Here is a 72,089-nt window from a genome sequence, read left to right as displayed (position 1 = left end):
GGCGATTACTGGGTATGTAACGAATTATGCAGAGGGATGTGAGTGATGTAGATGGGATCGATCCCTTCAATATGACGGGAGCGACATCGATATTCTTGATTGAGTGAGACCACGAAGTGCATGTCCATGCCCAAATGAGTCAATATAGGATATTGAGCTCATTTGATTGAGTGAGTCTACTTGGAGTTCAAGATTTAGATTGATTAGAGGATGACACGGTCTATGCCTCACATTGATCAATCTAGATGTCTAGGATAGAAGGACACTTGTCATATATTGTGAGGAGTCATAATTAGTAGTCACAAGGTGATGTTGGATCTCAACCTTCTTGTAACTTGGGTAGTAATGATGTGTTGCTAGATACCGCTCATTACTTATGCTCCTAAATGGGTTTAGGGGCATTGCCAACGTTACAAGAACCTATAGGGTCACACACTAAGGGCAATTAGATGGAGATTAGGTTCATTAGATGAACCTAAATGATTACGTTCATATGATGAACCAAATTGGATTAAGAGTAATCCAAAGTAGGCTAATTGAGTTGGACTCAATTTGGTTCATGTGTTAAGTGAGTCTAATTTGGACTTAGACTCATTTAATTAATTTAATTCAATGAATAGAGATTTATTAAATTAAAATTGACTTGAACCAATGATTAGATTAGATCAACCAAGGGAGAGAAGTGGTCAAGTTTGACTTGACTAAAGTAGGAAGATGAAGAGTCAAGTTTTGACTTGACTTTGACTTGACCAATGCCACATCATCAAGGCTTCTTCATTTGGTCAAGTTTGACTTGACCAAATGCCTCCTCATGGAGGAGATCAAGAGACTTGACTCTTGATATTCCATGGGGGTTACATGCCTTGAAGTGGCCGGCCACTTTTAGGTGGAATGAAAATTGATTTTTTCATTCAAGTGGTTGTAACTCCATCTTCTTCTTCCTCTTGAGTTTTCTTCTTGCTCTCCCTCTCCTCCCTACTGATTTCTAAGGTTGCTAGCACATCCTTAGAGATTTTTCTCCATCTCTTGCTCGTGTGGATACACATAGAGAAGTGTCTACTTTGACACTTTCGAGATCCGACGAACCGAGGACAAGCGGGATTGCGAAGGGCTTCGCATCGAAGGTATAAATCTTTCTTCATGTAGGTCTAGGAGTAGATCTAAGTTGTAAACTCGTACTGGTAAATTTTTCGTTCTATACTCTTCGCGCGGATTCGTTGGCTAGGGTGATACGGGGTTTCCGCGACGCGAAAAAGTGGTTTTCGCGGCCCGAAAAACCCAACAGAGAAAGTATCATGGATCGTTATATGAGTGTCATATACTTTCTCATGTGGCTATTAGTATGACTACTAGTCCCTAGACCTGAAGTCACCATGGATCCCTACATAAGGAGTTATGTACTTTGGTTTCGTCAAACATCACCCGTAACTGGGTGGACTATAAAGGCGATTACTGGTATGTAACAAATTATGCAGAGGGATGTGAGTGATGTAGATGGGATCTATCTCTCCTATATGACTGAAGCGACATCGATATTCTTGATAGAGTGAGATCACGAAGTGCATGGCCATGTCCAAATGAGTCAATATGAGATATTGAGATTATTTGATTTAGTGAGTCTACTTGGAGTTTAAGATTTAGATTGGTCAGAGGATGATACGGTCTATGCCTCACATTGATCAATCTAGATGTCTAGGATAGAAGGACACTTGTCATATATTGTGAGGAGTCACAATTAGTAGTCACAAGGTGATGTTGGATCTCAACATTCTTGTAACTTGGGTAGTAATGATGTGTTGCTAGATACCACTCATTACTTATGCTCCTAAATGGGTTTAGGGGCATTGCCAACGTTACAAGAAGCTATAGGGTCACACACTAAGGACAATTAGATGGAGATTAGGTTCATATGATGAACCAAGAGGATTAGATTCTTATGATGAATCAAATTGGATTAAGAGTAATCCTAATTGGGCTAATTGAGTTGGACTCAAGTTGATTCATGTGTTCAATGAGTCTAATTTAGATTATGACTCATTGAATCAATTTAATTAAATGAATTAGATTCATTATATTAAATTAGCTTGAATTAAATTGTTGGATTAGATCAAACATGAGAGAGATTTAGTCAAGTTTGACTTGACTTGAGAGGAAGAGGAAGAGTCAAGTTTGACTTGACTTTATGCCACATCATTTGTGACATGGCATTAAGTGGCTAATGATGATGTGCCACATCATCATGTTTAGCACATGTGTGTGCCACCTCATGGAGGTTACAAATCTCTTTAATGGTCACATTAAATGAGAATGGGGGTTACACTTCCCATTGTGGCCGGCCACTTTTCATAGTGAATGGATTTCATTTTTCATTCAAGTGAATTAAACTCATCTTCTTCCTCCTAGAGCTCTCTCTTCTTGCTCTCCTTCTTCTCCTTGGCCGAACCACCTAGGTACTAGCACACCTATTGTTTGGTCTTCTCCACCTAATTTTTTCGTGTGGATACGCATAGAGAGTTGTCTACTTTGACAACTTGAGATCCGACATCTCCTTGGACAAGCGGGACTAGCGAAGGGCATGCATCAAGGGTAAAAGGTTTTCTCCTTGTAAATCTAGTTTAGAACTAAGTCTAAGAAACTTGTACTCATAGTTTTTCGAAAGTTTTATTCTTCGCACGGATCCGGTGGCGGGGTTTCGGGGTTTCCGCGACGCAAAAAAGTGGTTTTCGCGGCCCGAAAAACCCAATAGTGGTATCAGAGCCACGTGCGAAGACTTGTACGAGTTTAGTTTGTAATTTTATGAAAAATATAGATTCTGTAATATTCTGTAATTTTAAGTATTTTATGATTTTTATGGGTAATTTTCTCGTAGAAGGGAAGCACAAGTGTTTCGACACTTGTAGGCTTCGACTACCGAGAAGATTTTTCTGAAACGGCAAGGTTTTGCCCCAAAACTTTTTGGGAAAGTGGGCTAAGGCGCTGTAGGATCGCTAAGGAACCCTCGCGATGGTTAGATCGCGGGTAGGGGCGCTGTCCTTGGCCCCGCAAGGGGATTGGTTCCGCAATTGCGCCCGAAAATCACTAAACGGGACCACCAGGAAATTTTACTCGTAAAAATTATAAAAATTAGTATTAAAATTACAGAAAATTATGGAAATTACATAATTTAGAATTATTTATAATTTGTGATAGTCATGGACCAAAAAGACCCAATCTGATTGAATTTGTGTTGTAATTCATATTACGGCCTGCGCGCCGTCATTTGTGTTGTGTGTGCTGTATATTTGATACGCGACCTGCGCGTCGTGCCTTTCTCCATTTATTCTTATTGTAAATTAGTTTAGACTCGAATGTAACTCGAGTTTCAAAATTGTTATGTACAAAATTGGAGCCGTGGAAGGTCCACTTGAGACGGAGTTACGAGGAGGGCGCGAGCAACACAAGGTGGTCAAAGGGAGGAGCTTGAGAAGCTGTTGACCCTAGGTTGACCATCCGATCTTCTCATTGGCTTGAGAAGATCATAGTAGGGCCAAGACTAATCACAAATTAATTTAATTAATTGTTTGTGTGTATGTGATGCATGATTAGTAATTAATTAGTGCCTAACGATTAGATTAGATCTAAATCGTGTACAAGATGCACCCTCTCGATTAGATTAGATCTCAATCACATCAACTCTAATGCCTACCGTGCCATGATACCTATCACTAACTCGATCACATGTGTTATTGGAGTTCTGCATGGCAAACCGAAGGAGTACCTTGTCAATATATGTACTCTGACTTAGGCCAAGCAACCTCTTAGATCTATCTCTATAGATCTGAATGCCAAGAATGCGAGATGCTTCACCTAAGTCCTTCTTTGATAAACAACACCCTAGCCAGGTCTTGACAGACTGAAGCAAAGGGATGTCTTTCCCAATGAATAGTATGTCATCCACAAACAATATGAGGAAGACAACTACATCCCCTACAACCTTCTTGTAGACACAAGGTTCATCTTCATTCTTGATGAAACCAAACTATTTGATTGCATCATTGAATCAAAGATTCCAGCTTCGAGAAGGTTGCTTTAGTTCATAAATGGACCTATGCAGCTTGCATACTCTGCTAGTATACTGTGGATCTACAAAACCCTCAGGTTGTGTCATGTACACATCCTCGAGCAAGTTTCCATTTAGAAACGCAGTTTTGACATCCATTTTCCAGATCTCATAATCGTGGTATGCTGCAATAGCAAGCATGATTCGAATAGACTTAAACATCGCTACTAGAGAAAAGGTTTCATCATAGTCAATACCATGAATTTGCTTGAATCCTTTAGCTACCAAGTGACCCTTATAGGTAATAAGTCCATCCATGTCAGTCTTTCTCTTAAAGACCCACTTACACCCAATGGGTTTGACGCCTTCAGGTGGATCAACTAAAGTCCATACTTGGTTGGTGTACATGGATTCCATCTCAGATCTCATGGCCTCTAGCTATGACTCAGAATTTGGTCTCATCACAGCTTCCTAATAGGAGATAGGCTCATTCTCAATGAGCATAACGACATCATGGCCAGATAAGAGAAATGAGTATTTCTTAGGCTGACGACGTATCCTATCAGATCTGTGAAGAGGTAGGTCTACTTGAACTGGTTGTTGTTCCTCAACTCCTTGTGGAACAATCTCATCATCCACAACATTTTGTGGTTCCAGTTCAACTTCCATCAAGGCTTCAGTGCTATGGTCCATATCTTGAACTTCTTCAAGATCGAACATACTCACACTAGTTTTTCTAGAAACAAAGTCCCTTTCTAGAAATACCCCAGTCTTAGCCATAAATACTTTGTGTTGACTGGGAATGTAGATGTAATATCCCTTCATTTCCTTGGGATATCCTATAAAATAGCACTTATCAGATTTGGGTCCCAATTTATCCGAGACTTGAAGTCGAACATAAGCCTCACAACCCCAAATCCTCATAAAAGACATCTAGGCATCTCTCCCATTCCATATCCTATATGGTGTCTTTATCACTGCCTTGGATGGAACATGGTTAAGTGTGAAGGTTGCTGTGTCTAGAGCATATCCCCAAAAGGATATAAGAAGATCTGTGTGACTCATCATAGATCGTACCATATCTAATAGGGTACGATTCCTCCTTTCGGATATACCATTTCACTGTGGTGTTCCAGGAGTAATGAGTTGGGATAGAATCCCACACTCAGCTAGATAGTCACGAAACTCATGGCTAAGGTATTCCCCACCTCGATCTGATCGAAGTATCTTAATACTCTTGCCTAGCTGGTTTTGTACTTCATTCTTGAATTCTTTGAACTTTTCAAAGGATTGTGACTTATGTGTCATCAGATACACATAACCATATCTACTGAAGTTATCAGTAAATGTAATGAAGTACCTATAACCACATCTGGCAGCGACATTGAAAGGGCCACATACATCACTATGTATAAGTCCTAACAAGTCAGTCGCTCTTTCGCTGTGTCCACTAAAGGGAGTCTTGGTCATCTTGCCTAGTAGGCATGACTCGCATGTCTCATATGATTTAAAATCAAATGTGTCCAGCAAACCATCTTTATGAAGTTGGGATAAGCGATTCTCATTTATATGACCTAAGCTACAATGTCAGAGATAGGTTTGGTTCATATCATTTGACTTGAACCTTTTGGTATTTATGTTATAGATGGGATTCTCTAAGTCTAAAATATAGAGTCCGTTCATTAGAGGTGCACTACAGTAGAACATATCTTTTAAATAAACGGAACAACATTTGCTCTTTATTATAAACGAAAAGCCTTTCTTGTCTAAACAAGATACTGAAATGATGTTCTTTGTGAGAATAGGCAAATAATAACATTCATCTAATTCTAGTACAAGCCCCGAGGCCAGAGATAGATAGTAAGTTCTTACAGCAACAGTAACAACCCGTGCTCCATTACCTTCTCGTAGGTCCACCTCGCCCTTCGTCAATGCCCTGCTGTTTCTCAGTGCCTGCACATTAGTACAAATGTGAGAAGCACATCCGGTATCTAATATCCACGATGTAGAAATAGATAGATTGACTTCTATAACATATATACCTGAAGTAGAAGTCTCACTTCTCTTCTTCTTAAGATCTTCCAGATATACTTTGCAGTTCCTCTTCCAGTGCCCGGTTTGACCGTAGTGGAAGCAGGTAGCATCCTTGGCAACCCCTCCTTTAGGTTTCATTATCTTTCCTTTGCCCTTAACTTGGGACTTTCCCTTACCTTTAGGCTTGCCCTTGCCTTTATGCTTTTGCACCATCAAAATGGAGTTGGGCTTTACCTTCTTAAGGTTGAGCTCAGCAGTTCTCAACATGCTTAGCAGCTCAGGCAGTGGCTTATCAATTTCATTTATGTTGTAATTCATGACAAATTGACTGTAGCTCTCTGGCAAGGATTGCAAGATCAAGTTTGTGGCCAGCTCTTGGCCAAGTGGGAACCCAACCTCTGTAGATTTTCTATATACCCAATCATCTTGAGCACATATGGACCTACAGGAGTTCCATCTTGCATCTTGCATCTTGCACTGAAACAGTGCCTTTGAGATCTTGAATCTCTCGTGCCTCGCTTTCCTTGATATAGTTGATGAAGATGTTCAACCATATCATAAGCAGACATCAACTCATGTTGCTTCTGAAGCTCAGAGTTCATGGTCGCGAGCATGAGGCATGACACATCTAATGCATCATCTTGATGCTTCTTATATGCATCTCGGTCAGCTCGCGTGGCAGTGGCAGGAGGTGCCTCGGGAATGGGCTGCTCCAGGATGTACAGTTTTCTTTCTTGTGTGAGAACAATTCTCAGATTCCTGTACCAGTCCAGGAAATTAGCTCCATTGAGCTTGTCCTTGTCAAGGACAGAACGCAGGGCGAAAGTGTTCATGTTTGTCGACATGACAATCTACAACAGAAATAATGCAGAAAGTAAATATCGTATTCTATTTATCATTTAATTAGGCCTTTAACTAAATGATGCTCCCACTGACTCGTGGGACAAGATCCACATCATACTATGACTTGAGTTAGCTTTGGCTAAAACGCCTTAGACTTAGTATGATCGGTAGATAACGAATTATCGATTACATCTCTATGCAACTCTTGTTTATTGGATAAAGATCCTCATTTATAAGAAAACTTGAGTTAGCTTTGGCTAAATCACCGAAGATTTAGTATAAATGTGATTTGTATCCTACCTTCCAACCATTGGAAAATGCTTATAGTTATACCCGATCAAATTGAGTTAACTAGTTATACTCAATCTAATTGAGTTTGTACTCACCTAAGCTTTGATAGGCGGGACCAAGATTGTCCCTCCGCACCCTACCAAGATAATATGCATTGCTCTGCTTTGGCAGATTCAATAACAACAAATGATCGAGGTAGTGATGGGTATCAAAACTTGGTAGGAATCTCGAGTTGACTTGATTAAGATCTAATATAATCGTTAATGTGTATCATATACGCATCAAGGCACTAATTACATTACACTAGCATGCATCACATACACACAAGCAAATATATCAAGATATATACATATATTGTGATGAGGTCATGGCCCTACTACGATCTTCTCAAGCCAATGAGAAGATCAGACGGTCAACCTAGGATCAACGACTTCTTCAAGTGCCTTCTTTCACCGCCATGTGTTGTCAGCACCCTCCTCGTAACTCCTTCTTGAGTTTACCTCCACCGCTTCATTTTGTACATTACAAATATGAAACTCGAGTTACATTCGAGTCTAAAATCTAATTACAACAGGAATATAAATAAAGGAGGCATGACGCGCAGGTCGTAAATCACATACAACACGCACAATATAAAAATGGCGTGCAGGCCATATTATGAATTACAACATAATTTTTGTCCAATCAAATTGGGGTTTTTGGGCCATGATCATCACAATATTATACATAATTCTAAATTGTGTATTTTACATAAATTTCTATAATTTTACTATTGTTTTTATGAATTTTATGAGTTACAACTTCCCGGCGGTCCCGATTAGCGATTTTCGGACACGATCGCGGGACAATGCTCCTTACAGGGTTAGGGGCAGCGCCCCTACTCACGAAATGAATATTGCGAGTGTCCCATTTGATCTAACAGTGCCTTAAGCCGCTGTCCCAAAACAATTTGGGCGAGACCTTGCCGTTTCGGAAGGTTTTTTCTCGGTAGTTGAAGCCTACAAGCGTCCAAACACTTGTTGCTTCGCCTCTACGAGAAAAATACTCACAAAATCCATAAAAATAGAAAATAATAGAAACTTACAGATCTGAAATCTTTTCATAAAAACAAAATACAAACAAGTACATGCTTCGTACGTGGCTCTGATACCACTGTTAGCATTTCGAGCTGCAAAAACCGCTTTTTGCGTTGCGGAAACCTCGAAGCTAGCCACGGATCCATGCAAAGATATATTTAAAATTAAATCATGTACATGTTTCTACCCTAGATCTACCTTAGATCTACATGAAAAGAGAGTTACCCTTGTAGCGAAGCCCTTCGCTTATTCCGCTCGTCCAAGAGTTACCGAATCTCATAGGGTGTCAAGTGTACACCCCTCTATATGTATCCACACGGACAAAAGGTGGAGAAAAACCACTTAGAGTGTTCTAGCACTCTTGGTGGTCACAGCAATGGAGGATGAGAGGGAGAGTAGAGAAGAGAGGAGGAAGAAGATGACCTCTTGAATGAGTAACAAAATGTAACTCACTTTACTTATTGTGGCCGGCCACATTTAGAGGCTCTTATACCTCCATGTAATACCAAGAGTCATGACTCTTGGTCTACCTCATGAGGTGATGCTCAATGATGTAGCCATGATGATGTGGAACATCATCATTGGTCGGCCCCCATGCCATGTCACAATGAAGTGGCATTTGGTCAAGTCAAACTTGACCCTTCATCTTCCCTCTCAAGTCAAGTCAAACTTGACTCATTTATCTCCCATGGTTGATCAAATCTAACTATTGATTCAAGTCAATTTGATTTAATGAATCTCTATTCATTGAATTAAATTGATTCAATGAGTCATAATCTAAATTAGACTCATTTAACACATGAATCAAATTGAGTCCAACTCAATTAGTCTAATTTGGTTCATCACATGAACCTAATCCTCTTAGTCCATCATATGAACCTATTCTCCATCTAATTACCCTTTGTGTGTGACCTTATAGGTTCTTGTAATGTTGGCAATGCTCCTAAACCCATTTAGAAGCATAAGTAATAAGCGGTATCTAGCAACACATCATTACTACCCGATTTACAAGAATGTTGAGATCCAACATCACCTTTGTGACAACTAATTGTGACTCTCACAATATGTGACAATGTCCTTCTATCCTTGACATCTAAATTGATCAAATGAGGCATAGACCGTGTCATCTTCTAATCAATTTATATCTTGAACTCCAAGTAGACTCACTCTAATCAAATAAGCTCAATATCTCATATTGACTCATTTGGGCATGACCATGCACTTAGTGGTCTCACTTTATCAAGAATCATGATGTCACTCCTGTCATATAGGAGGGATAGATCCCATCTATATCACTCACATCCCTCCGCATAATTTGTTACATACCCAGTAATCACCTTTATAGTCCACCCAGTTACGGGTGACGTTTGACGAAGCCAAAGTATGCAACTTCTTATGTAGGGAACCATGGTGACTTCAGGTCCAAGGACTGATAGTCATACTAATAGTTACATGAGAAAGTATATGACACTCATATAACGATCCATGATACTTTCTCATGGCGGGTCATTAAATATTCATTCTCCAATGCATACCCATGTGTCAACTTGATATCTCTATATCCATGACTTGTAAGATCAACTCATCGAGTTGAACTACATGCTAGTCTCATCGCATTAACATTGTCCCTGAATGTTAATACTTGACTAGGAATGATTAAGAGTAGTGTTCTCTATATCATTTCACTATCAGTTCAACCAATCGATTGATATAGATAAGAACCTTCTACTCAACGACGCTATTATACTTAATTATTTGGCACCAATACAAGTAAGTATAATAACCATAAAGAAATACCTTTATAAATATATATAGGAATATGATACATCGAGTCCATACAACAATCATCATATGATTGGCTCTAGGGCTCTAACTAACAATTTTCACTAGTTATGTAATATAAAGTTTTCAAAATTCGTTGTTTGTCTTAGTGGAAGCCTTCCTAATTTTGAGAACTTGAGTTATAAAGTGTAGCATTGATGAATTTTATAGTATGGCAAGACTTATGTTTCCATTACATGTTTACATTTCTAGCATGGTTTTAAGTTGATATTTTTCATGATAAACCTATTTAAAAATGCATCCCATGTACATATTTCTGAATTATACGTTTTAGTGTGAATTACTGTCAAGTGCAAGTTTTGTGTTTTCCCCAAGTAGTTTTGAAAAGCATGTTCCCTTTTTAATGCTTGTTTTATGAGTAAATGGTACTTACTAAGTATTCACTTATAGATTTGCATTTTCTTATTCTACAGATAAAGGTAAAAGAAAGCTCGAGTAAGAGGAGGCAGTAGGAGCGGTGGTTTGTGTGTGTGTGTGACGGAACAGTGGAAGAAGATCTTGGAACTTGCTAATGCATGGAATGTGTTAGATCTTGGTGCTGATGTATTTTCTTATCTCTGCTCTGCAAAAAAAATACTACCAAGAGTTGTTTTTGATGAATTTATCAATTTGGCAGTAATTAGAGTGGCAAAGAGGGAAGGTCTAGGGTCTCACCAAAGGGGAGGACCCCTCTTCAAGCAATGGAAGAGAATTCTAACCCAAGGATGAGTACAAAGGGGAGAACACCCCCTTTTGTAGAGCAAGGTGTGACCCCTACACGGCCCGTGACACGACCGCGTGGATTCACACGGCCTCAGACCCCCTCTTCTCGGCCAAGGTGACACGGCCATGTGACCTTCACATGGTCATGCCCTGCGATAGCAGGGAATGCCTTACACAGCTGTGTGGCACACATGACCATGCCAAAGTGTGGCCTTGGCAAGGCTACACGATCGGTCATCACCACACGGCCATGTCATGCTCCTTCTCGGGTAAGGCCACACGACCGGTCATCACCACACGACCATGTCATGTTCCTTCTCAGGTAAGGCTGCACGGCCGGTCATTACCACACGGCCTTTCCTTGCTCCTTCACGGGTAGGGCTACACGGTCAGTCAGGGCCACATGGCCCAGACTCTCTAGAAGCTCTGGACTCCCTTCCAACTCCGCTTTGCTCCAAATCACGTCCTATCAGTCGAAATAATTTCAAAGTAGATCTCTGAACTGAGCAGTAGATAATATAAAAAAAAATTTTGAATTGAAAGAGTAACGTCTGCCCTGTAAGGTAAGGATAGAAGGGCGGGTCTTATAGTATGGTATCAGAGTAAGTTCCACCCTTCCGACACACACACATCAAGCATTGATCCTGCAGCTTCCAAGTAAGAAAGTACCTTCTCATAACTTTTATGCATTTTATTTTTTTTATGATTAGTAAGAACTGTTTGTTATGATTTAGCATGCTTATACATGAAAGTATTAACGGCAGCAAGTAAGAATGATGATGGACTGATGTATGTCTCATTGGTTGGGTTATGAATATGTAGATGGCCAGAAGATGGCCGACTAGACAACCGAGAGTTAATGAGCCTCAACCAGAGACAAATGTGTCTGCACCACCGCCCAACCTTTTAGAAGTAGTAACTCAACTGCAGAGATAATTGGCAGAACATCAGGTTATAGCCACCCTGACTGCTAACCAGCAAGCTTCTCTTGTAGTCCCACTGAAAGCCAATGTGGTGGCACCAATTGCAGCTGAGGTTTCATCAGTTACACCTGCAACCCCTACAAGTGTAGTGAGGAAGGAAGCATACCTTATCCATTGGAAGAAAATGAAACCAGAAAACTTTTTTGGCACCAACGAACCATGGGATGCTCAGGCATGGTTCAATACTCTGGAGAGCATAATGGAGCTACTGGACTGGCAGGAGGTAGAAAAGATAAAGTACACTTCCTTCTACCTCACTGGTGATGCAAGAATGTGGTGGGAACGGGTCAAGGCAAAAAGAGTAGTGAATCAAATGACCTAGTCTGACTTCGAGACTGAGTTCTTCAAAGAGTTCTTTCATATGTGAGTCATGAACAAACATTACGATGAGTTCAGGGAATTCCGACAAGGAAGTTTATCAGTTGACGAAGCCGTGAAGAAATTCAACAGGCTGGCTCACCTATGCCCCGAGCTGGTCAACACAGAATGAGAAAGGGTAAGGCTAATGCTCAAGATGCTGAGGCCAGAGATATCTCTGAATGTAGCTGGCAGAATTAATAGACCGCAGACTACAGAAGAGCTGATTAGTAGTGCCCTGATCACGGAGCATTACCTGAATAGTATCAAGCAATAAAAGCCAGTACTGATTGAGAATAAAAGTCAATGGAGTTCTAGCACTCAGAAACCCTAGAGCCATGGTTCAACCTGGAAGGGGAGCTCTAAGAGAAAGTAGTGGAGTAATAAAAAGGGAGGATCTGTAAGCAAGTAGTCTAAGTATCCTATGTGTCCCACGTGTGGAAAGATGCATTCTAGAATCTGTCGCAAGGGCACTAGTGGTTGTTATACGTGTGGTCAAGAGGGGCATATGGCCAAGTATTGCCCGACCAAGATCAACCTACCTCCAGCACAATCTGTTCAGTATGGAGGCAAGCAGGCAGAGCTACACCAGATGCAAGCAGCGTTGGAGGATCCTCATATTAGCCAAGGTAGACTAGAGGCCCCACCATGTTCTACAAATGCTCGAGTTTCTCCCTTACTAGAGAGGAGGTAGCAAACGCCTCCACTGTTGTCACAGGTCAGATACGCATTTTTAGTCAATATGCAACTGTGCTATTTGATACTGGGGCAACCCATTCGTTTGTCTCCATAGCATTTGCCGAAAGAATAAGTATAGCCCCGGAGGTCCTACACGGACAATTCTTGACGACACTACCCTCGGGAGAGAAAATGACATCTACGCACTAGCTACGTGCTGTGCCAGTCAAAATTTCAGACAGAGAGTTTACTGTGATCTGTTAATGCTGAACATGTCTGATTATGATGTTATTTTTGGGATGGACTTTCTGAGCAAGTATAGTGCTTCCATCGAGTGTCGTAAGCGAAGAGTCCTATTCCAACCCGAGGTAGAATCTAAGTTTGAGTTCATCAGAGAATCAAAGAAAAGAACCTAGAAATTCTTATCGGCCATAAAAGCTCAGAAAATGTTAGCCGATGGATGTGCTGGGTTTCTAGCTCATGTGGTTAATACCCAGAAAGGAAGAGACCAAAAGCTAGAGGAAGTTAGAGTCATATGTGACTACCCAGAAGTGTTTCCGGATGAGTTGTCAGGCTTATCTCCGGATAGGGAAATTGAATTTTTAGATTGAATTCATCCTTGGTACCCATCCAATCTCAAAGGTACACACCGCATGGCTCCGGCAGAATTGAAAGAACTTCAGGGGCAACTACAGGAGCTACTTGATAAGGGTTTTATTCACCCTAGTCACTCACCATGGGGAGCTCCGGTGTTGTTCGTAAAGAAGAAGGATGGGTCCATGCGAATGTGTGTGGACTACCGAGCGTTGAATAAGTAATAATCAAGAATAGGTATCCCTTGCCGAGAATCGATGATCTGTTTGATCAGTTAAAGGGAGCCACAGTCTTTTCCAAGATAGACTTGCGGTCCGGATATCATCAAGTGAAAGTGATAGTGGATGATGTACCGAAGACGACATTCTGAACGAGGTATGGGCATTACAAGTTTGTAGTCATGCCTTTTGGAGTGACGAACGCTCCTGCTACGTTTATAGATTTGATGAACAGAGTATTCAAAGCATATTTGGACAATTTTGTAATTGTCTTCATAGACGATATCCTCATATACTCCAGAACTCAGGAAGAACATGCTGAACATCTGAGGATAGTATTACAGATTCTTCAGCAGAGCTAGTTTACGCAAAGTTCTCCAAGTGCGAGTTCTGGCTCGATCAAGTGTCCTTCCTAGGTCACATTATTTCCAAGGATGGGGTTATGGTGCACCCGACAAAATTAGAAGTTGTGAGTAACTGGAATAGACCCAAGAATGCAAGTGAAATCAGGAGTTTCCTTGGGTTAGCAGGCTACTACAGGAAATTTGTAGAGAACTTCTCAAGGATCGCCTCCCCATTGACAATACTTACCAGAAAGAACAGAAAAATTGATTGGATAGAGGATTGTGAGAAGAGTTTCGCTGAACTGAAAAGGAGACTAACCAGTGCTCCAATCCTGACTCTTCCAGAGAATAGCGAAAGCTTTGATATTTATAGTGATGCTTCTAAATTGGGGCTCGGGATTGTACTGATGCAGAATGACAAAGTCATTGCCTATGCCTCAAGACAACTCAAGGATTATGAGAAGAACTATCCTACTCATGACCTTAAGTTAGTAGCGCTAGTCTTCGCTCTAAAAATTTGGAGGCATTACTTATACGGAGCTCAACACAAGATTAACACAGATCACCAGAGTCTTAGGTATTTCTTCACTAAGAAAGACCTGAACATGAGACAGCGGAGATGGCTTGAACTGGTCAAAGACTATGACTGTGAAATTCTCTACCATCCAGGGAAGGAGAACAGAGTGACAGATGCACTAAGTAGGAAATCTTGTGCAGCTTTATTGTCCTTATCTGCTTTGTTTCATCCCTTGCAGAAAGAAATAGTAAATTTTGTGCTTGAAATTGTTACTGGGCAGCTCTCCACTTTGACATTAGTGTCAACCTTGTTAGTTAGAGCCCTAGAGCCAATCATTTGATGATTGTTGTATGGACTCGTTGTATCATATTCTTATATAAATAAAGGCATTTGTTTTGGTTATTATACTTACTTGTATTGGTGCCAAATAACTAAGTATAATAGCGTCCTTGAGTAGAAGGTTCTTACCTATATCAATCGATTCGTTGAATCGATAGTGAGATAATATAGGGAACACTACTCTTAATCATTCCTAGTCGAGTATTAACATTCAGGGACAATGTTAATGCGACGAGACTAGCATGTAGGACAACTCGATGACGTGATCTCACAATTCATGGATATGGAGATATCAAGTTGACACATGGGTATGCATTAGAGAATGTATACTGAATGACCCGCCATGAGAAAGTATCATGGATCGTTATATGAATGTCATATACTTTCTCATGTGGCTATTAGTATGACTACTAGTCCCTGCAATTGAAGTCACCATGGTTTCTTACATAAGGAGTTACGTACTTTGGCTTCGTCAAACGTCACCCGTAACTAGGTGGACTATAAAGGCGATTACTGGGTATGTAACAAATTATGCGGAGGGATGTGAGTGATGTAGATGGGATCTATCCCTCCTATATGACAGGAGTGACATCGATATTCTTGATAGAGTGAGACCACTAAATGCATGACCATGCCCAAATGAGTCAATATGAGATGTTGAGCTCATTTGATTGAGTGAGTCTACTTGGAGTTCAAGATTTAGATTGATTAGAGGATGACATGATCTATGCCTCACATTGATCAATCTAGATGTCAAGGATAGAAGGACACTTGTCATATTTTGTGAGGAGTCACAATTAGTAGTCACAAGGTGATGTTGGATCTCAACATTCTTGTAACTTGGGTAGTAATGATGTGTTGCTAGATACCGCTCATTACTTATGCTTCTAAATGGGTTTAGAAGCATTGCCAACGTTACAAGAACCTATAGGGTCAAACACAAAGGATAATTAGATGGAGATTAGGTTCATATGATGAACCAAGAGGATTAGATTCATGTGATGAATCAAATTGGATTAAGAGTAATCCTAATTGAACTAATTGAGTTGGACTCAATTTGATTCATGTGTTCAATGAGTCTAATTTAGATTATGACTCATTGAATCAATTTAATTAAATGAATTAGATCCATTATATTAAATTGCTTGAATCAAATGGTTGGATTTGATCAACCATGGGAGTTATAATGTCAAGTTTGACTTGACTTGAGAGGAAGATGAAAAGTCAAGTTTGACTTGACTATATGTCACCTCATTTGTGAGTTGGCATTAAGTGGCCAATAATGATGTTACACATCATTAAATTTAGCACTTGTGTTTGCCACCTCAAGGAGGTTACAAATCTCCTCTTTAATGGCCACATTAAATGAGAAAGGAGGTTACACTCCTTAATGTGGCCGGCCACTTATTGTGGAGTGAATGAGTTGTTTTTCAATTCAAGCCAATTCATTCCATCCTCTTCCTCCTCTCATTTTCCTCTCCCTCTCCTCCTCCTTGGTCGAACCACCTAAGGTGATAGCACACCTTTGTTTGGTCTTCTCCACCTAGTTTGTTCATGTGGATACGCATAGAGGATCGTACACTTGACGATCTCGAGATACGACGAACCTTTGGACGAGCGGGATTGCGAAGGGCATCGTATCAAGGGTAAAATCTCTCAACCATATAGTTCTAGTGTAGATCTAGATGTAAGAAATTAGGACACATAAAATTTTTGTTTTATTTTACTTCGTACGGATCCGGTGGCATGGGAATCGGGGTTTCCGCAACGCGAAAAAGTAATTTTTTACAGCCCGAAAATCCCAACAGTGGTATCAGAGCCACGTGCGAAGTGTTGTACGAGTTTAATTTGTATTTTTAAGAAAAATATCTGTACTGTACTTTTCTATGAATTTATGATTTTTATGGTTTTTATGGGTATTTTCTCATAGAAGCAAAGCACAAGTGTTTAGACACTTGTAGGCTTCGACTACCGAGAAGATTTTTCCGAAATGGCAAGGTTTCACCCCAAATCATTTTGGGATAGCAGGATAAGGCGCTGTAGGATCGCTTAGGAACACTCGCGATGGTTATATCGCGGGTAGGGGTACTGGCCCTGGCCCCGCAAGGGATTTGTTCCGCGATTGCGCCCGAAAATCGCTAAACGGGACCGCCGGGAATTTTACTCATAAAAATTATAAAAATTGTAGTAAAATTACAGAAAATTATAGAAAATACATAATTTAGAATTATATATTATTTTGTGATAGTCATGGCCCAAAAGACCCAATTGGATTGGAAAAAGTGTGTTGTAATTCATAATATGGCCTGCGTGCCATTTTGTGTGTTTGGCGTGTTGTACTTGATTCGCGACCTGCGCGTCGTGCCTTTGTATTTATTTATTCTTGTTGTAAATAGTTTAGATTCGAATGTAACTCAAGTTTCACCATTGTAATGTACAAAATGGAGCAGTGGAAGGTCCACTCAAGACGGAGTTACGAGGAGGGCGCGAGCAACACAAGGTGGTCAAAAGGAGGAGCTTGAGAAGCTGTTGACCTTAGGTTGACCATCCGATCTTCTCATTGGCTTGAGAAGATCGTAGTAGGGCCATGACTAATCACAAAAATTAATTAATTACTTGTGTGTGTGTATGTGATACATGCTAGATTAGTAATTAATTAGTGCCTAACGATTAAATTAGATCTAAATCATGTACAAGATGCACCCTAATGATTAGATTAGATCTAAATCGCGTATAAGATACACATCGTCGATTAGATTAGATCTCAATCGCGTCAACTCTAAAATGCCTACCATGCCGTGATACCTATCACTACCTCGATCACATGTTGTTGTTGAATTTGCCAAAGCAGAGCAACACATATTATCGTGGTAGGGTACGGAGGGATAATCTTGGTCCCGCCTATCAATGCATGGGTGAGTACAACTCAATTAGATTGAGTAACTAGTTAACTCGGTTGGATCGAGTAAAATTATAGGCATATTTCCAATGGTTGGAATATAGGACATAATCACATTTATATTAATTCTTGGACGTATTAGCCAAAGCTAACTCAAGTTTCAATATAACTGCGGATAATGAACCTATAAACTGTTGGGTTTGTCGGGCGGCGAAAACCGCTTTTTCGCGTCGCGGAAACCCCGAGTCACCCAAAGCCATGGATCTCGTGCAAAGATTCGTAAACAAAATTTTCGAAAAACCTTTTCTTGTACGAGTTTGTAAAAACTTTAGATCTACACTAAAGTTAAGATCATTACCCATGTAGCGAAGCCCTTCGCGTTCCCGCTTGTCCAAGATGTCGCCGGATCTCTAGTTGTCAAAGTAGACAACCTCTATATGTATCCACACGGACACAAGTAGAAGGAGATGACCAAAACACAAGTTGTGCTAGCACCAATGAAGTGTTCGGCCAAGGAATGGGAGAAGGAGAAGAGAGAGAACCCAAGGGAGAAGAAGAGTGAATGAATCAATAAGAGGAAAAATAAAAAGAACCCCTTAGCCATCAAGTGACCGGCCACTCTAGGAGGTGTAAAACCCCCACAATAATTCCAATTAATGTGGAGACCATTAAGAGTTGTAACCCCCATGAGGTGGCACTCTAGGATGATGTGGATCAACACTATTGGTCCACATCTTGTCACCTCACTAAATGACATGACAACAAGTGTAACCTCCTCATTTAATGTGGGCCGGCCACATTAAATGCTATTGAGGCTTGTAACCTCCATGAGGTGGCACACATTGATGATGTGGAGCAATCCTATTGGTCCACATCTTTCCAACTCACTAGTGATGTGGCAAAAAGTCAAGTCAAACATGACTTTTTCTCTTCCTCTCAAATCAAGTCAAACTTGATCAAATCTCTCTCATGGTTGATCTAATCCAACCATATGATTCAAGCCAACTTAATATAATGAATCTAATTCATTATATTAAGTTGATTTAATGAGTCATAATCTAAATTAGACTCATTGAATACATGAATCAACTTCAGTCCAACTCAATTAGCCCAATTTAGATTACTCTTAATCCAATATGATTCATCAAATGAATCTAATCCTCTTGGTTCATCATATGAACCAAATCTCCATCTAATTGTCCTTAGTGTGTGACCCTATAGGTTCTTGTAACATTGGCAATGCCCTAAACCCATTTAGGAGCATAAGTAATGAGCGGTATCTAACAACACATCATTACTACCCAAGTTACAAGAATGTTGAGATCCGACATCACCTTGTGACTACCAATTGTGACTCCTCACAAAATATGACAAATGTCCTTCTATCCTTGACATCTAGATTGATCAATGTGAGGCATAGACCGTGTCATCCTCTAATCAATCTAAATCTTGAACTCCAAGTAGACTCACTCGATCAAATGAGCTCAACATCTCATGTTGACTCATTTGGGCATGGCCATGCACTTCGTGGTCTAACTCTATCAAGAATATTGATGTCGCTCCCGTCATATTGGAGGGATAGATCCCATCTACATCACTCACATCCCTCTGCATAATTTATTACATACCCAGTAATCGCCTTTATAGTCCACCCTGTTACGGGTGACGTTTGACGAAACCAAAGTACATAACTCCTTATGTAGGGATCCATGGTGACTTTAGGTTAAAGGACTAATAGTCATACTAATAGCCACATGAGAAAGTATATGACACTCATATAACGATCCATGATACTTTCTCATGGCGGGTCATTCAGTATACATTCTCTAATGCATACCCATGTGTCAACTTGATATCTCTATATCCATGACTTGTGAGATCAAGTCATCGAGCTGACCTACATGCTAGTCTTATTGTATTAACATTGTCCCTGAATGTTAATACTCGACTAGGAATATTTTAGAGTAGTGTTCCCTATATCATCTCACTATCGATTCAACCAATCGATTGATATAGGTAAGAACCTTCTACTCTAGGACGTTACTATACTTATTTAATCTGGCACTAATACAAATATGCATAATAACCAAAAACCAAATGCCTTAATATATATACATGAATATGATATACATGAGTCCATATAATCATCAAATGATTGGCTCTAGGGCTCTAACTAACAATCTCCCACTAGCACTAGTGCCAATTAGTATAGGCTCTTTGGCCTAATGACCTAGTGTGACCATCATGCTTCCTCTGTGTCAAAGCCTTGGTCAAGGGATCTGCGATGTTAGCCTCTGTAGGTACTCTGCAAATCTTCACATCTCCTCTATCGATAATCTCTCGAATGAGATGGAAGCGCCGTAGTATGTGCTTGGTCCGCTGGTGTGAGCGAGGTTCCTTCGCCTGTGCTATAGCTCCATTGTTGTCACAATAGAGCTCAACTGGGTCAGCGATACTAGGAACCACCCCAAGTTCAGTGATGAACTTGCGGATCCAAACTGCCTCCTTTGCTGCCTCTGATGCAGCAATATACTCGGCCTCTGTTGTAGAATCAGCTACTGTGTCCTGCTTCGAACTCTTCCAGCTCACAACACCACCATTTAAGCAAAACACGAACCCTGACTGCGATCGGTAATCATCCTGATCGGTCTGGAAGCTGGCATCACTGTAACCCTTTACAGTTAGCTCATCATTGCCTCCATATATCAAGAAATATTCTTTAGTCCTTCTTAAGTACTTAAGAATATTCTTGACCGCTATCCAGTGACTTTCACCTGGATCTGACTGGTATCTGCTCGTTATGCTCAAAGCATACGAGACATCAGGTCGAGTACATAGCATGGCGTACATGATCGATCCTATGGCTGAGGCATAAGGGATCTGATCCATGCGGTCTCTCTCCTCTCTAGAAGAGGGACCTTGAGTCTTCGAAAGACTCACGCCATGTGACATCGGCAGAAATCCCTTCTTGGAGTTCTGCATGGCAAACCGTCGGAGTACCTTGTCAATGTATGAACTCTGACTTAGGCCAAGCAATCTCTTAGATCTATCTCTATAGATCTGTATCCCTAGAATGCGGGATGCCTCACCTAAGTCCTTCATTGAGAAGCAACTCCCTAGCCAGGTCTTGATAGACTGAAGCAAAGGGATGTCCATCCCAATGAGTAGTATGTCATCCACATACAATACGAGGAAGACAACTATATCCCCTACAACCTTCTTGTAGACACAAGGCTCATCTTCGTTCTTGATGAAACCAAACTGTTTGATTGCATAATCGAATTGAAGATTCCAGCTCCGAGAAGCTTGCTTTAGTCCATAAATGGACCTATGCAGCTTGCATACTCTGCTAGTATGCTTTGGATCTACAAAACCCTCAGGTTGTGTCATATACACATCCTCGAGTAGGTTTCCATTCAGAAACACGGTTTGGACGTCCATCTGCCAGATCTCGTAATCGTGGTAAGCTGCTGTAACGCCCGCCCTTCTTACCCAACCAAAGGCGGCGCTACGTTCTTATACTACTTACGTACATGTTTTACTATAACAGCGGAAGAATAAAAACTTTAAAGAATTTAATTTATTAAGCATAATATCACATATTCTGATTTGTTCAAATGTGCATATATTGAACTTATAACTAAAAATATTAATTTGTCCGAATCGTCCTAGCCGAGCCACCACCACACACATCACTATCTGCTCCTCCTGCTGCTCCGTTGTTCATCCAGCTTTCTCTTTTATCTGCGGTACAAGGAAAGTAAGCTATGAGCACTCATGGCTCAGTAAGTTCCTTTCCTACTCACTAAAACCGAGAATCATCGTATATCAAGAATGGATCAACATATCATCGTCTCAACTAATCATAACATAACATATCATTCTATTCAAACATATCATGCGTATTTCTTATTCACATATCATTTCATAGAAGCATGAATATCATATCATAAAACAAATAAATCACAAGCATAAGACATACAAGGGCATCATATTCATATCATAATATCACATGACATTATATCATATCATCATATAATTCAAGCACATATGAATGTAGGCAATGCATCGTGAATTTGAAAACTTATACTTAATAGTACTTGAAATTAATATCATCATCATTTGGGATCCCGGTTTGTACCACATACATAATGCGTAGGTCCAAGGTAGCAAGTCTTGAGCCCTACCATGCATACATACTAGGCCCGAGTCTTACTCCATCGACCTAGGGCACTCAAAGGCCCATTACTGACGAGGCCCGAGTCTTACTCCATCGACCCCGGGGCGTTTACGGAGCCCACCCTTGGTACAAACCATAAAATAACTTATCATGCATAACTATCATATCATGTCCTTAACAATCTTTCATGCATTTATTCTTTTCATTTCTTTTCATTATGTATAGCATTTTCTATGCTATCACATATCATAACATGACTTCATTTCTTTTCATTATGTATAGCATTTTCTATGCTATCACATATCATAACATGACTTCATTTCTTTTCATTATGTATAGCATTTTTTTTATGCTATAACACATCATGGCATATTTCATAATATAACTTCATTATGCATATCATTTCGTAACTAAAGCAATCATGCATTCTAACTTATTATCATATCATTTTCATACAGCATGGCATAGACATATTTAATTTTTGTTCTAGGGTTTCTAGGGCATCTATCCCTTCATGGCCGAACACATAATGATTCATTTAGGTCATACAAACATGTATCACATTCACACATTATCAAGTTTTCATAAGAAGTACTTTTAACCCCTTAGGTTTCATTTCCAAGGCCTCTAGGTCCTTTAAACCTTACTTGGCCGAAATTCATAGAATATAAACTTCCTTTAAGTGGCCTAAAGCATGGGAAACCTAAGTAAATTTCATAGCAAGATTTACTAAGAACATCATACACAAAGTTGGATCATAAACAAGCTAGGACTCTTGTGATCTTACATGTCATAAATCATGTAACTAATTTTCTACATTCCAATTAAACATGAGAGCATTAATCATCTTTCATAACATAATATCACAGAGGTCATTGAGCATATTAGAATTTTGTTTAAGCTTCTCTAAACCATCACCTTACCATGGCCGAAATATTAAGAGTAAGGTTCATGAGTTTCTTTCAACATACAAGTATACAACTCTTAAGAACTTTATATCATGTCATATAAGCATAGTTATTTTAAATTCAAGGTCCTCCTAACCCTAAATTCTTTCTTGGCCGAAACATGAGAGTGGGGTTCTTTTGGTTCCAATCAACTTCCAAGCAAGAAAACCATAGGAAGGTCCTTAGCATTTCATAGAGGGAACCTTGCACTAGTTTGGTTAGACAATAATTTTCCTAACCTATTTACAATATTTTTGATTGAAATTCTAGGGTTACATACACCTCTGATCATGCATCATATATGTATAAAAACATAGGGAAAAACTTTCTTTCAAGGCATAGAAAAAGAATCCGAAAATCACATGAAAGCCTTGTACCGCAGGTGAGGGGAAGCTTACTTTCTTTGCTTAAGTTTCCTAGAGTTGAGAACTTGCTTGTGGACCTTTCTTCCTTGCTTGCTTTGCTCGGCACCAATGGAGGAAGAAGTGGCTAGGTCTTTTGGTGGAGAGGAGGAGGAAGAAGAGGAGGCTTCTTCCTCTTGTGTTGCTCAGCAACAAAAAGAAAGAAAGAAGGGGGAGAGTTGTTGCTCTCGGCAACAAGAGGAAAGAGGGAGGGAGAGTGCTCGGCACAAATGGAGGAGAGGAGGAGAGTGAGTTGAGGATGAAGCCCCCCCTCCATGCCTATTTATACTAAAGTGAGGGGAGGAAAACTTGACTTGATTCATCCTCCTCATTTACTTCTCCTCTTAATGAGAAAGAATATGCTAGAGAAATGCTTCTTGAGTTTCTCTCTTTTCTTTCTCTTAATTTCTCTCCTTTCTTTCCTTTAATTATAATTCCCATCTCTCCTCTTACAATATTCACTCCTATCACACTTGGTTAACACATGCATGCATCCACAAGAGAACCAAGGATCAAATCCTTCTCCTAACATATTTTTGTACAAAATAATTCATGTATATGCATTATGCATAAATATTTCATACATGCATATATAATATCTCATATTTCTTTTGTTTACATTAATTCCTTGCATTATAAATCATGTATAGAACTTTATATTCTCAACTTTATTTTCTTTCATAAAGTTTTTAATCATCTAAATCCTTCCCATCGTAACATTCAACGTAGACTATCTACACATTCTTTTCATTACATTCGTACTCTCATTGCCCTTACTTTATCTAGGCTTTCTAGGGGTGTTACAGTTGCAATAGCAAGCATGATCCGAATGGACTTAAACATCGCTACTGGAGAAAAGGTTTCATCATAGTCAATACCATGAATCTGCTTGAAACCTTTAGCTACTAAGCAACCCTTATAGATAAGTCCATCCATGTCAGTCTTTCTCTTAAAGACCCACTTGTACGCAATGGGTTTTACCCCTTCAGGTGGATCAACCAAAGTCCATACTTGGTTGGTGTACATGGATTCCATCTCGGATCTCATGGCCTCTAGCCATTTCTCGGAATCTGGTCTCATCACAGCTTCCTGATAGGTGGTAGGCTCATCCTCTATGAGCACAATGTCATCATGGTCAGACAAGAGAAATGAGTATCTCTCAGGCTGACGACGTACCCTATCAGACCTGCGAAGAGGTATGTCTACTTGAACTGGTTGTTGTTCCTCAACTCTTTGTGGAACAACATCATCCACAACACTTTGTGGTTCCAGTTCAACTTCCATCGAGGCTTCAGTGCTATTGTTCGCATCTTGAACTTCTTCAAGATCGAACGCGCTCCCACTAGTCTTTCTAGAAATAAAGTCTCTTTCTAGAAAGACCCCAGTCTTTGCCACAACTACCTTGTGCTGACTGAGAATGTAGAAGTAATATCCCTTAGTTTCCTTGGGATATCTGATGAAATAGAACTTATCAGATTTGGGTCCTAATTTGTCTGAGACTTGACGTCGTACGTAAGCCTCACAAACCCAAATCCTCATGAAAGACACCTGGGCATCTCTCCCAGTCCATATCCTATATGGTGTCTTTATCACGGCCTTGGATGGAACTCGGTTGAGAATGAAAGCTGCCGTGTCTAGAGCATAACCCCAGAGGTATGTCGGAAGATCTGTGTGACTCATCATAGACCGTACCATATCTAATAAGGTACGATTCCTCCTTTCGGACACACCATTCCACTGTGGTGTTCCAGGAGGAGTGAGTTGGGATAGAATCCCACACTCAGCTAAATAGTCATGAAACTTATGGCTTAAGTATTCACCACCTCAATCTGATCGAAGTATTTTAATACTCTTGCCAAGCTGGTTCTGTACTTCATTCTTGAATTCTTTGAACTTTTCAAAGGATTCGGACTTATGTGTCATCAAGTACACATAACCGTATCTACTGAAGTCATCAGTAAACGTGATGAAGTACCTATAACCGCCTCTAGCAGCGACATTGAAAGGGCCACATACATCACTATGTATGAGTCCTAACAGATCAGTCGCTCTCTCGCTGTGCCCGCTAAAGGGTGTCTTGGTCATCTTTCCTCGTAGGCATGACTCGCATATCTCATATGATTCTAAATCAAATGAGTCCAGTAAACCATCCTTATGGAGCTGGGATAAGCGCTTGTCATTTATATGACCTAAGCGACAGTGCCAGAGATAGGTGTGGTTCATATCGTTCGATTTGAACCTCTTAGTACTAACGTTATAGATAGAGCTCTCAAGGTCTAGAATATAGAGTCCGTTCATCAGAGGTGCACTACAATAGAACATATCGTTTAAATAGACAGAACAACATTTGTTCTTTATTACAAACGAGAATCCTTTCTTGTCCAAACAAGAAACTGATATAATGTTCTTAGTCAATGCAGGCACACAAAAACAATCGTCTAACTCTAGTATAAGCCCAGAGGGCAGAGATAGAAAATAAGTCCCTACAGCAACAGCAGCAACCCGTGCTCCATTGCCTACTCGTAGGTCTATCTCACCCTTTGTCAATGCTCTGCTTTTTCTCAGTGCTTGTACATTAGTACAAATGTGCGAAGCACATCCGGTATCTAATACCCACGACGAAGAAATAGAGAGGTTGACTTCTATAACATTTATACCTGAAGTAGAAATCTTATTTCTCTTCTTGTTAAGATCTTCCAGGTGTCCTGTGAAGTTCCTCTTCCAGTGCTCTGCTTGTCCTTGATATAGTTGACGAAGATGTGCAACCATATCGTAAGCACCCATCAACTCATGTTGCTTCTGAAGCTCAGAGTTCATGGTTGCGAGCATTAGACAGGACACATCTAATGCGTCATCTTGATGCTTCTTGTAAGTATCCCGGTCAGCTCGCGTGGCTGTGGCAGGAGGAGCCTCCGGAATGGGCTGCTCCAGAACGTACAGTTTACGTTCCTGAGTGAGAACTATTCTCAAGTTCCTGTACCAGTCCAGGAAATTTGCTCCGTTGAGCTTGTCCTTCTCAAGGATAGATCGCAGGGAGAAGGAATTCGTGTTCGACGTCATGGTTATCTACAACAGAAAATTTGCAGAAATAAATATCATATTCTTTTTAAAAAAAAATCATTTAATTAGGCCTTTAATTAAATGATGCTCCCACTGAATTCTATAATTTTTTGTGGGACAAGATCCACATCATACTAACCCTTGAGTTAGCTTTGGCTAATACGCCCAAGGCTTAGTATGATCGGTAGGTAACAATTACCAATTACATCTCTATGCAACTCTTGTTTATAGAATCAATATCCGCATTTATATTAAAACTCGAGTTAGCTTTGGCTAATACGCCCGAGAGTTAATATAAACGTGATTTTGTCCTACCTTTCCAACTATTGGAAGAATGCCTATAGTTGACTCGATCCAACCGAGTAACTAGGAATACTCAATCTAATTGAGTTTGTATTCACCCATGCGTTGATAGGCGGGACCAAGATTGTCCCTCCGTACCCTACCAAGATAATATGTATTGCTCTGCTTTGGCAGATTCAACAATACATGTGATCGAGGTAGTGATAGGTATCACGGCACGGTTAGGCATTTAGAGTTGGTTCGATCTAGATCTAATCTAATCGAGAAGGATGCATCTTGTGCATGACTTAGATCAAATCTAATCGCAAGGGTGCATCATGTGCACGACTTAGATCTAATCTAATTGTTAAGGCACTAAATAATTAATTAATTATTAAACATGCATCAGATACATAAAAATTAATTAATTAATCTATTTGTGATTTAGTCATGGCCCTACTACGATCTTCTCAAGCCAATTAGAAGATCGAATGGTCAACCTAGGGTCAACAGCTTCTCCAAGCTCCTCCCTTTGACCACCTTGTGTTGCTCGTGCCCGCCTCGGAACTCCGTCTCGTGTGGACCCTCCACCGCTCCAATTTGTACATTACAATTTGAAACTCGAGTTACATTCGAGTCTAAATCTAATTTACAACCAAAATAAGAGAAAGGCACGACGCGCAGGCCGTGGGAAAAAAAATAAAAATACAGCACACACAATCATATGACGGCACGCAGGCCGTATTATGAATTACAACACAAATCCAATCTTATTGGGTATTTTGGGCCATGACTATCACAAATTAATATATAATTCAAAATTATATATTTTTCATAATTTTTCTGTAATTTTTAAAAATAATTTTTACAATTTTTATGAGTAAAATTTCCCGGCGGTCCCGTTTAGCGGTTTCGGGCGCAATCGCGGAACAGATCCCCTTGCGGGGCCCAGGGGCAGCGCCCCTACCCGCGATCTAACCATCGCGAGGGTTCCTTTGCGATCCAACAGCGCCTAAACCCGCTGTCCCAAAACGATTTGGGTCGAGACATTGCCGTTTCGGAAAAATCTTCCCGGCGGGTTCGTTTTTAGCGATTTTGGGTGCAATTGCGGAGCAAATTCCCTTGCGGGGTTAGGGGTAATGACCCTACCCACGATCTAACCATCGTGAGTTGCTCCTTTGCGATCTAATGGCACCCGACCCCGCTGTCCCAAACGGATTTGGGGCAAAACGAAGCCGTTTAAAAGAAAACTTTCCGGTAGCCGAAGCCTACAAGTGCCGAGACACTTGTGCTTCGCTTCTACGGAAAAATTACTCATAAAAACTCTAAAAACTCAATTTTTACAGAAAATCACAAAAGGTATATTTTTCATAAAAATACAAACGAACTCGTACAAGTCTTTGCACGTGGCTCTGATACCACTGTTGGGTTTGTCGGGCCGCGAAAATCGCTTTTTCGCGTCGCGGAAACCCCGAGTCACCTAAAGCCATGGATCTCGTGCAAAGATTCGTAAACAAAATTTTCGAAAAACCTTTTCTTGTACGAGTTTATAAAAACTTTAGATCTACACTAAAGTTAAGCTCATTACCCTTGTAGCGAAGCCCTTCGCGTTCCCGCTTGTCCAAGATGTTGCCGGATCTCTAGTTGTCAAAGTAGACAACCTCTATATGTATCCACACGGACACAAGTAGAAGGAGATGACCAAAACACAAGGTGTGCTAGCACCAATGGAGTGTTCGGCCAAGGAATGGGAGAAGGAGAAGAGAGAGCACCCAAGGGAGAAGAAGAGTGAATGAATCAATGAAAGGAAATTCAAAAAACCCCTTAGCCATCAAGTGGCCGGCCACTCTAGGAGGTGTAACCCCCACATTAATTCCAATTAATGTGGAGACCATTAAGAGTTGTAACCCCCATGAGGTGGCACTCTAGGATGATGTGGATCAACACTATTGGTCCACATCTTGCCACCTCACTAAATGACATGGCAACAAGTGTAACCTCCTCATTTAATGTGGGCCGGCCACATTAAATGCTATGGAGGCTTGTAACCTCCATGAGGTGGCACACATTGATGATGTGGAGCAATCCTATTGGTTCACATCTTGCCAACTCACTAGTGATGTGGCAAAAAGTCAAGTCAAACATGACTTTTTCTCTTCCTCTCAAATCAAGTCAAACTTGATCAAATCTCTCTCATGGTTGATCTAATCCAACCATATGATTCAAGCCAACTTAATATAATGAATCTAATTCATTAAATTAAGTTGATTTAATGAGTCATAATCTAAATTAGACTCATTGAATACATGAATCAACTTGAGTCCAACTCAATTAGCCCAATTTGGATTACTCTTAATCCAATATGATTCATCAAATGAATCTAATCCTCTTGGTTCATCATATGAACCAAATCTCCATCTAATTGTCCTTAGTGTGTGACCCTATAGGTTCTTGTAACGTTGGCAATGCCCTAAACCCATTTAGGAGCATAAGTAATGAGCAGTATCTAGCAACACATCATTACTACCCAAGTTACAAGAATGTCGAGATCCGACATCACCTTGTGACTACCAATTGTGACTCCTCACAAAATATGACAAATGTCCTTCTATCCTTGACATCTAGATTGATCAATGTGAGGCATAGACCGTGTCATCCTCTAATCAATCTAAATCTTGAACTCCAAGTAGACTCACTCGATCAAATGAGCTCAACATCTCATGTTGACTCATTTGGGCATGGCCATGCACTTCGTGGTCTAACTCTATCAAGAATATTGATGTCGCTCCCGTCATATGGGAGGGATAGATCCCATCTACATCATTCACATCCCTCTGCATAATTTATTACATACCCAGTAATCGCCTTTATAGTCCACCCTGTTACGGGTGACGTTTGACGAAACCAAAATACATAACTCCTTATGTAGGGATCCATTGTGACTTCAGGTCAAAGGACTAATAGTCATACTAATAGCCACATGAGAAAGTATATGACACTCATATAACGATCCATGATACTTTCTCATGGCGGGTCATTCAGTATACATTCTCTAATGCATACCCATGTGTCAGCTTGATATCTCTATATCCATGACTTGTGAGATCAAGTCATCGAGCTGACCTACATGCTAGTCTTATTGTATTAACTGTTGGTGCGGTTAGCACTAACGATTTAACCCAGGTTTTGATGAATGACAAATCAGGTTAAGTTAGTCTGTTGTTGTCTAACACTCTGATCGAGTGTGCAGGAGAAGCCCAGACAGGTCGACGGGCTGACCGGATGTCTGGCACGAAGCCCAGACAGGTCGACGGGCTGACCGGATGTCTGGCACGAAGTCCAAGCGGGTCGACGGGCTGACCAGACGCTTGGCGAGAAGTCCATCTAGGTCGACGGGCTGACCGGATAGCTGGCGAGAAGTCCAAGCGGGTCGACGGGCTGACCGGACGCTTGGCTAGAAGTCCAGACGGGTCGACGGGCTGACCGGACGTCTGGTAGGTAAGTGAGGTAAGTCACTGGAGGGCAGTGACTGCGAGGACGCGTTCCCGGGAAGGGAACATTAGGCGTCGATCCGGCTTAGATCCATTTCGGATGTCTAAGTCGAGATCGTGACTAGATTCCGGTCTCGGAAAGACGGAATCTAAGTCATACTCTTTGCTATTACCTTGTTGAACTTTAATTGTGTTAACAATCTGTTTTACAGGATATATATTTGTCTCCGGACTAACGTTTGTCTTGCAGGACGGATTCTGCGGGAAAACAGGGTCCGGGCGCCCGGAAGGAATCCGGGCGCTCGGGAGGCAAACTTTATCCTGATTGCGCGTCGCCACGTGGAGCATCTCGGTTTGTGCAGCTACGTCACATTCCAGGCGCCCGGAAGGAATCCAGGTGCCCGGAGCAACATATAAAAGAAGCCCCAGGCAGGAGCTTCAGAATGATCAATCAATCTGAGAACTCTTCTACTGCTGGTCTTGCTACTCGACGTTCAGTGCGACACCAACAAAGCTCTGACAAAGTGCTCCTTCGGTTTTTATTTAATTTCCTTGTCGGTATTGCTTTATTTTCATTAGCATTTCCTGTATTCATTCTGTAATCATATTTCGACTTGTTAGTGATTGCCCAACGAAAGTGGTCAAGGACCACGGGCCTTCGAGTAGGAGTCGTCACAGGCTCCGAACGAAGTAAAAAACATTTGTGTCTATTTTACTTTTCCGCTGCGTCTATATTCTAAGTTTTCGAATCGATATTCACCCCCCCTCTATTGAATCTAACGGTCCTACATTCACATTGTCCCTGAATGTTAATACTCGACTAGGAATGATTTAGAGTAGTGTTCCCTATATCATCTCACTATCGATTCAACCAATCGATTGATATAGGTAAGAACCTTCTACTCTAGGACGTTACTATACTTATTTTATCTGGCACTAATACAAATAAGCATAATAACCAAAAACCAAATGCCTTAATATATATACATGAATATGATATACATGAGTCCATACAATCATCAAATGATTGGCTCTAGGGCTCTAACTAATATAAACAAGAGTTGCATAGAGATGTAATTGGTAATTAGTTACCTATCGATCATACTAAGTCTTGGACAATTTAGCCAAAGATAACTCAAGGCGAAGTATGATGTGGATCTTGTCCTACATGAATTACAGAATTCAGTGGAAGCATCATTTAGTTAAAGGCCTAATTAAATGATTAAAGAATATGATATTTATTTTCTGCTTTAATTTCTGTTGTAGATTGTCATGACGTCAAACACCTTCTCTCTGCGTTCTGTCCTTGACAAGGACAAGCTCAACGGAGCAAATTTCCTGGACTGGTACAGGAATTTGAGAATAGTTCTCACCCAAGAACGTAAACTGTACGTTTTGGAGCAGCCCATTCCGGAGGCTCCTCCTGCCAATGCCACGCGAGCTGACAAATATGCTTATAAGAAGCATCAAGATGATGCATTAGATGTGTCCTGTCTTATGCTCACGACGATGAAATCTAACCTTCAGAAGCAACACGAGTTAATGGGCGCCTATGATATGGTTGAACATCTTCATCAACTTTATCAAGGACAAGCGAGGCACGAGAGATTCGAGATCTCTAAGGCACTGTTTCAGTGCAAGATGCAAGACGGGACTCCTGTGGGCCCATATGTACTCAAGATGATTGGGTACATAGAAAACCTACAGAGGTTGGGGTTCCCACTCAGCCAAGAGCTGGCCACGGACCTAATCTTGAAGTCCTTGCCAGATAGCTACAGTCAATTCGTCATGAACTACAACATGAATGAAATTGACAAGCCACTACCCGAGCTACTTAGCATGTTAAGAACTGCTGAGCTCAACCTTAAGAAGGTTAAGTCCAACTCTGTTCTGATGGTTCAGAAACATAGGGGCAAGGGCAAGCCCAAAGGCAAGGGAAAGTCCCAAGCCAAGGGCAAAGGCAAGGCACTGAAGCCGAAAGGAGGGGTTGCCAAGGATGCTACCTGCTTCCACTGCGGTCAGACTGGGCACTGGAAGAGGAACTGCAAGGTGTACCTGGAAGATCTTAAGAAGAAGAGAAGTGAGACTTCCACTTCAGGAATATATGTTATAGAAGTCAATCTATCTATTTCTTCATCATGGGTATTAGATACCGGATGTGCTTCTCACATTTGTACTAATGTGCAGGCGCTAAGAAATAGCAGGGCATTGACGAAGGGCGAGGTGGACCTACGCGTAGGCAATGGAGCACGGGTTGCTACTGTTGCTGTAGGGACTTATTTTATATCTCTGCCCTCTGGGCTTGTACTAGAGTTGATGATTGTTGTTATGTGCCTGCTTTAACTAAGAACATAATTTCGGTTTCTTGTTTGGACAAGAAAGGTTTCTCTTTTATAATAAAAGACAAATGTTGTTCAGTTTATTTAAAAGATTTGTTCTATTGTAGTGCACCTTTGATGAACGGACTCTATATTCTAGACCTTGAGAGCCCTATCTATAACATAAGTACCAAGAGGTTCAAGTCAAATGACATGAACCAAACCTATCTCTAGCACTGTCGCTTAGGTCATATAAATGACAAACGCTTATCCCAGCTCCATAAAGATGGTTTGCTGGACTCATTTGATTTTGAATCATATGAGACGTGCGAGTCATGCCTACTAGGCAAGATGACCAAGACTCCCTTTAGTGGACACAGTGAGAGAGCGAATGACTTGTTAGGTCTTATACATAGTGATGTATGTGGCCCTTTCAATGTCGTTGCTAGAGGAGGTTATAGGTACTTCATTACATTTACTGATGACTTCAGTAGATATGGTTATGTGTACTTGATGCCACATAAGTCTGAATCCTTTGAAAAGTTCAAAGAATTCAAGAATGAAGTACAAAACCAGCTTGGCAAGAGTATTAAGATACATCGATCAGATCGAGGTGGGGAATACCTTAGCCATGTGTTTCATGACAATCTAGCTGAGTGTGGGATTCTATCCCAACTCACTCCTCCTGGAACACCACAATGGAATGGTGTATCCGAAAGGAAGAATCATACCCTATTAGATATGGTATGATCTATGATGAGTCATACAGATCTTTCGACATTCCTTTGGGGCTATGCTCTAGATACGATAGCTTTTATACTCAATCGAGTTCCATCCAAGGCCGTGATAAAGACATCATATAGGATATGGACTGGGAGAGATGCCCAGGTATCTTTTATGAGGATTTGGGGTTGTGTGGCTTACGTTAGACGTCAAGTCTCAGACAAACTAGGACCCAAATCCGACAAGTACTATTTTATCGGATATCCCAAGGAAACTAAGGGATATTACTTTTACATTCCTAGTCAACACAAGGTAATTGTGGCTAAGACTGGGGTTTTTCTAGAAAGGGACTTTGTTTCTAGAAAGACTAGTGGGAGTACATTCGATCTTGAAGAAATTCAAGATGCGAACAATAGCACTGCAGCCTCGATGGAAGTTGAACTGGAACCACAAAGTGTTGTGGATGATGTTGTTCCACAAGGAGTTGAGGAACCACAACCAGTTCAAGTAGACATACCTCTTCTCTGGTCTGATAGAGTACATCGTCAGCCTGAGAGATACTCATTTCTCTTGTCTGACCATGATGACGTTGTGCTCATAGAGGATAAGTCCACCGCCTATCAGGAAGTTATGATGAGACCAGATTCCGAGAAATGGCTAGAGGCCCTGAGATCCGAGATGGAATCCATGTACACTAACCAAGTATGGACTTTGGTTGATCCACCTGAAGGGGTCAAACCCATTGGGTGTAAGTGGGTCTTTAAGAGAATGACTGACATGGATGGACTTATTTATAAGGGTCGCTTGGTAGCTAAAGGTTTCAAGCAAATTCATGGTATTGACTATGATGAAACCTTTTCTCCAGTATCGATGTTTAAGTCCATTCGGATCATGCTTGCTATTGCTGCATACCATGACTATGAGATATGGCAGATGGATGTCAAAACCGCGTTTCTGAATCGAATCCTGCTCGAGGATGTGTACATGACACAACCTGAGGGTTTTGAAGATCCACAACATACTGGCAGAGTATACAAGCTGCATAGGTCCATTTATGGACTAAAGCAAGCTTCTCGGAGCTGGAATCTTCGATTCGATGATGCAATCAAACAATTTGGTTTCATCAAGAATGAAGATGAACCTTGTGTCTACAAGAAGGTTGTAGGGGACATAGTTGTCTTCCTCATATTGTATGTGGATAACATACTACTCATTGGGAAAGACATCCCTTTGCTACAGTCTGTCAAGACTTGGCTAAAGACATGTTTCTCAATGAAGGACTTAGGTGAGGCATCCCGCATTCTAGTGATACAGATCTATAGAGATTGATCTAAGAGATTGCTTGGCCTAAGTCAGAGTACATACATTGATAAGGTACTCCTTCGGTTTGCCATGCAGAATTCCAAGAAGGGATTTCTTCCGATGTCACATGGCGTGAGTCTTTCGAAGCCTTAAGGTCCCTCTTCTAGAAAGGAGAAAGACCGCATGGATCAGATCCCTTATGCCTCTGCCATAGGATCTATCATGTACGCCATGCTATGTACTCTTCCTGATATCTCGTATGCTTTGAGCATGACGAGCAGATACCAATCAGATTCAGGTGAAAGTCACTGGATAGCGGTCAAGAATATTCTTAAGTACTTAAGAAGGTCTAAAGAATATTTCTTGATATATGGAGGTAATGACGAGCTAGCTGTAAAGGGTTACAGTGATGTCAGCTTCCAGACCGACCAGGATGATTATCGATCACAGTCAAGGTTCGTGTTTTTCATAAATGGTGGTGCTGTGAGCTGGAAGAGTTCGAAGCAGGACACAGTCGCTGATTCTATGACAGAGGTCGAGTATATTGCTGCATCAGAAGTAGCAAAGGAGGCAGTTTGGATCTGCAAGTTCATCACTGAACTTGGGGTGGTTCCTAGCATCGCTGACCCTATTGAGCTCTATTGTGACAACAATGGAGCAATTGCGCAGAGTATGGAACCTCGCTCACACCAGCGGACCAAACACATACTACGGCGCTTCCATCTCATTCGAGAGATTATCGAGTGAGGAGATGTGAAAATTTGCAGAGTACCCACAGAGGCTAACATCGTAGATCCCTTGACCAAGGCTTTGGCACAGATGAAGCATGATGGTCACACTAGGTCATTGGGGCTTAGAGCCTACACTGATTGGCACTAGTGCTAGTGGGAGATTGTCAGTTAGAGCCCTAGAGCCAATCATTTGATGATTGTTGTATGGACTCATTGTATCATATTCTTATATAAATAAAGGCATTTGTTTTGGTTATTATACTTACTTGTATTGGTGCCAAATAACTAAGAATAATAGTGTCCTTGAGTAGAAGGTTCTTACCTATATCAATCGATTGATTGAATCGATAGTGAGATGATATAGGGAACACTACTCTTAATCATTCCTAGTCGAGTATTAACATTCAGGGACAATGTTAATGCGACGAGACTAGCATGTAGGTCAACTTGATGACTTGATCTCACAAGTCATGGATATGGAGATATTAAGTTGACACATGGGTATGCATTAGAGAATGTATACTGAATGACCCGCCATGATAAAGTATCATGGATCATTATATGAGTGTCATATACTTTCTCATGTGGCTATTAGTATGACTACTAGTCCTTGGATTTGAAGTCACCATGGTTCCCTACATAAGGAGTTACGTACTTTGGCTTCGTCAAACGTCACCCGTAACTGGGTGGACTATAAAGGGGAATACTGGGTATGTAACAAATTATGCGGAGGGATGTTAGTGATGTAGATGGGATCTATCCCTCCTATATGACTGGAGTGACATCAATATTCTTGATAGAGTGAGACCACTAAGTGCATGGCCATGCCCAAATGAGTCAATATGAGATGTTGAGCTCATTTGATTGAGTGAGTCTACTTGGAGTTCAAGATTTAGATTGATTAGAGGATGACACGGTCTATGCCTCACATTGATCAATCTAGATGTCAAGGATAGAAGGACACTTGTCATATTTTGTGAGGAGTCACAATTAGTAGTCACAAGGTGATGTTGGATCTCAACATTCTTGTAACTTGGGTAGTAATGATGTGTTGCTAGATACCGCTCATTGCTTATGCTTCTAAATGGGTTTAGATGCATTGCCAACGCTACAAGAACCTATAGGGTCATACACAAAGGATAATTAGATGGAGATTAGGTTCATATGATGAACCAAGAGGATTAGATTCATGTGATGAATCAAATTGGATTAAGAGTAATCCTAATTAAACTAATTGAGTTGGACTCAATTTGATTCATGTGTTCAATGAGTCTAATTTAGATTATGACTCATTGAATCAATTTAATTAAATGAATTAGATCCATTATATTAAATTGGCTTGAATCAAATGGTTGGATTTGATCAACCATGGGAGTTATAATGTCAAGTCTGACTTGACTTGAGAGGAAGATGAAAAGTCAAGTTTGACTTGACTATATGCCACCTCATTTGTGAGTTGGCATTAAGTGGCCAATAATGGTGTTACACATCATTAAGTTTAGCACATGTGTGTGCCACCTCATGGAGGTTACAAATCTCCTCTTTAATGGCCACATTAAATGAGAAAGGAGGTTACACTCCTTAATGTGGCCGGCCACTTATTGTGGAGTGAATGAGTTGTTTTTCAATTCATGCCAATTCATTCCATCCTCTTCCTCCTCTCATTTCCTCTCCCTCTCCTCCTCCTTGGCCGAACCACCTAAGGTGCTAGCACACCTTTGTTTGGTCTTTTCCACCTAGTTTGTTCGTGTGGATACGCATAGAGGATCGTACACTTGACGATCTCGAGATCCGGCGAACCTTTGGACGAGCGGGATTGCGAAGGGCATCGCATCAAGGGTAAAATCTCTCAACCATGTAGTTCTAGTGTAGATCTAGATGTAAGAAAATCGTACACGTAAAATTTTTGTTTAATTTTACTTCGTACGGATCCGGTGGCATGGGAATCGGGGTTTCCGCAACGCGAAAAAGCGGTTTTTTTTGGCTCGAAAATCCCAACAAACCTTGCTTGAAGATATACAGAAAGGCAGGATGAAGATCCTAATATTAAAAAAAAGTAAGCAAGGAATACAGGAAGGAGAAAAATGTAGAGTTTCGAGTATTAAACCATTGGAAACTATATGATGGTGATCGCCTTTGTGTCCCTCGTCAAGAATAACTTCGATAGAAAATTTTAGATGAAGCCCATGGAACACCCTATGCAATGCATCCTGGTTCCACCAAGATGTACCAAGGTGTAAAGGAATGCTTCTTGTGGTCTGGAATGAAAAGGGGCATTGTAAGATATGTCAGTACCTGCCTGACATGTCAACGGGTTAAAGTAGAATATCAAAGACCTAATGGAGTTCTGCAGCCTATCCAGATCCTAGAGTAGAAGTTGGAGGATATATCTATGGACTTCATAGTAGGACTACCTAGAACCATGAATGGTTACGATGCTATCTCGGTAATAGCGGACAGATTGACCAAGTCTGGTCATTTTCTAGCTATTAGTGTTAGCTAGAGCCCTAGAGCCAATCATTTGATGATTGTATTATGGACTTGTTGTATCATATTCTATATAAATAAAAGGCATTTGTTTTGGTTATTATACTTACTTGTATTGGTGCCAAATAAACTAAGTATAATTGCGTCCTTGAGTAGAAGGTTCTCACCTATATCAATCGGTTAGTTGAACCGATAGTGAAATGATATAGGGAACACTACTCTTAATCAATCCTAGTCGAGTATTAACATTCAGGGACAATGTTAATGCAATAAGGCTAGCATGTAGGTCAACTCGATGACTTGATCTCACAAGTCATGGATATAGAGATATCAAGTTGACATATGGGTATACATTAGAGAATGTATACTGAATGACCCGCCATGAGAAAGTATCATGGATCATTATATGAGTGTCATATACTTTCTCATGTGGCTATTAGTATGACTACTAGTTCTTAGACCTGAAGTCACCATGGTTCCCTACATAAGGAGTTATGTACTTTGGTTTCGTCAAACGTCACCTGTAACTGGGTGGACTATAAAGGCGATTACTGGGTATGTACCAAATTATGCGGAGGGATGTGAGTGATGTAGATGGGATCTATCCCTGCTATATGACGGGAGAGACATCGGTATTCTTGATAGAGTGAGACCACGAAGTGCATGGCCATGCCCAAATGAGTCAATACTAGATATTGAGTTCATTTGATTTAGTGAGTCTACTTGGAGTTCAAGATTTAGATTGATCAGAGGTTGACACGGTCTATGCCTCACATTGATCAATCTAGATGTCTAGGATAGAAGGACACTTTTCATATTTTGTGAGGAGTCACAATTAGTAGTCACAAGGTGATGTTGGATCTCAACATTCTTGTAACTTGGGTAGTAATAATGTGTTTCTAGATACCGCTCATTACTTATGCTCCTAAATGGGTTTAGGGCATTGCCAACGTTACAAGAACCTATAGGGTCACACACTAAGGACAATTAGATGGAGATTATGTTCATATGATGAACCAAGAGGATTAGATTCATTTGATGAATCAAATTGGATTAAGAGTAATACTAATTGGGCTAATTGAGTTGAACTCAAGTTGATTCATGTGTTCAATGTGCCTAAATTAGATTATGACTCATTGAATCAATTTAATTAAATGAATTAGATTCATTATATTAAATTGGCTTGAATTAAATGGTTGGATTAGATCAACCATGAGAGAGATTAAGTCAAGTTTGACTTGACTTGAGAGGAAGAGGAAAAGTCAAGTTTGACTTGACTTTTTTCCACATCATTAGTGAGTTGGCATGATGTGGACCAATGATGATGCTCCACATCATCATGGTTACTTAAGTGAGATGCCACCTCATGGAGGTTACAATTCTTCACTTTAATGGTTCCACATTAATTGCACTTAATGTGGAAATGGGGGTTACACCTTTTTGAAAGTGGCTGGCCACTATTGTGAGGGGATGGAATGAATTTTTCATTCAAGGCACATTCACTTCATCCTCTTCCTCAAGCTCTCCCTCTCCCTCTCCTCCTCTACCATTGCCGAGACCCTTTAGAGTGCTAGCACACTCTAAAGCTCTCTCTCCATTGAGTTGTTTGTGTGGATACATATAGAGAGTTGTCTACGTTGACAACTTCGAGATCCGGCACCATTTGGACGAGCAGGAACGCGAAGGGCTTCGCTTCAAAGGTATAACCTTTTTCCCTTCACTACAAGAAAAAAGACATACAACAACGGTTTTTCACCGTTGTCGTAGGCCATTTTCAACTGTTGTTAAAGGCTGTGTTGTTAAAAGGGGTGGCAAACGACAACAGTTTTTAACCGTTGTCTGTGATGGCAAAGACAACATTTTAACAACGGTGAAAAACTATTGTCTTTTCCTACAAAGACAACAGTTTTTCACCGTTGTCTTTGAGCGTATGCCTAGGCTCTTCAACAACAGTTTTGAACTGTCTACGACAACGGCTAAAAAGCGTTGTCTTTTTAGCCAACGACATCGGTTTGACAACGGTTAAAAACCGTTGTCTTTTTAGGCAACGATGTTAAATAACATCAGTTTGTCACTATTGTCTTTTAACGCCATTGACAACAGTTTGACATATTTAAACTGATGTCTTTGGGTACAATATACAACATTTTGACAATAAATAAAAAACTTATTAATCTTTTCCTACTCAATGGTTTATAAAAAACATCCAGTGCAAATTTCATTGCTAAAAAACCTACATAATCAATATTTACAATGCAAATATTCCAACATTCAAACATCACAAAAGTACCAAACATCAACATTCAAACATCACAAAAGTTTACACAGCCAAAAGTTTATATATATCACACATATAGTCCAAAATATCATGTTTTGTTGGAGCACGTCTTCTCTACCTGTGCATCTTCTAAACAGCCTGTGCATCTTCTAAACTGCAGCCTTTTCTGGTTTCTCCTCCCTCCTAGCTTCTCTTTTCTTCTCCTTTCACAGAAACTGCAGCATAAGATTGCAAGTTAATTCATTTCCCAGGAGTAAATGGCATAAAAAATGGATCTCTTGGAAATTTCACACGTACCTGACCTTATTACAGTTTTACAAAAACTCAGAGTAGTATGTCTTAAAAGACCAGCTATATGGCTTTACAAGTAACTCTTAAGTATGGTAAACCAAACCTATCAACTTTACATATACCCAAAAAAATTCTATCCAATTTGAAGCATATAGAATCTAGCTAAATTCACAGAGCAAGCAATGGCTTAGAGCAACAACCAGATTCTGGTTCTATCATCGAGCATCAAAAAAGCATTATAGAATCTAGCTAAATTAGACATGAAAAATCAAGTTCCAACTTATTTCCGGAGCATACAAAATCACAAATACAAACAAGGGCTGAAGCAACAAAGCAGCACACAGAGAATTAAACAAACAAGCTTTACTAATTTAAATTCACAGAGCAAGCAAATTGATCAACCCACAATTATCATAAGGATCTACTCTCTTGATACTCAAATAGACTCAGTAAACGGCCTAACTTCTAGCAGGAATCAAAATTCCTAACTATATTAGCATTTTCCCCAATTCATATTCGAATAAAATTCTCCGACAATCATGCAAAAGCATAGAGATGGTTTATTTAGTTTTTATACGGAATAGAGAGTAGAAAAGAGCAATCCAAACTTCCGACAACATCATAGAGGATACCGCTAATTAGATCATGGAAATCACATAGATAGAACTAGTAAAGAACATAAAAGCCCAAGATTTAACGATGAGACTGAGGGATTTAACAAAGGACTTGCATCTAACCATGTATCAAACCAGAAATTAATATGATCTTCACCTAAACGCCATCTAATCTGCTCTTCTGCTACGTTTCTCATCTGTAACGTCCTGTGCAGTTTTGTGAACTCATGTGTGCAGTTTAGTCATGCCGATTGGATTTGGTAAATGGACTCAGAGACAGATATCTCCAAATCAAGTGCAATCAAGTATAAGCAGCATGTATTCAATTTAACTAAATATTATTATTGTCAAATGCAATACGATGAACTCATGTATATACCTATTCATAAATATGATCTTGTATGCATTCTGCTATCTCAGAGCGCACTTCATCAATTTCTTCTTGAGAGTACTCCACTTTTGTGAACTGTGAACACACATAAATTATATGATCTTAAAGAACAAAATATAATTAATTGGAAAAAAATAATAACTAAATAACTTCTAATTATTTGAGATGATAAAGATTATATTACTATCGATGGTAGTGTATCCCCCTCGATCATTGCATTTTCTTCAGTAATTTGCCTCATAAATCTCATCACGTAATAACCACATTGTTTCGCATCTGGCTGCCTAGGAACCTACGTTAAAGGCAATTGATATTGTTAATGATAAATATACACATACCTTGATTGATTGAAATAGAAGTACCCATACCTTGATTACTTCCCATTGTACATGCTTTCTTCCTTTCCTTCCATTGTTCGAATTAAACAATCTTAACGCCCTTCATATATACATTCAACATAGTTGATATATAAGTGTTTTATGACTAAATTAAATACATAATAAAAAGCATATATAAACTCACATTTCCACAACATATTTCCAATCTTCATCACGAATGTGATGACTTAAAGAATCCAACAAGTAAACAATCTCCTTATGAGGTTTAATGACAGTCAAATTCCAATGGAAACTACACACAAATACAAAATTAGTGCATACAATTCACTAAAATAATCAATTGAAAATGATATTAAAGATGTTCATTACCCATTGCAACTTGGCACCAAAACTAATTGATTAATTGATGCACCACTCATCCTATCTGCTAAGAAACTTGCCCTCTGGTTCAACCGTTCAGTTTTACCTATTTTGTCTTGTGTGGTTTTTTGAAAGTTTGGGATGCTATGCGGATTTACAAATCTGAATTTATCAATCTTATTTTCTTTTACCAACTTTTTATAAAGATGCCTGCCATTTGAAATAAAAAAAAATCAGAACTATATTAGATATTAAATACTGATCTAATAAAGTATGTGCTTCTTATATACTAAATTTAAAAAAGAACAAACAATACTACAAGGTAATTCGAAGACTTACCATATGTAAACAACCACACAATTTCCTGAAATTGGCTCCAAGTGATACAAAGCACTAATGTCCTCAAGATGCAAGTTCAGTTCATAATCATCTTGAAATACCTCATGATCTAAAGCAATTGACAATTTCCTTCCATTCTCAAGAGCACGCTTACAATAACAATACACCACGCGCAATGATCTTGGCACACTTGATAACAAAGTCTGGTTATTTTCTACATGTGCTGTTTTCTTCATTTGACGCTTCTAATAATTGTAATTGTAAACTTTTTAGATAGGTGCAATACTAAATAGTTTCACAGATATTTACTTTGAAATATTATCTTAGATGTACCTTTTGTCGTAGCATCAGCAGGTGTTTTGGCCAAGCCACATGGGTTCCAACAGCATCACCAATAGTTTCACATTCATTGGGAATCGGAACTGGCAAACATGCTGATTTCTGCATTGCTTCATCGATGGATACACGCATACAATTCTTGGGTAACGGAACACCATGGAGAGAGTGATTAACTCCAATGACCTCAACAACTGTACCATATGCAACAATGTCTGTGCTAGAATCCAATGTCAAAATAACTGATTTACCCTAAAAGATAAATAGTTGTGTCATTGAATTATACTAACTCTTTATTTTAATAATAAATATAACCACAACTTATATACCTGTAAAGCAACTTCTTTATCCACAACTTGCATTTCGACATCATTGAACTCTTCATGACTGGGGAAAGTCTTATCGGTGTTCAGTTTATTGTCATTTTGTTGAGGTAACTTTACCGAGCAACTTCCTTTGTCATCAATGTCACTGCCCCATGCACCCTTTTTGTAGACAATTGCTTCAAGGTTTTGAATGCGTGTATCTTGGTCTTGAATTAATTTTCTAGCCTCCACCAACTCTCTCTTTTGCTCAATCAGTAGCTCTCTATCAACATGGTCAGTCTTCCATCTACTACCATTAAAGAACAATGATGGAGTGATATGACCTCCAACAGCCCTCACACGTCCACTATGTTCTCTTGAATTGAGTGCTTTCGTAATAATATCTTCTTTTGTCCCATTAATTTCGCGTGTACCCTCACGCTTCTGTTGTATATAATCATCCTGTCATCCAAATAAAAAAAATTACTTTAAAAGTTTCATTGAAATACAATAATTGATTTTTACTCATAGCTTCTCACAATCTTGTCTATTGTTTGTTTCAACTCTTGGCCATCAAATTTCCCTTCTTTATTAACCCTTCCTTTCTTCCAAATAATAGCTCTATTGATTTCATCATCGTCACATAATTCATTTGCCTAAGAACAAGAATAATTGAATGATATATGTTAAATAAGAATGATTATTAAATGCTAAACAAAACCGTTATACGAATTTTATAAGAAAAATATACTTACTATTTCTTCAGCATATCGTGCATATCCTTTACGAGCAAGGCGATGGGGGTATATGTTCTTCTTTCTTTTCTCCTTCTGTTGTTCACTTAGTTTCTAGTCAAGTGAAACATTCCACATATCAAATTTACTAATTCATCATTTACCTTAATATCTACTTATTTTGAAAGAACAAAAGACTAAACTTACAATAAAGTCATCAGACATGCGAGTCCTGACAAAAGAAATCCAATCATCTCTTGCAAGACCATAGCCGCTAGGTGGTTCATCCAACTCTTCGAGTTTGTCAAGCTTCTTCGAAATGAATGTCTGAGTGAGATGGGATTTAAACTGACGCCACTTATTACTTGCTGAATTCAAACATCCCTTCTTCCAACTTGGGGGAACATCATATGTCAGCTATAAAACACAATTGGGAATACAATAAACTGATTAGTACCTATATTCATCATTGACACCATAAGCAAACACAATTTCTGGAAATTATTCTAGCATTGAAACAACACACACATACATTAAGTTTAAGGCATTCTCATCATTGAGTGTTTTGGAGATCTGAAATTACCAAAACAAAGCTAATGCAGGAGTGCTCGTGGCTTTTGATTTGCCCTATTTGTTTATTAGTTTAATTGTGGATCTATTTTCAATCTGGATGATTTAGTTAACGATAGAGTCTCAGCGCTGTTAACATCGTTCGCCTTATTATAGGCAAGTAGTAACTCGCATGGATGTATCCACTTCCGAATATGATGAAACTAATGCCTTAAAATAGGAGGTTATTATACACCCATAATAATTTGGTTGACAGTAGGGTTGTAATATCTAAAACAGAAAACATTTGATATTCAAGTTATTAGATGGATGGAAGCTTTGGATTGTAGTAGACAACCACAAACAATGAGATATACAACCATTTCTCTTGTATTTGTATAGTTTTGTTAGGAAGATTGAGCTTTAGTATTTAACATGTCTAGAGCCTTAAGTTCAGTTGTTGTGCTATTGCACATATTGGATATTTGTGTATATCAGATATAAAATCATGCCCTTAACATTTTGTTTGAAGAATCAAGTGCAAGTAAAGACATATACAAACAGCACTAGCTTTGGACACTGATATGACAGACAAATGGATTTGTTCTTGATTTCGTACAATTAACCTAGGACAATGTTAGGATCCTTTGAGGATTGTTGGTTACTTATAATCCTAAGTTTTCTAGTTGGAGCAACATTCGTTTTGAAATTGTTTGATGATTGGCAGTTGGTAATCAGGTCTTACAATGTTTGTAGATTTGGTAATTTCTTGTTGAGACACTGGACGACAATGCAATCCTGGTTTTCTCTTTGCTTTACAATTGTTTCAATGCTAATGCAGAAACAAAGCTACCAGAACTAAGTACAAATGAAAACCCCACTGATATAGAAAAAGAACCTACTGAGGGATCTAAAACTGAAATGGAACAAGGAGAATCACGAACAACAGAAGAACAACCTACTGAAACATACGAAGCTGAAAGAAAGGAAGCAGAACCTTGTGAAATTTAAGAACCTTCAACTGAACTATCTAAACCTGAGCAAATGCAGCAGAGCAACTTGAAATAGAAAACCAATCTTTAACTTGTATATATAAAAATCATACTGTTGAATGCTGGAGTAGCAAGAACAGCAGGCAATTCATACTTTTTTACTATCTTTAACTCATCTTTTCATGCATGCCATGATATGACAAATAAAATTTGCAACATGATAATTGACCAGAATTTCTTTAACTTACTTACATTAACTGATTCCCATATCAATTCTTTAACTTCATTTGGAACTTGTTTCCACGTCTTGTAAGATATCTTGACCTTTTCTCGAGCAAGCAAGCCAATGTAACTTTGCATTGCAATAGCAGCTCCTCCTACTGGCTGTCCAAGTTTATTAAATCTTACCTCATTTCGAATTCCTTGAACCCTTTGTTTAGTAAGCTTATCCAGATGGGTACGACCTCTAGATGTTCTTGTTGTTTCAGTGTCTGTAGATTCCAGCATTGTCTCAACCTGTAAACCGTTGTTAGTGGATGTAGATGCAATTTTTCCTTTGCCCTTCCCAATCGTTGCAGGTTGTCCTTTTCTCTTGCTTGAAGCATGAATTGTGTCATCACCATCAGATTTGATTTTAAGCTTTCCAAAGGATGCCATAGATCTCAAATTTAATCTATTGATAAAAAAGTGAAACAACATATCAATATTTTAAAAAAATACACAATAAGAAATTCACCTACAAAAGAAAATCAACATACATAGATAAAAATTTGAAATACCATCATGTGCACAAAATCATATTCAAAAACAAGATACATATCAATATTGTCTACAAACATATCTTCAAAAAAAAACTATAATTGGTTAAACATTTTCAACCCAAGTGCCATCACAATCTTCACGAAGGCATTGGGGTTCATTGTCATCTACTCCGTAAGCATCCATTGATGGTAACTCTCTGGTAAAAGATTGATAGTGGACTATAGTGTCTTCCAATTCATCCCCATTTGCATATTCAAATGACTCTCTAGTAGGAGTTGCAAGTACAATACTCCATACAGGATCTTCAGGATCTTCAATATAAAATACTTGCTTCGCTTGACTTCCCAAGATAAAAGAATCTGATTTGAATCCAATTCGTTTCAAATTTACCAATGTGAAACCAAGATCATCTACTTTTATACCATTATTATTCTCCACCCAATTACATTTGAACATTGGAATTTGAAATTTGTGGTAATCAAGTAACCATATTTCTTCAATAACTCCATAAAAAATCATGTCCGACACAATTGGATTTTTATCCTTTGCACTGGCAACTTGCATTGTCTTTGCGACTAAGCTTACTCCAGAATTTTGAGCAACTCGTACATCATCACGTTCTTTCGTAGCATAAGTAATCCCATCAATCAAATAACTAGAATACTTTAACACTTTCTTGCTAGGTCCACGCGCTATCCACTTTAATCTTTCAGATATTTGAAGGGTCGAATGGTCAACCGCACGTTCAACCTATAGTTAACAATATAATAAAATTTAAATTTTTGCGTAAGATACCAAGAGTTGTATGTATGCTAATACATAGTAGTTTTGGAACGTACAATATCATGCAACCAGTTAATAAATGTTCGGTTATGCTCATCTTGTAGCCACTTTTTGGACTTAGCTTTTTGAGGAAATCTTGCTCTCAACTCCACCATGTGTGCCCTAATAGAATTATTTTAAATAAATAAACCAATAGAATGAATTCAAATTGCATAAAAGTATTGATAAGTTAGAGAACATACTCGATATAAGGATCAATCTCATCATCATTCGTCAATATGTAACGATGTGCTTGTTGCAACTCATCATGCCTAGCAGAGTGCACTATTGCACCCGATAAAGGCTTAGTACGTTCTACTTTGTGATGACTTGATGGTATCCCAATTGTGTGTACATTAGATAGATAGTCTGAGCAAAATTCGACAGCCTCTTCAGCAATATAACATTCGGCTATACACCCTTCAGGCCGATTGTGATTGCACACATAACCTTTCAAAATCTTCATGTATCTTTCAAATGGGTACATGTGTCTATACCAAACGGGTCCGCACAATTTGACCTCTCGCACGAGATGAATAGTTAAATGAATCATTATATCAAAAAATGAAGGAGGGAAATACTTTTCAAGCAAACACAATATCATTACAATCTCTCTTTGCAAGTCATCCATCTTTAAAACGTCTATTACTTTACTATATAACGCATTGAAGAAGAAACACAACCGAGTGATAGTATCTCTGACATGTTTTGGCAAGACACCACGAATAACCACTGGAAGTAATTGTTGCATTAAAGTGTGATAGTCATGTGACTTAAGGCCAACAAGTTTCAAATCCTTCATCGACACAAGGTTTTTAACATTAGATGAGTAACCTTCAGGGACCTTTATTCCTGACAAAGAATTGCAAATACTTCTTTTCTCAGCTTTACTTAGAGTGTAACAGGCAGCTGGCAGAAACGTTCTTTTCTCCCCAATCCTTGGTGCCAGTTCAGTTCTTAAATTCATTTCCATAAGGTCTAATCTTGCTGCGACTCCATCCTTTGTTTTTCCTGGAATGTCAAATAATGTACCGATGAGACTTTCACAGACATTTTTTTCAATGTGCATCACATCAAGAACATGTCGAACATGTAGCTCTTTCCAATATTCAAGTTCAAAGAATATTGATTTCTTTTTCCAACATGTTTCTCCATCATTCCTCTTTGATGATAGCTTTCCGCTGATTTTTCCCAACTGATAATTATTTCTTTCAACTCTTTCCAAAACTTCATGGCCACTCAATGGCTTTGGTGCAAGGTTAAATTCTTGGTTTCCATTAAATGCCTTCTTTTGCCTTCGATAAGGATGACATAAAGGTAGAAACCTTCTATGGCCTGTATATGACATTTTTCTACAATGCTTCAACCTTGTTGAATAAGTTTTTTCTGCACAAATAGGGCATGCATGATATCCCTTCACAACACATCCTGACATGTTCCCATATGCAGGAAAATCATTGATTGTCCATAGCAGAACAACTTTAAGAGAGAAACTTTCTTCTCGATATGCATCATATGTTTCGACACCTTTATCCCATAAACATTTTAAATCATCAATCAGAGGTGCTAAGTAAACATCAATATCATTTCCTGGTTGTCTAGGACCAGATATCAACAAAGTGAGCATAATAAATTTTCTCTTCATACACAACCATGGTGGAAGGTTGTATGTGATCATTAAAACTGGCCAACAACTATATGTAGACCTCAACAAACTGTGGGGATTAATCCCGTCTGCTGATATAGCCAATCTCAGATTTCTGGGCTCAGAAGCAAAATCAGGCCACATGCGATCAACTAATTTCCAAGAAGGTGCGTCAGCTGGATGACGTAAGTATCCATCATGAATTCTTTTATCAGTATGCCAGGTTAACTCCTTGGATATCGCCTTATTCCGAAACATTCTTTGAAATCTTGGCATGGGTGGGAAATACCACAAGACCTTTGCAGGAACTCCTTCTTTTATCTTGGATTTGTTGCTCAACTTCCACCTTGATGTCCCGCAAGTAGGGCAATTGGCAAAATCTTCGTACTCCTTCCGGTATAAGATACAATCATTAGGACAAGCATGAATTTTCACGTAATCCATCCCTAATGCACGTAAGCTTTTCTTTGCCTCATACAAAGATAAGGGTAATTCATTGTCATCTGGAAGCATTTCTCCTAACAAAATAAGTAAATCGGTAAAACTTTTATCACTCCAACTATATTTTGCCTTCAAGTTAAATAATTTCACAACTGCAGATAACTTTGTGAATTTTGTGCATCCAGGATATAAACATTTCTCGGCATCTTCAAGTAGCTTATTGAACTCGCTTGGATTCTCAACATAACTATCATATACAACTTGCACCATATCTATAGGCTCCTCGGCAAAATATTTGTATTCATCTTGCCCCACGCGATCATTACTGTTCATTGAGTTTTCTGTCATAGTTCTTTCCCCATGCCATATCCATGTATGATATGTCAAATCTATACCATTACAATACAAATGTGCCCTTATAGTTTCAACATTTTTCTTCTTTATGTTACCACATCTTGCACATGGGCAAGGTATTGCATTAGGATCGTTAGCGTTTTCCAGTGCAAATTGCAAGAAAGACTCTACTCCAATATCATATTCACTAGATAGTCTATCCTTTGACATCCATTCTTTGTCCATTCTTGTTATAAGTACTAATCAGCTAGAAATGAGATAACACCTACCTTCAAAACAATTGTACAGTATACAACAAGATCTTAACACAATGAACAAGAAACATAAGATATTCTTAGCATACAATCTATACAATCAAGTAACTAAATTATTAAAATAAGCGAATCTGCTAATAAGAGAAAAACTATCTATGGATGTGAAGAAAGGGAAGGGTTTAGTGCAAAAACGTGAAGGGTTCAAAACCACCTTAGATGAAAAAATATTTGAAATAAACTATAATGTGAACTCTAGCTCAAAGATAGGACTATTAATGAATACCAAAAGCAGATTAAAAATTTGTCAAGCAAGCAAGCATATTGAAAAACTTGAGGCAACTATTGTTTCATTGAAGAATAAAGAAACAGGAAGCTAGTCTGCAGGCAACTATGAGAAACTTGAGGTAACAATTTGTCAATTAACATTCAATATATGGTGAAATCCTCTAATATTCAGCATATTGAGAAACTACAAGAGGAAGCTATTCTACAAGCTAGGAGGTTGTCTAGTGCCACTGAAACTATTACATAGATTGCTTGACACTTTTAATTTTCCAATATCATACTGATCTTATTTTACATTCATAGATGACCAAATTCTTGTGCCTATCATGTTTGAATAACATCTAGTGTAGGTATATAAGAGCAAATCATTGACAAGAAAAACAAGCTCATGACACATCTTGAAATAAAAGAAGATAATGGAAATTCAGTGGAAACCCTGAAGGAAGCTAGGCAGGAACCATGCTCAAAGAAAGAGTCATCCATGTCTCAGAAATTTGTATCTGGGCTGGTAGTTGATGAAGATACAGATGAAATTGGAGGAAACTAAGATCAACCGAAAAGAAACTGGAGTTATGCTATATGAAGAACACAATAATGCAAAAGCAGTCGGTGCTTTCTCACAAGATTGCAATGAATTCAGGGCAAATCAACTACCAGGTGAAGACCATAAGTATGATGAGATGCCACAGGCAGTTCATGATCCTTGTTTGCTGGAAAAATCTATGAAGCAAACAATGCTGCAAGGAGACAAGGAAGTTAGCAGAAATGAAAAGATTGAAAGGATCCTTGCAAACCCAGCAAATCCAGATGTTTCAGCTAGCAGTGACATTTTAAACATAGATTCAGATGCCAGGGGAAGCCTTCTGTTCAAAGATTTGGATGCCCACCCAGAAAATGATGATGATTTAGAATTACAATTGGCTAAAGATGCTGCACACATTGACAATGTTGGGCCCTTAAAGTTTACTTCAAACTTTAAGAAGACAGAAGATAATGAAAGTGGAAGAATGGAAGATATATGTAATACATGGCACGTAGGTTTACTTCAAACTTTAAGAAGACAGAAGATAATGAAAGTGGAAGAATGGAAGATATATGTAATACATGGCACGTAGGTTCATGATGCTTCTGATGGTGTGTTCTTTGGCAGTGTGGTTTCAAGGAAATGATATATTGACTAAAAGAGAACAAGACACTTTTATGCCTCCGAGAAAAGCACAAAGAAGAGAGAAAAGCGTTCGGGAGCTATGATTCTTCACCAGATTAGAAGAAGAAAAACGCACCTCGGGACAAAATGAGCCACGGCGATCGCGAACTTGTGAACGGCGTGGACTGGAAGGAGAGAAGATGGCGGTCGCCGTCGGGGAGAAGATGGCGATTAGGGTTAGCGCGGGTTTTTGGTGGCGGTGCGCGCGATGTGGTAAAAAGAAAACGTGAAGTGTTGCTAATCCATCCATCTTAAAACCTAGTTTGATTAAAATCCATCCATCTTAGAGACAACATAGTTTAACATAGGCAAATAACTATGTTGATTAAACTGTTGATTAAAACTAATACACAACATAGTTTAACATAGGCAAATAACTATGTTGATTAAACTGTTGATTAAAACTAATAGACAACATAGTTTCAACATAGTTTTAAACAACACTAATAGACAACGGTTTATTAAAACTGTTGTCGTATGCCAAATAAAGATATCTCATAGACAACAATGTTTAAAAAACCGTTGTCTTTGACATAAAACAGTTGTCTTATGTATGTCAAAGACAACGGTTTTTTAAACATTGTTGTCTTTTTTTAAAAAACACGACTAACAACAACAGTTTTCAACAAAACCGTTGTTAAATAACAAAAAGACAACAGTTTCTCAAAAAACTGTTGTCTATTAGGTGTGGTTAAATCTATAATTTCTTGTAGTGCTTGTAGATCTAAGTGTAGATCTAGGTAAACTCGTACTCGTAGTTTTTTGAGAAATTTTATTCTTCGCACGGATCCGTTGGCTAGGGAGTTTCGGGGTTTCCGCGACGCGAAAATCGGTTTTCGCGGCCCGAAAATCCCAACAGTGGTATCAGAGCCACGTGCGAAGGCGTGTACAAGTTTATTTTGGTTTTTATGAAAAATAAACATTATGTGAATTTCTGTAATTTCATGATTTTTATAGTTTTAAAGGGTATTTTTCTCGTAGAAGCGAAGCACAAGTGTTTAGACACTTGTAGGCTTCGACTAACGAGAAGATTTTTCCGTTACGACAATGTTTCGACCCAAACATTTTTGGGACAGCGGGCTAAGGCACTGTAGGATCGCTTAGGAGCAACTCGCGATGGTTAGATCGTGGGTAGGGGTACTGCCCCTAACCACGCAAGGGGATTTGCTCCGCGATTACGCCCGAAATCGCTAATCGGGACCGCCGGGAAAAATTTACTCATAAAAATTATAAAAATTATGAAAAATTACAGAAAATTATGAAAAATATATAATTTAGAATTATATATTATTTTTGTGATAGTCATGGCCCAAAAAGACCCAATATGATTGGATTTGTGTTGTAATTTATAATACGGCATGCGTGCCGTCATGTATTTGTGTGTGCTATATTTGATACGCGACCTGCGCATCGTGCCTCCCTATTTATATTCTCGTTATAAATTAGATTTAGACTCGAATGTAACTCGAGTTTCAAAATGTAATGTAAATTTTGAAGCGGTGGAAGGTCCACTCAAGACAGAGTTACGAGGAAGGCGCGAGCAACACAAGGTGGTCAAAAGGAAGGCGCTTGAGAAGCTGTTGACCTTAGGTTGACCATCCGATCTTCTCATTGGCTTGAGAAGATCGTAGTAGGGCCATGACATAATCACATAATTATTTAATTAATTGTTTTTGTGTGTATGTGATGCATGCGAGTTAATTAAGTAATTAATTAGTGCTTAACGATTAGATTAGATCTAAGTCGTGCACATGATGCACCCTTCGATTAGATTAGATCTATCGAGTATATGATACGCATCATCGTTTAGATTAGATCTAAATCGTGACAACTCGTAATGCCTACCATGCCGTGATACCTACCACTACCTCGATCGCATGTTATTGTTGAATCTGCCAAAGCAGAGCAACACATACTATCTTGGTAGGGTACGGAGGGACAATCTTGGTCCCGCCTATCAATGCATGGGTGAGTACAACTCAATTAGATTGAGTAACTAGTTAACTCAATTGGATCGAGTTTAACTATAGGCATTATCCAATGGTGGTAGATAGGTAAAAATCACATTTATATTAACTCTTGGGCGTATTAGCCAAAGCTAACTCGAGTTTTAATATAAATGCGGATTTTGATCCTATAAACAAGAGTTGCATAGAGATGTAATTGGTATTTAGTTACCTACCGATCATACTAAGTCTTGGGCGTATTAGCCAAAGCTAACTTAAGGGTTAGTATGATATGGATCTTGTCCCACATGAATTATAGAATTCAGTGGGAGCATCATTTAGTTAAAGGCCTAATTAAATGATTTAAAGAATATGATATTTATTTTCTGTATTTTTCTGTTGTAGATAACCATGACGTCAAATACGAACACTTTCTCCCTGCGATCTGTTCTTGAGAAGGACAAGCTCAACGGAGCAAATTTCCTGGACTGGTACAGGAACTTGAGAATAGTTCTCACTCAGGAACGTAAACTGTACGTTTTGGAGCAGCCCATTCCGGAGGCACCTCCTACCACTGCCACGCGAGCTGACAAAGATGCTTATAAGAAACATCAAGATGACGCATTAGATGTGTCCTGTCTTATGCTCGCGACCATGAACTCTGAGCTTCAGAAGAAATATGAGTTGATGGGTGCTTATGATATGGTTGAACATCTTTGTCACCTATATCAAGGGCAAGCAAGGCATTGGAAGAGGAACTCCAAAGAATACCTGGAAGATCTTAAGAAGAAGAGAAATAAGATTTCTACTTCAGGTATACATGTTATAGAAGTCAACCTCTCTATTTCTTCATCGTGGGTATTAGATACCGGATGTACTTCGCACATTTGTACTAATGTACAAGCGCTGAGAAATAGCAGGGCATTGACGAAGGGTGAGATAGACCTACGAGTAGGCAATGGAGCACGGGTTGCTACTGTTGCTGTAGGAACGTATCATCTATCTCTGCCCTCTGGGTTTGTACTAGAATTAGATGATTGTTGTTATGTGCCTGCATTAACTAAGAACATTATATCAGTTTCTTGTTTGGACAAGAAAGGTTTCTCGTTTACAATAAAGAACAAATGTTGTTCCGTCTATTTAAACTATATGTTCTATTGTAGTGTGCCTCTGATAAACGGACTCTATATTCTAGATCTTGAAAGCCCTATTTATAACATAAATACCAAGAGGTTCAAGTCAAATGACCTGAACCAAACCTATCTCTGGCACTGTCGCTTAGGTCATATAAATGGCAAGCGCTTATCCCAGCTCCATAAGGATGGTTTGCTGGACTCATTTGATTTTGAATCTTATGAGACGTGCGAGTCATGCCTACTAGGCAAGATGACCAAGACACCCTTTAGTGGGCACAGCGAAAGAGCGAATGATTTGTTAGGACTTATACATAGTGATGTATGTGGCCCTTTGAATGTCGCGACTAGAGGCGATTATAGGTACTTCATCACATTTACTGATGACTTCAGTAGATATGGTTATGTGTACTTGATGACACATAAGTCTGAATCCTTTGAAAAGTTCAAAGAATTCAAGAATGAAGTACAAAACCAGTTTGGTAAGAGTATTAAGATACTTTGATCAGATCGAGGTGGAGAATACCTTAGCCATGAGTTTTGTGACTATCTAGCTGAGTGTGAGATTCTATCCCAACTCCCTCCTCCTGCAACACCACAGTGGAATGGTGTATCAAAAAGGAGTAATCGTACCCTATTAGATATGGTATGATCTATGATGAGTCACACAGATCTTTCGACATTCCTTTGGGGCTATGCTCTAGACACGACAACTTTTATACTCAACCGAGTTCCATCCAAGGTCGTGATAAAGACACCATATAGGATATGGACTGGGAGAGATGCCCAAGTGTCTTTTATGAGGATTTGGGGATGTGAGGCCTACGTTCGACGTCAAGTCTCAGATAAATTAGGACCCAAATCCGACAAGTGCTACTTTATAGGATATCCCAAGGAAACTAAGGGATATTACTTCTACATTCCCAGTCAGCAGAAGATAGTTGTGGCAAAGACTGGAGTCTTTCTAGAAAGGGACTTTGTTTCTAGAAATACTAGTGGGAGTACATTCGATCTTGAAGAAGTTCAAGATGAGGATCCTAGCACTGAAGCCTCGATGGAAGTTGAAATGGAACCACAAAGTGTTGTGGATGATGTTGTTCCACAAAGAGTTGAGGAACAACAACCAGTTTAAGTAGACATACCTCTTCGCAAGTCTAATAGGGTATGTCGTCAGCCTGAGAGATACTCATTTCTCTTTTCTGACCATGATGACGTTGTGCTCATAGAGGATGAGCCTACCACCTATCAGGAAGCTGTGATGAGACCAGATTTTGAGAAATGGCTAGAAGCCATGAGATCCGAAATGGAATCCATGTACACCAACCAAGTATGGACTTTGGTTGATCCACCTGAAGGGGTAAAACCCATAGGGTGTAAGTGGGTCTTTAAGAGAAAGACTGACATGGATGGACTTATCTATAAGGGACGCTTGGTAGATAAAGGTTTCAAGCAGATTCATGGTATTGACTATGATGAAACCTTTTCACCAGTAGCGATGTTTAAGTCCATTCGGATCATGCTTGCTATTGCAACTTACCACGATTACGAGATCTGGCAGATGGATGTCAAAACCGCGTTTCTGAATGGAAACCTACTCGAGGATGTGTACATGACACTACCTGAGGGTTTTGTAGATCCAAAGTATACTAGCAGAGTATGCAAGCTGCATAGGTCCATTTATGGACTAAAGCAAGCTTCTAGGAGTTGGAATCTTCGATTCGATGATGCAATCAAATAGTTTGGTTTCATCAAGAATGAAGATGAACCTTGTGTTTACAAGAAGATTGTAGGGGACATAGTTGTCTTCCTCATATTGTATGTGGATGACACACTGCTCATTGGGAAAGACATCCCTTTGCTATAGTCTGTCAAGACTTGGCTAGGGACATGTTTCTGTTGGGTTCTTCCGGCCGCGAAAACCGCTTTTTCGCGTCGCGGAAACCCTGAGTCACCTAAAGCCATGGATCTCGTGCAAAGATTCGTAAACAAAATTATCGAAAAACCTTTTCTTGTACGAGTTTGTAAAAACTTTAGATCTACACTAAAGTTAAGATCATTACCCTTGTAGCGAAGCCCTTCGCGCTCCCGCTTGTCCAAGATGTCGCCGGATCTCTAGTTGTCAAAGTAGACAACCTCTATATGTATCCACACGGACACAAGTAGAAGGAGATGACCAAAACACAAGGTGTGCTAGCACTAATGGAGTGTTCGGCCAAGGAATGGGAGAAGGAGAAGAGAGAGAACCCAAGGGAGAAGAAGAGTGAATGAATCAATAAGAGGAAAAATAAAAGAAACCCCTTAGCCATCAAGTGGCCGGCCACTCTAGGAGGTGTAAAACCCCCACATTAATTCCAATTAATGTGGAGACCATTAAGAGTTGTAACCCCCATGAGGTGGCACTCTAGGATGATGTGGATCAACACTATTGGTCCACATCTTGCCACTTCACTAAATGACATGGCAACAAGTGTAACCTCCTCATTTAATGTGGGCCGGCCACATTAAATGCTATGGAGGCTTGTAACCTCCATGAGGTGGCACACATTGATGATGTGGAGCAATCCTATTGGTCCACATCTTGCCAACTCACTAGTGATGTGGCAAAAAGTCAAGTCAAACATGACTTTTTCTCTTCCTCTCAAATCAAGTCAAACTTGATCAAATCTCTCTCGTGGTTGATCTAATCCAACCATATGATTCAAGCCAACTTAATATAATGAATCTAATTCATTAAATAAAGTTGATTTAATGAGTCATAATCTAAATTAGACTCATTGAATACATGAATCAACTTGAGTCCAACTCAATTAGCCCAATTTGGATTACTCTTAATCCAATATGATTCATCAAATGAATCTAATCCTCTTGGTTCATCATATGAACCAAATCTCCATCTAATTGTCCTTAGTGTGTGACCCTATAGGTTCTTGTAACGTTGGCAATGCCCTAAACCCATTTAGGAGCATAAGTAATGAGCGGTATCTAGCAACACATCATTACTACCCAAGTTACAAGAATGTCGAGATCCGACATCACCTTGTGACTACCAATTGTGACTCCTCACAAAATATGTGACATTGTCCTTTTATCCTAGACATCTAGATTGATGAATATGAGACATAGACCGTGTCATCCTCTAATCAATCTAAATCTTGAACTCCAAGTAGACTCACTCGATCAAATGAGCTCAACATCTCATGTTGACTCATTTGGGCATGGCCATGCACTTAGTGGTCTCACTCTATCAAGAATACCGATGTCACTCCCGTCATATGGGAGGGATAGATCCCATCTACATCACTCACATCCCTCTACATAATTCGTTATATACCCAGTAATCGCCTTTATAGTCCACCCAATTACGGGTGACGTTTGACGAAACCAAAGTACATAACTCCTTATGTAGGGATCCATGGTGACTTTAGGTCTAAGGACTAATAGTCATACTAATAGCCACATGAGAAAGTAAATGACACTCATATAACGATCCATGATACTTTCTCATGGCGGGTCATTCAGTATACATTCTCCAATGTATACCCATGTGTTAGCATGATATCTCTATATCCATGACTTGTGAGATCAAGTCATCGAGCTGACCTTCATGCTAGTCTTATTGCATTAACATTGTCCCTGAATGTTAATACTCGACTAGGAATGATTTAGAGTAGTGTTCCCTATATCATCTCACTATCGATTCAACTAATCGATTGATATTGGTATGAACCTTCTACTCTAGGACGTTACTATACTTATTTTATCTGGCACTAATACAAATAAGCATAATAACCAAAAACCAAATGCCTTAATATATATACATGAATATGATATACATGAGTCCATACAATCATTAAATGATTGGCTCTAGGGCTCTAACTAACAATCTCCCACTATCACTAGTGCCAATCAGTATAGGCTCTAAGGCCTAATGACCTAGTGTGACCATCATGCTTCCTCTGTGCCAAAGCCTTGGTCTAGGGATCTGCGATGTTAGCCTCTGTATGTACTCTGCAAAGCTTCACATCTCCTCTATCGATAATCTCTCGAATGAGATGGAAGCGCCGTAGTATGTGCTTGGTCCGCTGGTGTGAGCAAGGTTCCTTCGCCTGTGCTATAGCTCCATTGTTGTCAAGGGATATGCGATGTTAGACCCTAAGTAGGTACTTGCAAATCTCCTCCTCTCCTCGATGCGATATTCTCTCGAATGAGATAAACGTTGTAGAACTGCTGTGAACTCTTCCAACTCACAGCACCACCATTTAAGCAAAACACGAACCACGACTGCGATCGGTAATCATCCCGATCGGTCCGGAAGCCGGCATCACTGTAACCCTTTACGGTTAGCTCATCATTGCCTCCATATATCAAGAAATATTCTTTAGTCCTTCGTAAGTACTTAAGAATATTCTTGACCGCTATCGATGACTTTCACCTGGATCTGACTGGTATCTGAAAGCATACGAGACATCAGGTCGAGTACATAGCATGGCGTACATGATCGATCCTATGGCTGAGGCATAAGGGATCTGATCCATGCGATCTCTCTCTCTCTAGAAGAGGGACCTTGAGTCTTGAAGACTCACGCCATGAGACATAAATCCCTTCTTGGAATTCTGCATGGCAAACCGAAGGAGTACCTTGTCAATGTATGTACTCGGACTTAGGCCAAGCAATCTCTTAGATCTATCTCTATAGATCTGTATCCCTAGAATGCGGGATGCCTCACCTAAGTCCTTCAATGAGAATCAACTCCCTAGCCGGTCTTGACGATGAAGCATAGGGATGTCCTTCCCAATGAGTAGTATGTCATCCACATACAATATGAGGACAACTTTGTCCCTACAACCTTCTTGTAGACACAAGGCTCATCTTCGTTCTTGATGAACCCAAACTGTTTGATCGCATCATCGAATCGAAGATTCCAAGAAGCTTGCTTTAGTCCATAAATGGACCTATGCTGCTTACTAGTATCTTGTGGATCTACAAAACCCTCGGGTTGTGTCATGTACACATCCTCGAGTAGGTTTCCATTCAGAAACACGGTTTTGACATCCATCCGCCATATCTCATAGTCATGGTAGGTTGCAAGCTAGCATGATCCGAATGGACTTAAACATCGCCATCGGAGAAAAGGTTTCATCATAGTCAATACCATGAATCTGCTTGAAACCTTTAGCTACCAAGCGACCCTTATAGATAAGTCCATCCATGTCGGTCTTTCTCTTAAAGACCCACTTGCACCCAATGAATTTTACCCTTCGGTGGATCAACCAAAGTCCATACTTGGTTGGTGTACATGGATTCCATCTCGGATCTCATGGCTTCTAGCCATTTCTGAATCTGGTCTCATCAGATTCTTGATAGGTGGTAGGCTCATCCTCTATGAGCACAATGTCATCATGGTCGACAAGAGAAAAGAGTATCTCTCGGTGACGACCCTATCAGACCTGCCAAGAGGTATGTCTACTTGAACGGTTGTTGTTCCTCAACTCCTTATGGAACATCATCCACAACACTTTGTGGTTCCAGTTCAATTTCCATCGAGGCATCAGTGCTATAGTTCGCATCTTGAACTTCTTCAAGATCGAACGTGCTCCCACTAGTCTTTCTAGAAACAATGTCCCTTTCTAGAAAGACTCCAGTCTTTGCCACAACAATCTTGTGCTGACTTGGAGTGTAGAAGTAATATCCGTTAGTTTCCTTGAGATATCCGATGAAATAGCACTTGTCGGATTTGGGTCCTAATTTGTCTGAGACTTGACGTCGTACGTAAGCCTCACAGCCCCAAATCCTCATGAAAGACACCTGGGCATCTCTCCCAGTCCATATCCTATATGGTGTCTTTATCACGGCCTTGGATGGAACTCGGTTGAGAATGAAAGCTGCCATGTCTAGAGCATAGCCCCAAAGGTATGTCGGAAGATCTGTGTGACTCATCATAGATCGTACCATATCTAATAAGGTACGATTCCTCCTTTCGGATACACCATTCCACTGTGGTGTTCCAGGAGGAGTGAGTTGGGATATAATCCCACACTCAGCTAAATAGTCACGAAACTCATGGCTTAAGTATTCACCACCTCGATCTGATCGAAGTATATTAATACTCTTACCAAGCTGGTTCTGTACTTCATTCTTGAATTCTTTGAACTTTTCAAAGGATTCTGACTTATGTGTCATCAAGTACACATAACCGTATCTACTGAAATCATCAGTAAATGTGATGAAGTACCTATAACCGCCTCTAGCAGCGACATTGAAAGGGTCACATACATCACTATGTATGAGTCCTAACAGATCAGTCGCTCTCTCGCTGTGCCCACTAAAGGGAGTCTTGGTCATCTTGCCTCGTAGGTATGACTCGCATATCTCATATGATTCTAAATCAAATGAGTCCAGAAAACCATCCTTATGGAGCTGGGATAAGCGCTTGTCATTTATATGACCTAAGCGACAGTGCCAGAGATAGGTGTGGTTCATATCATTCGATTTGAACCTCTAACGTTATAGATAGAGCTCTTAAGGTCTAGAATATAGAGTCCGTTCATCAGAGGTGCACTACAATAGAACATATCGTTTAAATAGACAGAACAACATTTGTTCTTTATTATAAACGAGAATCCTTTCTTGTCCAAACAAGAAACTGATATAATGTTCTTAGTCAATGCAGGCACATAACAACAATCGTCTAACTCTAGTATTGTAACGCCTGCCCTTCCAGGTAGCACTAAGGCCACCCCGGAGGGACGGACGTCACTGAAACATAGACATCAATTACTAATGCATATGGATTCATGGCAGTGGAAGACTTATTTGAAAATTTTCTTTTCTTTTATCATATGCATTTAGTTTACTTATCATGGCATGTGAATCAAAGCATACTGAACATTTCATCATATCATCATCATCATTCTAACATGAGTAAAATATCATAAGTGTATGAAATACTAGCTGAAATCATCATCATAAGCATAGGGTCCAACTTAGTTCACATGCACAGCTTAACTAATTATAAGTTCCAAAACATAAGTAGATCTATCCACCGAGCACTTCCACACACATCCATCACCTTTCCTGCTACTCCCCTTAATTGATCCATTCCTTGCCTTTATCTGCTGTACAAGGAAAACGTGTAGCTATAAGCCAAAGGCTTAGTGAGGTCCTTGCCTACCCATAAATCCGAAAAACACATAACATAACATAACATGTAGAAATCATAGCATAGCATAACATAGCATGGAGAATCATAACATAGAACATATCTTATCATGTAAAAACCATAACATCTCATAACATAACATGAGAGGAAGCAGAACATAATATATCATATCACATAAGGAGCATAACATATCAAAGTATATCATGTGAGTGTATATCATGATTCATATCACATTCTGTAAGCACATATCATGAAGCCTATCATATCATGTAAACATGTATCATAACTCATACCTATTCATAAGGGTGCATAAACATAATTTCATAAATATGTGCATGTAGATGCAATATGTATATTTTTAAAACATGTATCATGGAATGCACATATGCATCATGCTTCTTTCAAAACATATAGTATACATACTTGAATATCATATCATCATCATGAGAAGGGCCCTGGCTTGTACCACATGTAAACATAAATGCGCGCAATCCCTAGGACAGGGTAGCTAGCCCCGAACCTACTAGGGATCTAGGTCCGTTCATAGTCCGTCGACCTAGGGGCGTACTGAGGAGCCCATCCCTTAACGAGGTCCGTTCATAGTCCGTCGACCCCGGGGCACTTATGGAGCCCACCCTTGGTACAAGCCATACAAAGTAAAATATCATGCATATCATATCTCATCATATCATACATGTCATAATTCTTGTCATATCATTAAGAGAGCTCTTGATCCCAACTTAAGGGAAGCATCTCTTTACCATAGCATGAAGAGTGCTCTTGATCCCAACTTAAGGGAAGCAACTCTTTTCCATAACATGAAGAGTGCTCTTGGTCCCAGCTTAAGGGAAGCAACTCTTTAGGCTTTTCTTCTTACATAAGCCATTCATACATGCATTATGAAACATAACATGTTCTTATCATAACATAAAGCATAACATGTCATTTTCATATCATCAAACATGGCATATCATCTCATGAACTTAGCATACATATCATGAACATGGCATATCATATCATGAGTCTAGCATATCATATCATTAACATGGCATATCATGTCATAAGTCTATCATATCATATCATGAACATGGCATATCATATCATAAGACATAGCAATGCAACATATCATAAGGCATATTTTCATCATATCATGAAGCATGAAAGCTTAATCTACTCATATATCAAAGGCTACATATCATGAGAATACATAACATGTTTAGTTAGGTTTAAACTCTTTCCTAACCCAATTAATCCATCTTGGCCGAACCACATCAGTAGATTTCATCCTCATTTCATTCCATATTAAGCATAGAACTTACCCCCATAACATGTAAACTTGATCTAAACACATACAAGGCATTATACTTCATGAATAAGCATGTTTGAGTTCAAAACTCTAACCTTAATCCATTTATCTCAATTTGGCCGAAACATATCAGTAGGGTTCTTATATCATTTGGTTCCATATGAAGCATAAAACTTATCCACATAACATGTAAACTTGACCTAAGCACATACAAGGCATTATACTTCATGAATAAGCATGTTTGAGTTCAAAACTCTAACCCTAATCCATTTATCTCAATTTGTCCGAAACATATCAGTAGGGTTCTTATATCATTTGGTTTCATATGAAGCATAAAACTTATCCACATAGCATGTAAACTTGACCTAAGCACATACAAGGCATTCTACTTCATGAATAAGCATGTTTGAGTTCAAAACTCTAACCCTAACCCATTTATTTCAATTTGGCCGAAACATATCAGTAGGGTTTCATATCATTTTATTCCATATGAAGCATAAAACTTAACCATATAACATGCAAATTTGATCTAAGCATATACAAGGCACTATACAAGCATATACAAGGCATTATACTTCATGAATAAGCCTATTTGAGTTCAAAACTTTAACCCTAACCTATTTATCTCAACTTGGCCGAAACATATCAGTAGGGTTTCATATCATTTTATTCCATATGAAGCATAAAACTTAACCATATAACATGCAAATTTGATCTAAGCATATACAAGGCACTATACAAGCATATACAAGGCATTATACTTCATGAATAAGCCTATTTGAGTTCAAAACTTTAACCCTAACCTATTTATCTCAACTTGGCCGAAACATATCAGTAGGGTTTCATATCATTTTATTCCATATGAAGCATAAAACTTAACCATATAACATGCAAATTTGATCTAAGCATATGCAAGGCACTATACAAGCATATACAAGACATTATACTTCATGAATAAGCCTATTTGAGTTCAAAACTTTAACCCTAACCTATTTATCTCAACTTGGCCGAAACATATCAGTAGGGTTTCATATCATTTTATTCCATATGAAGCATAAAACTTAACCATATAACATGCAAACTTAATCTAAGTATATACAAGGCATTGTACAAGCACATACAAGTCACCATACTTCATGAATGAGACTATTTGAGTTCAAAATTCTAACCCTAACTTATCTATCTAAATTTGGCCGAAACATATCAGTAGGGTTTCATGATTTTTCATTCCATATCAAGCATAAAAAAAATTAAGTTATCCACATATAAAATTTCCTACATCATAAAAGAGTACAACTACTATGGTTTCTATGCAAAATTCTTGACCTAAGGCCTATAAGTCATGTTGGCCGAAACATATGTATAGAAATCTCCTTGTTTTTGTCACAACATGAAGAATGAGAACTTAACTATCAACACATAAAATTCACATATCATATAAGTATGAAATCAAGCATGTTCTCACAAGAAAAAGAACCTAGCCTTAACCCTCTTTTGTCTCTTGGCCGAAATATTCATAGTGAGGGTTTAGATTTCTTTTTATTTATTTTTTTTTTTGAAACATAACTTGAAACTTGTTGACCCGAAAAGATCATCCATCAAAACCCACAAGAAAATTTTACGGTTTTGAAAACTCTTGAAAAAAACTTAACGATCAATTCGACAACAACTTGTACTGCAGTGAGGGGAATACTCACATCCTTCGCTAAATTTTCTAAGGAGGGAACCTTGCTTGTGAATCCTTCCTAGAGGAGAGCTTCCTTGCTCCTTGTTCTCGGCAAGAGGATGAGAGGGAGAGAGAGGTCACGGTGAGGGAGAGTAGGAGGAGAATGAGAGCAAATGACAACTCATCATTAATTTCCTCCTTTTATTCATTATGAGAGGAGGAAGGAAAATATATTTTTCTTCCTCCTTTCTTTTACTCTCTTCATAATTAAGAGAAAAGTCTAGATACATTCCTTCTTGGTGAGTAAGAAAGGAATATTCTAGAGCATCTCTTCATTAGAGAGGGAGAAGACAACTCTCACTTCTCCTTCTAAGAGAAGAGTCTTTTCTTCTTACATTTAATTATGGTTTCCCTCTATTTCCTAACAATAATTTCTCTTGGTCTAGTGGTTATCTTATTCAGGCATCTAATGAGAGATCTAGAGTTCAAGTCCTAGACCTTATGTATTTTTATTTCTATTTTATTTGTTTAAGTGTTCGGCTAGGAGCAAAATTCAACTAAAGCATATATATTTTTCTTTATTCATGATAGAATATTCTAGAATTTTGCTAAGGACCCTATGGGTGTTACAAGTATAAGCCCAGAGGGCAGAGATAGAAAATAAGTCCCTACAGCAACAGCAGCAACCCGTGCTCCATTGCCTACTCGTAGGTCTATCTCGCCCTTTATCAATGCTCTGCTATTTCTCAGTGCTTGTACATTAGTACAAATGTGCGAAGCACATCCGGTATCTAATACCCACGACGAAGAAATAGAGAGGTTGACTTCTATAACATTTATACCTGAAGTAGAAATCTTATTTCTCTTCTTGTTAAGATCTTCCAGGTGTCCTGTGAAGTTCCTCTTCCAGTGCCCTGCTTGTCCTTGATATAGTTGACGAAGATGTGCAACCATATTGTAAGCACCCATCAACTCATGTTGCTTCTGAAGCTCAGAGTTCATGGTTGCGAGCATTAGACAGGACACATCTAATGCGTCATCTTGATGCTTCTTGTAAGCATCCCGGTCAGCGTGGCAGGAGGAGCCTCCGAATGGGCTGCTCCAGAACGTCAGTTTACGTTCCCGAGTGAGAACTATTCTCAAGTTCTCGTACCAGTCGAAATTTGCTCCGTTGAGCTTGTCCTTCTCAAGGACAGAACGCACGGAGAAAGAGTTCGTATTCGACGTCATGGTTATCTACAACAGAAAATTTGCAGAAATAAATATCATATTCTTTTAAAATCATTTAATTAGGCCTTTAATTAAATGATGCTCCCACTGAATTCTATAATTCTTGTGGGACAAGATCCACATCATACTAACCCTTGAGTTAGCTTTGGCTAATACGCCCAAGGCTTAGTATGATCGGTAGGCAACGATTACCAATTACATCTCTATGCAACTCTTGTTTATAAAATCAATGTCCGCATTTATATTAAAACTTGAGTTAGCTTTGGCTAATACGCCCGAGAGTTAATATAGATGTGATTTTGACCTATCTTTCCAACTATTGGAAGAATGCCTATAGTTGACTCGATCCAACCGAGTAACTAGGAATATTCAATCTAATTGAGTTTGTATTCACCCCATGCGTTGATAGGCGGGACCAAGATTGTCCCTCCGTACCCTACCAAGATAATATGTATTGCTCTGCTTTGGCAGATTCAACAATACATGTGATCGAGGTAGTGATAGGTATCACGGCACGGTTAGGCATTAGAGTTGAGTCGATTGAGATCTAATCTAATCGAAAAGGATGCATCTTGTGCACGACTTAGATCTAATCTAATCGCAAGGGTGCATCATGTGCACGACTTAGATCTAATCTAATCGTAAGGCACTAATTAATTAACTACTTATTAAATATGCATCACATACACAAGCAATTAATTAATCTATTTGTGATTTAGTCATGTCCCTACTACGATCTTCTCAAGCCAATGAGAAGATCGATTGGTCAACCTAGGGTCAACAGCTTCTCCAAGCTCCTCCCTTTGACCACCTTGTGTTGCTCGTGCCCGCCTCGAAACTCCGTCTCGTGTGGACCCTCCACCGCTCCAATTTGTACATTACAATTTGAAACTCGAGTTACATTCGAGTCTAAATCTAATTTACAACCAGAATAAGAGAAAGGTACGACGCGCAGGCCGTGGGAAAAAATAAAAACATATGACGGCACGCAGGCCGTATTATGAATTACAACACAAATCCAATCTTATTGGGTATTTTGGGCCATGACTATCACAAATTAATATATAATTCAAAATTATATATTTTTCATAATTTTTCTGTAATTTTAAAAATAATTTTTATAATTTTTATGAGTAAAATTTCTCGGCGGTCCCGTTTAGCGGTTTCGGGCGCAATCGCGGAACGGATCCCCTTGCGGGGCCCAGGGGCAGCGCCCCTACCCGCGATCTAACCATCGCGAGGGTTCCTTTGCGATCCAACAGCGCCTAAACCTGCTATCCCAAAGCGATTTGGGTCGAGACATTGCCGTTTCGGAAAAATCTTCCCGGCGGGTTCATTTTTAGCGAAGCAAATTCCCTTGCGGGGTTAGGGGCAATGCCCCTACCCACGATCTAACCATCGTGAGTTGCTCCTTTTCAATCTAATGGCACCCGACCCTGCTGTTCCAAATGGATTTGGGGCAAAAACGAAGCCGTTTAAAAGAAATCTTTCCGGTAGCCGAAGCTTACAAGTGCCGAGACACTTGTGCTTCGCTTCTACGGAAAAATTACTCATAAAAACTTTAAAAACTCAATTTTTACAGAAAATCACAGAAGGTATATTTTTCATAAAAATACAAACGAACTCGTACAAGTCTTTGCACGTGGCTCTGATACCACTGTTGGGTTCTTCGGGCCGCGAAAACCGCTTTTTCGCGACGCGGAAACCCCGAGTCACCCAAAGCCATGGATCTCGTGCAAAGATTCATAAACAAAATTATCGAAAAACTTTTTCTTGTACGAGTTTGTAAAAACTTTAGATCTACACTAAAGTTAAGATCATTACCCTTGTAGCGAAGCCCTTCGCGTTCCCGCTTGTCCAAGATGTCGCCAGATCTCTAGTTGTCAAAGTAGACAACCTCTATATGTATCCACACGGACACAAGTAGAAGGAGATGACCAAAACACAAGGTGTGCTAGCACCAATGGAGTGTTCGGCCAAGGAATGGGAGAAGGAGAAGAGAGAGCACCCAAGGGAGAAGAAGAGTGAATGAATCAATAAGAGGAAAAATAAAAAAAACCCCTTAGCCATCAAGTGGCCGACCACTCTAGGAGGTGTATAACCCCCACATTAAGTCCAATTAATGTGGAGACCATTAAGAGTTGTAACCCCCATGAGGTGACACTCTAGGATGATGTGGATCAACACTATTGGTCCACATCTTGCCACTTCACTAAATGACATGGCAACAAGTGTAACCTCCTCATTTTATGTGGGCCGGCCACATTAAATGCTATGGAGGCTTGTAACCTCCATGAGGTGGCACACATTGATGATGTGGAGCAATCCTATTGGTCCACATCTTGCCAACTCACTAGTGATGTGGCAAAAAGTCAAGTCAAACATGACTTTTTCTCTTCCTCTCAAATCAAGTCAAACTTGATCAAATCTCTCTCGTGGTTGATCTAATCCAACCATATGATTCAAGCCAACTTAATATAATGAATCTAATTCATTAAATAAAGTTGATTTAATGAGTCATAATCTAAATTAGACTCATTGAATACATGAATCAACTTGAGTCCAACTCAATTAGCCCAATTTGGATTACTCTTAATCCAATATGATTCATCAAATGAATCTAATCCTCTTGGTTCATCATATGAACCAAATCTCCATCTAATTGTCCTTAGTGTGTGACCCTATAGGTTCTTGTAACGTTGGCAATGCCCTAAACCCATTTAGGAGCATAAGTAATGAGCGGTATCTAGCAACACATCATTACTACCCAAGTTACAAGAATGTCGAGATCCGACATCACCTTGTGACTACCAATTGTGACTCCTCACAAAATATGTGACATTGTCCTTTTATCCTAGACATCTAGATTGATGAATATGAGACATAGACCGTATCATCCTCTAATCAATCTAAATCTTGAACTCCAAGTAGACTCACTCGATCAAATGAGCTCAACATCTCATGTTGACTCATTTGGGCATGGCCATGCACTTAGTGGTCTCACTCTATCAAGAATACCGATGTCACTCCCGTCATATGGGAGGGATAGATCCCATCTACATCACTCACATCCCTCTACATAATTCGTTATATACCCAGTAATCGCCTTTATAGTACACCCAGTTACGGGTGACGTTTGACGAAACCAAAGTACATAACTCCTTATGTAGGGATCCATGGTGACTTCAGGTCTAAGGACTAATAGTCATACTAATAGCCACATGAGAAAGTATATGACACTCATATAACGATCCATGATACTTTCTCATGGCGGGTCATTCAGTATACATTCTCCAATGTATACCCATGTGTCAGAATGATATCTCTATATCCATGACTTGTGAGATCAAGTCATCGAGCTGACCTACATGCTAGTCTTATTGTATTAACATTGTCCCTAAATGTTAATACTCGACTAGGAATAATTTAGAGTAGTGTTCCCTATATCATCTCACTATCGATTCAACTAATCGATTGATATAGGTATGAACCTTCTACTCTAGGACGTTACTATACTTATTTTATCTGGCACTAATACAAATAAGCATAATAACCAAAAACCAAATGCCTTAATATATATACATGAATATGATATACATGAGTCCATACAATCATCAAATGATTGGCTCTAGGGCTCTAACTAACAGTTTCTCAATGAAGGACTTAGGTGAAGCATCCCGCATTCTAGGGATACAGATCTATAGAGATAGATCTAAGAGATTGCTTGGCCTAAGTCAGAGTACATGTATTGACAAGGTACTCCTTTGGTTTGCCATGTAGAACTCCAAGAAGGGATTTCTTCCGATGTCACATGGCGTGAGTCTTTCGAAGACTCAGGGTCCCTCTTCTAGAGAGGAGAGAGACCGCATGGATCAGATCCCTTATGCTTCAGCCATAGGATCTATCATGTACGCCATGCTATGTACTCGACTTGATGTCTCGTATGCTTTGAGCATGACGAGCAGATACCAGTCAGATCCAGGTGAAAGTCACTGGATAGCGGTCAAGAATATTCTTAAGTACTTAAGAAGGACTAAAGAATATTTCTTGATATATGGAGGCAATGATGAGCTAGCTGTAAAGGGTTACAGTGATGCTAGCTTCCAGACCGACCAGGATGATTATCGATCGCAGGCAGGGTTCGTATTTTGCATTAATGGTGGTGCTGCGAGCTGGAAGAGTTCGAAGTAGGACACAGTAGCTGATTCTACGACAGAGGCCGAGTACATTGCTGCATTAGAGGCAGCAAAGGAGGCAGTTTGGATCCGCAAGTTCATCACTGAACTTGGGGTGGTTCCTGGTATCGCTGACCCCATTGAGCTCTATTGTGACAAGAATGGAGCTATAGCACAGGCGAAGGAACCTCGCTCACACCAGCGGACCAAACACATACTACGGCGCTTCCATCTCATTCGAGAGATTATCGAGAGAGGAGATGTGAAGATTTTCAGAGTACCCACAGAGGCTAATATCGGAGATCCCTTGACCAAGGCTTTGGCACAGAGGAAGCATGATGGTCACACTAGGTCATTGGGGCTTAGAGCCTACACTTATTGGCACTAGTGCTAGTGGGAGATTGTTAGCTAGAGCCCTAGAGTCAATCATTTGATGATTGTATTATGAACTTGTTGTATCATATTCTATATAAATAAAAGGCATTTGTTTTGGTTATTATACTTACTTGTATTGGTGCCAAATAAACTAAGTATAATAGCGTCCTTGAGTAGAAGGTTCTCACCTATATCAATCAGTTAGTTGAACCGATAGTGAGATGATATAGGGAACACTACTCTTAATCATTCCTAGTAGAGTATTAACATTTAGGGACAATGTTAATGCAATAAGACTAGCATGTAGGTCAACTCGATGACTTGATCTCACATGTCATGGATATAGAGATATCAAGTTGACACATGGGTATACATTAGAGAATGTATACTGAATGACCCGCTATGAGAAAGTATCATGGATCGTTATATGAGTGTCATATACTTTCTCATGTGGCTATTAGTATGACTACTAGTCCTTAGACCTGAAGTCACCATGGTTCCCTACATAAGGAGTTATGTACTTTGGTTTCGTCAAACGTCACCCGTAACTGGGTGGACTATAAAGGCGATTACTGGGTATGTAACAAATTATGCGGAGGGATGTGAGTGATGTAGAAGGGATCTATCCCTCCTATATGATGGGAGAGACATCGATATTCTTGATAGAGTGAGACCACGAAGTGCATGGCCATGCCCAATTGAGTCAATATGAGATATTGAGCTCATTTGATTTAGTGAGTCTACTTGGAGGACACGGTCTATGCCTCACATTGATCAATCTAGATGTCTAGGATAGAAGGACACTTGTTATATTTTGTGAGGAGTCACAAATAGTAGTCACAAGGTGATGTTGGATCTCAACATTCTTGTAACTTGGGTAATAATGATGTGTTGCTAGATACCGCTCATTACTTATGCTCCTAAATGGGTTTAGGGGCATTGCCAACGTTACAAGAACCTATAGGGTCACACACTAAGGGCAATTAGATGGAGATTAGGTTCATATGATGAACCAAGAGGATTAGATTCATTTGATGAATTAAATTGGATTAAGAGTAATCCTAATTGGGCTAATTGAGTTGGACTCAAGTTAATTCATGTTTTCAATGAGTCTAATTTAGATTATGACTCATTGAATCAATTTAATTAAGTGAATTAGATTCATTATATTAAATTGGCTTGAATTAAATGGTTGGATTAGATCAACCATTAGAGAGATTAAGTCAAGTTTGACTTGACTTGAGAGGAAGAGGAAAAGTCAAGTTTGACTTGACTTTTTGCCACATCATTAGTGAGTTGGCATGATGTGGACCAATGATGATGCTCCACATCATCATGGTTACTTAAGTGTGATGCCACCTCATGGAGGTTACAATTCTTCACTTTAATGGCTCCACATTAATTGCACTTAATGTGGAAATGGGGGTTACACCTTTTTGAAAGTGGTCGGCCACTATTGTGAGGGGATGGAATGAATTTTTCATTCAAGGCACATTCACTTCATCCTCTTCCTCAAGCTCTCTCTCTCCCTCTCCTCCTCTACCATTGCCGAGACCCTTTGGAGTGCTAGCACACTCTAAGGCTCTCTCTCCATTGAATTGTTTGTGTGGATACATATAGAGAGTTGTCTACGTTGACAACTTCGAGATCCGGCACCATTTGGACGAGCGGGAATGCGAAGGGCTTCGCTTCAAAGGTATAACCTTTTCCCCTTGTAGATCTAAGTGTAGATCTAGGTAAACTCGTACTCATAGTTTTTCGAAAAATTTCAAAGGGAGTTAGTGCCGATACCTATGTTTAGCAGAATTCGCATACAATAATAGCTATCAAGCTACTATCGGAATGGCACCCTAGGAAGCTCTATATAGGAGGAGATGTAGATCTCCTATCTGTTGGTATGAAGGTGGTGAAAAGAAAGAAATGGGACTCTAGACAGATCGTATCGAGGACACCACCAAAGTCATTCAGAACATTCGTCAGAGAATAGAAACTGCTCAAAGCCAGTAAAAGAGCTATGCGGATGTGCGCCGTAGACCGCTGGAATTTGAGGTTTGGGACTCAGTGTTCCTCAAAGTAGCTCCTATGAAAGGAGTGATGAGGTTTGGAAAGAAAGAAAAGTTGAGT

The 72,089-nt window shown here is 39.4% G+C and overlaps 1 protein-coding gene across 1 annotated transcript; it reads right to left on the bottom strand.

The window, feature by feature from the left end:
* Nucleotides 1–42,285: 42,285 nt before the first annotated feature.
* On the bottom strand, nucleotides 42,286–45,862 carry LOC122048267. Its single transcript, XM_042609860.1, has 7 exons — nucleotides 45,458–45,862; nucleotides 43,872–44,081; nucleotides 43,686–43,778; nucleotides 43,470–43,586; nucleotides 42,955–43,392; nucleotides 42,623–42,877; nucleotides 42,286–42,534 (listed from the first exon to the last, which is right to left on the bottom strand). The coding sequence occupies exons 1-7, from the start codon at nucleotides 45,860–45,862 to the stop codon at nucleotides 42,286–42,288; spliced, it is 1,767 nt and encodes a 588-aa protein (XP_042465794.1).
* Between the last annotated feature and the right edge of the window lie 26,227 nt (nucleotides 45,863–72,089).

Source organism: Zingiber officinale, chromosome 2B (genome assembly GCF_018446385.1).
Source record: "Zingiber officinale cultivar Zhangliang chromosome 2B, Zo_v1.1, whole genome shotgun sequence".
Classification (NCBI taxonomy): Eukaryota; Viridiplantae; Streptophyta; class Magnoliopsida; order Zingiberales; family Zingiberaceae; genus Zingiber; species Zingiber officinale.
Note: the sequence above shows the minus strand (reverse complement) of the source record. Positions and strands in the feature narration are given on the sequence as shown.

What these genes read in the sequence shown, in the direction of transcription:
- LOC122048267 (XM_042609860.1), bottom strand. Translation starts at nt 45,862, where the DNA reads ATGGCATCCTTTGGAAAGCTTAAAATCAAATCTGATGGTGATGACACA. An exon ending in GCATGTCTGATGACTTTATT is followed by an intron (nt 43,779 to 43,871) that starts GTAAGTTTAGTC and finishes TCACTTGACTAG; the next exon opens with AAACTAAGTGAACAACAGAA. An exon ending in TGCTGATGCTACGACAAAAG is followed by an intron (nt 42,535 to 42,622) that starts GTACATCTAAGA and finishes TACAATTATTAG; the next exon opens with AAGCGTCAAATGAAGAAAAC.